The sequence below is a fragment of the Vidua chalybeata genome, chromosome 2 (assembly GCF_026979565.1).
Source record: "Vidua chalybeata isolate OUT-0048 chromosome 2, bVidCha1 merged haplotype, whole genome shotgun sequence".
Lineage (NCBI taxonomy): Eukaryota > Metazoa > Chordata > Aves > Passeriformes > Viduidae > Vidua > Vidua chalybeata.
This window is the reverse complement of record NC_071531.1, coordinates 13,846,696-13,918,784: the sequence shown is the minus strand read 5'-3', so window position 1 is coordinate 13,918,784 and position 72,089 is coordinate 13,846,696. Positions and strand designations below refer to the sequence as shown.

The following is a 72,089-nucleotide window of genomic DNA, read 5'->3' as shown; positions in this document are numbered from 1 at the left end:
TATAAAACAAAATCAAGTATGGAGCCTATATACCTCAAAGACGCTCTGAACTGCATCACATTTGGATTTGTGTCATAAAATTTAAAGTAAAGAAAATTCATTATTTCTCAAGATACTATTTACTATACCTAGTTCTTCAATTACATTAATTTTAATTTATTATCTGTTTTCTGAGCCACTTGATGTTTTCAGTGCTTCAGTTCTGTGGTATCTGCTTTTGAGACTTTATGTTTGAGTTATCATAGTGTTTTAATTATCATACTAATTGTGGTATGACACCTCATTTATTGAGGTGTCTTTCTACTGAATTCAGGCTCCAAGTCAATCTCATAAATTGATGAAATTAACTTTATCACTGAATTTACCTGGTTGCAGGACCTCAAAAAGTACTTTGCAGAAACTCACATTTCCAATCTGCAAAAACATGATAATGGACCACTCAGTGGAAAAGAAATTTGCTGAATGATGACACTCAAAAAGTTGTGTCAATGGCTCTATGTTCAAGTGGAGACCAGTGACAAGTGGTTTTCTTCAAGGGACAGTATTGGGATCAGCACTAATATCTTCATTAGTAACATGGACAGTGGGGTTGAATGCAACCTCAGCTAGTCTGCCAACAATCCCAAGCTGTGTGGAGGTCGCAATGCTGGAGGGAAGGGATGTCATCCAGAGGGACCTTTACAGGCTTGAGAGGTGGGCCCATGTGAACCTCATGAAGCCAGGTGCAAGGTCCTGCACCTGGGTCAGAACAATCCCAAGCACAAACACAGGGTGGGCAGAGAATGGACTGGGAACAGACCGGGGGAGAAGGACTTGAGGGTGTTGGTGGTTGAGAAGCTGGATGTGAGGCCTCAGTGTGCACTCACAGCCCAGAAAGCCAACAGTGTCCTGGGTTACATCCAAAGCCCCGTGGGCAGCAGGGCCAGGGAGGAGGCTCTGCCCCTCTGTTCCAATCTGGTGAGACCCACCTGCAGTGCTGTACCCAGCTCTGGAGTCCCTAACGTCAGAAGGATATGGACGTGTTGGAGCAAGTCCAGAGGAGGGCCAAGAAGATCATCAGAAGACAGACTGAGGGAGCTGGGGCTCTTCAGCCTAGAGAAGAGAAGGCTCCAGTAACATTTTCCAGCAGCCTCCTGGTACCTAAAGGGGCTACAAGAGAGCCAGAGAGGGACTTTTCACAGGAACAGGTAGGGATAGGACGAGGGGGAGTGGTTTTAAACTGAAAGAGAACAGGTCCAGGTTGAAAATTAGGAAAAAATTCTGCACTGTCAGGGTGGTGAGACACTGGCACAGGTTGCCCAGAGAAATTGTGGATGCCCCATCCCTGGAAGCGCCCAAGGCCAGGTTGGATAAGACCCTAAGCAACCTGGTCTAGTGGAAGGTGCCCATGGCAGGGGGGTGGAACCAATCCGTGATTTTATGATTTGAGGATTTGAGGATTCCATTCAGGGCTTGTCAATTATTAGTCCAAAGTTAGAGCTGGGAAAGATTTTGCTGGTTTTGGAATCCGTAAGTCTGTCGGTTCCTTCTGACTGAATTGTATGATAGGAAACATATAACATTATAGTCAAAGTCAAAAGGAAAAATTAAAAGCAAATTAAAAAAAAAGGAAATTAAAAAAAAAAAAACAAATGAAAAAAAGAAAATATAGAAGATAATCACAAGCTATTTTTCTGCTAAAACTACTGGAAAGGACATACTACTGCATGTTACCACTTAGACAATAATTTTCATTTTTTTCTTCTCTCCTTCCCTTTATTACAGTTTTTCTTGCATGTAATTACATTATTGCTTTAATTAGGATCAAAAGTGAATCTTCTTTCTCCATTTGGGTTGAGAGAGGTCTTAGAACAAGTGAATTAATTTTCTAGTAGGGTTACTCAGTGGTCAGTAATAATGAAGCCTTGTACACTTAACACTTCCTTGATAACCCAAGCATAACAGAAGTCATGGTTTGCTAGATAATGGGATGTGCAGGACTGAAAATACTGGGAGACATTAAATGCAAGATGTTCTTGACTAACTGGAGAAACAGTCTGGAAAAATGCAATTCACTAAGTGTAAATTCTAGCTCTAGATTAGTGTACACAAATACAACATGGGAAACATCTAACCATGGCAGCAGCCATGCTGGAAAAGATCTGGAGGAGGCAAACAGAAAATGACTCAGCACTGATCTACTGCTGTGGAAATTAATGCCCCTTATGCTAGGAGCTTATACTCCTTATACAAACAGGAGTTTAATCTCTAAGTGGTACAAAATAATCCTCTTTCCTACTTTCTTCACCAGCCCTGGAGTCTTAGCAGATCTGATGTGTCAGGTGTTGCGTATCCTTTCAATAAGGATGCAGGCAATCAAAAGAGGACACCAAGGAAAACCCTGAATAAGGTGAAAGAGATTTTATCTCTGGAAAAAACATTGAAATTTGGAATTGTTTTATCTGGGGAAGAGTGCTTGCAAGGCACAAAAGAAAATATGTTCTTTGTCAATCAGAAGAAATATGAAAACCTAGATTGTAGCAAAGAGCTTTGAGAAGTTTTTTTATATTGGTTAAACCAGTAGAACAAATTTTTCTGGAAGCTGTGAAAACTCAATCAGCACGGTTTTGAGCACTGCTTGATTGAAACTGTCACAGGTAGAGGGATCTTGGCTTGAAGCAAGAACCCCTAGTCCAGATGGCAGACACAGCTCAACTGAATAGCCTGCAGTCTGCCTGTTACACTTTGTATTTTTGCTCTGCAGATGACTAAAAGATCTACTGGGATTTAATAGTTTGCAAATTCCACAAGAAGATAAACATAGGCTTGGCTGGTCCAAAACTTGCACAAGGCATTGCACCTACTGTGTATGCACAGGCAGTGCTAGGTGGGAGAGAGACTCCCTATGCAGCATGTGTGATCATCAGACAGCCCTGGCAGCACTGCTGCTCATGCTGCATGAACACACTGCACGTGGGGGTGCTAATGAGGGGAGCAATGTCCTGCTGACCTCTGCCCTTCATTCCATGACCCCCAGTGTCCCCCCAGCTGACTTCCATGTTGTTTTTGAGCAATGATCAATTAGATAATTGTTCTTTTCCCCCTTCTCATTGTTTCCTCTGAACCCCTTCTCTACTTTATTTTTCTTTTTTTTATTGTCCCATGCATCTCCTCCATTTCTTCTACTTGTAGCAATTTTTCAGAGCCATGTCTCCTTTTTTTTTCAACATGGTTTGCATCCATTTAGAATGTGAAAATGTCCTATGAGCTTCTCTTCAGCTTTTGCAGCTGGGATTTCTGCCCTTAAGGCCTTGTCAGCGATCATCCCTTTAAGTGCCAAACATGGAAGGGCCTCACAATCAACATGGAGATGCCAACAACTCGGACTATCTCACTCACCAAAACAATCCTGCACCACATCAGCCAGCCTGCTTAGTTTCCTGCTGTCAGATTCCTGTAGGTTATGAGCAAACATCTCCAACAAAAGTGATGGGGATAACCCAAAACCATATCAAACTTGTTATAGCTAAATACTATTGGAAGAGGTGAGACTGGGTACTTTGACTCCTAGTGGCTTATGAAAAAACAATCCTTAAATATTATTTTATTTGAAAGGCACCGCTCAATTCTGTATAATGTACACTATTAGCAATTGATACACTTGCTTTGTTTAGAGAAATGTGAAGAATAAAAAGATTTCTGTTTCCATCAAAACACTTCAAGCTGAATTTAATAGTGCTGAAATGCTAATTGTGAATTGTATTTCACATCATACACTGCAGACTAATTTAAAAAGAGGAAAACATTATGGTAAATACCACAATGCATTCGCTATGAGTCATCTAAGCATATGATGAACTGGAACAATACCAGCAGCACAACATAAAGCAGTTGAATTAAAGCTAGAGGGAGTACAATACCTTTTGATCAGGCCTAGTATATACTAAGAATACATACAGCTGCGCATACACCATTAGGTTTCTGGCAAAGAAAACAATGTGAACATTTGTCTCTCCCTCTTCTTTCCCCAGTGCAACACTTCCAAATATATTTGCATTAAGTCACTACGAAGCAAAAGAAGTAGTCTTGCTTGTATGAAGAACAGGCAGCTTCAGCATCTGTTCCCCATGCGCCACTGTGATGCTGACCATGCTTATATTACACAGATGCTTGCTTTTAGCATCCTGATGAGAACTTTCAAGAACTCAATTACTATTAAATTAGCTTTACTGAATGTTATCAGAATGCTTCTGGATGGTTTTGTATTATCCTATCAGCGCAGGAAGGAAGGAATACCACATTGTCAATCCAATTATTTTTTTGTGTACTTTTTACAAGAAGGGGAAGGGTCATGCATATGATTTGTCTTTCTCAGGGGAAAAAGAAGACAGGAGCTGGTATCTCTGGGAATTCAGTACCGGTTCCTTGGAACTTGAAGAAAGCCACTTTTGTCAAAGCCTCTCAATCCTCTCAGTAACCCCCTGCTTTTAGTAGTCACTGTAGCATTTCCAGAGACACTGGCTCCCTCTGAAAGAGCTATCAAGCAGTCAAGATCCTCATTATACACAACAGAGTGCTGGAATTCAAAAGACATTAGTTTATTCTCTGCCTCATACAACTTCTCTGAGGTGAAAAAGGCTCTGAAAAAGCTCAAATGGCTTCCTCCAGGTGGGTTCTGAAGCCCTCTTAAAAGTCCTATGACTATAACTGTATGATTCTGGGATACCTGGGTGTGGAGGTGTGGAGGGATAGCTCTGCTTTCAGAAGAAAGGTCAGAACACTGCTCCCTAGCCCTTCCATCCAATAACTATTTATGTTTTCCCCAGTACCTTGAAGCATTGTCCAAAACAATATTACAGAGGGTAGTGTATATCAGTTATAGTTCCCTGGTAGCATTATGTGAATGTTAGATATTTGTAAATAGGCATTACATGGACACATTACATTTCTCTCAGCTTTCCTCCTTCACATCCCTGGATACTCATATTTTTCTCTAAAATATGCACTAGAAAGCTCTTTGGTACTTTACTCCTTTGATTTCCATTCTGGTAGTTGTGTTTCCACAACTTTTTCTGAGGATCAAGCATTAACAGGCCTCCATTGGTTCAAAATCGTATTCTGTTTCTGAGATGTGTAACAACCCTGTTAAGAACTGAGCCAGAAACTAAAGTAGGGATTTGATATATAAATCCTCAGATGTCCCACTGTGGCCATCATTCATCAATAGCTCACTCAACTGCCCTACTATTAGAAATAGAGGATGCCAGCAGGGATCAAAGCATGAGGAACTCTGAGTGCACATTAACTGAATTAAAATGTCAATGTATTAAACTTCCATGAATTCACAGGTTGATTTTAGCTTGTGTAGAAAAATAAACTTCTACCAGGTGATATAAAAATACCCACATACAAATACATACTTAAAAAAAGAGGGAATCAATACTCTCAATTCATTGCAAATTTAAAAGAATCAAACACAATTAAAACCTGCTTAGCTTAGCAGTAACGCAGAAGAATGTAATTACTTCTCTCAATGCTTAGATTACCTTCTCTGTTAAAACCTTTTCTTCTGGAGAACTTTAGCTGTTCAGGGAGCATAAAGAATAGTAAATAAATATGTGGCAATAGTAATTTTGTTATTCATATTACTGGAAAAATGGTTGTATTTATCTCTTCAGCATACACAATGCCATAAGATTGCCTCTTCTAATTTATCAAACTAAGCCAGGAAACAATTACCATCCAAAAATGAGAAATCCCAGGAGCACATACACCCAGCTAACTTGTGTTGTGACTGCAATCTGGAACATCCCTGTGCCATGCAGCCACAGGGGACCTCAGTGACACTGTGCTCGTGAAACAGAAGCACGGCACGTTCTGTCCAGGAGGCAGCATCAGGGGTGGGTGCAACATTCTCCGAGCATCGGTCCCTTCTGAGCCAGGCAGGTAAGCATCCCTGGGGGGAGAGCAGCAGCTGTGCTCCCTTCTCCCATTGCTCAGAGCTGAGGCAGGATGTATCCTGATCAATTGTACTCCAAGACAGGTATTTCCACGAGCCACCAGCTGTCACAGCACCAGGAGCTTCTGCTGGCAGGCAACAAGCAGCAAAGAGGTGTCAGGCCCAGGCAGCTCCCAGAGAGGGCAGGGATTTCCACCCAATGCTGTACAGACATGTGTATCAGCAGCCTTTGTAATGCCAGAAGAGTAACCCACTTAGCTGAACCACTGCAGAGAAGTCTCCCACTGCCAGTAAATTGGAAAATTAGATAAGACACCATGTTTTTAAAGCTGTGCAAAACCAGGACAGTTTCCCAGCTACTTTCCTTCATGCTTCTTGTACATTCATTTTTATATGAGGTTTTAGACTAAACTTGGAAGGCTTTTTCAAAGTCAGACCTAGGGCTTTTTCCTGTGTTTTTTTTTTTACCCAGCTGAGCTTCCACTGAGTTCAATTTTAACCCAGTACACTTGATCAAGAAGAGCTTTGGGGGGACCTTGGTATGTCTGAGAGCAGGGCTTCCAGCTTTTCCTCCTCCTCTGCTACTCCAGGATAACTGGCAGCAGCACCGCAAGCTACTTTACCTCTTGTCACCTCGCAGTGATAATCAATACAAACTAAAAAAGCAAACAGTGCAGCTATTATTTGAGAAAGAAACTGCAAAGACACCCATGGTCTATAGTCTGTGGAGATGACTCATTCCACAGCGCAATCTAATTCCAAAACAATTACAGCAAAATCAAAATCCTCACACAAAGGATAGACAAAACACAAAGTCTGGACCTCTGCTGAGCACATGACTCTATAAAGCTGACATGACTGCAGAGATTGTACTGCCTTCTAACCATAAAGTACAATTGTCCATTTTCTTTAAACTCTTCCACAGAGAATTAAATGGTAAAGAAAACAGACTACAGGGCAGTATGGTTCAAATGTGAGTACTTGTGCACAAAATTTGCTACTGCAGTTTAATTCAAAAAGAGAATTAGCATTCTTTTCCTCCACTGTAATTTAAAATAAATTACCCACTGACCAAAACCAATAGATTATCATATTAATTGGTAACTTTTATGTTCATTATATTGTAAGAGAAAACCACAATTTCTCTAAATATGTTCATTACTCAGATAATTATCCAAAACAATTATGCAATACAATTACCCTGACAATTACTTAGGAGGGAAATTATCTCCAGATGCATCACATGCTATTCTACGAAGTCCTCAGTATTTATCGTTTTAGTTGTATTGGCTATGATTGACCAAATGAGTCATATGTTGTTCCATCAATTCTCCACTGTGAGCAAATACTTCTAGAGCAAATATCCACTAATTCTAACTTCAGGTGGTGTGAATATCACACATGCGAGCTCACACTTCACTTTCATACTCTGGGGCAGAAAAACTCTGGACTAACCAAAATCTAATCCAGGCAAAATGCCACTTGACTATGTATTGCACTGTCTGTACTTGCCCTTAAAGCAATATTCTCTACCTGTAAAAAGCAAATTAGGCCAAGTTCTGTGAAACAGCCAGATGAACAGTCAAATTTCTTCTCTTGATCTGAAACTAGTCAGTAATTTGGGAACAAGATTATTTTAAACATCACAGTTTTCCATGTCAATGCAGAAAATTAAGTGGTAACTATTGTGATCTCATACAGTATTGCAAATTCTCAATCATGCAAAAACACTTAAGTTTTTATTTTAGATCTATATGTAAGGGCTTCTTGTTTTGAACTTAAAATAGATTATATTTTAATTATTAGCTTTTCTTGAGGTTTGGAATGAACCTAAGAATTCAAAGCACAACCACAGCCAAAGCAGGCCAATTTGCCTGTGTTTGTGAGCAAAAAGAAAGGAAATGACAAACAAGGCTTCAGCATCTATTAACTTTGAGTAAAAAGTTTAACAGGTTAGCTGTTTTATAATTAAAGCTATGAAAGCTGTAAGGGGCTGAATCAACAAATTCTTGAGCAAGTTCACCACCAACTCATTAGTATTTCTGCATCATTGCATTTCTAACATTTTTTGGAAGTTTCAAGGGTCATAATGCCAAGGCTCACTGAGGTCCAGTATGGTCTTTGAATCACCTTAAGCAGCAAAGTTGTTTAAAAAGGCCACAAAGTACACCTCATTTTACTGTTTTAAAGCATTGCATATTAAGATATTCCAGTTCGATCATAACAAAGACTTGCTATGGCTTACCCTAACAGCACATTCTTCAAAATATTCTTAGGCCTTATTTTCAGATGTTTTTGTCCTAGTTGGACAGATTTGACAGTACAGATAGGCAACTAAGCCCTAGGGCTAGGCATGAGTTTCACTTCTTAACAATATTTTATCTACAAAGAGCAGCATACAAAAAGACAAGTTGCTCTGTGCTCTGCAGCTTCTATTGACTTTAAAACGCAAACTCATACTTCCTCCTCTGCTTTCATAGAAGAATTTAATTGGTGCCAATGTGAAAGATCCCAGCATGACCTGTCTCCACTCTAAGCCACTCCAGCTGTGATTGTGATCAAATTTGTACATTCAGACACTGCTGCAAGAGAGACCTTCCTAATAAGCTGAGGTTTTGCACTGATGGAGGAAAAAAAGTAGTGCTTGGTTGGAAACAGGGAGAGCTGAGACTTGGCTTACCCCACCCTTAGAGTTAAACAAAGCTTTAAAGGTCTCAATAAGGACCAAATGAAAACAGAATAAGGACTTGACTATTTCCTCCACACAGAAGAGTTAGTACAGGTAATAGTGCTAACCACTTGTGTAGGATAAGTGGTAACCTATATTTTATTAACCTATATTGTGTAGGCATTAGGACTGCAGTTCCTCACATATTTTTCCACTTCTCTGACCAGAGTCTCCCTAGGGAGACTCCTTTGCAGTCTCTAGGTTTTTCACTGCACTGTGAGCAAGTCTGAGTTAGCTTTAAACTACATGCTGCTTGTAAAGAAGAGTGAGTCACAGCCTCAGCATAACATACATGTTCACTACCCATCAGTGCAAGGTGGGCATGCTTTATAACAGAATCATAGAATGGTTTGGGTTGAAAAGCACCTTAAACATCACCTAGTTCCAATCTCCCTGCCATGGACAGGGACACCTTCCACTAGACCAGATTTCTCAGAACTCCATCTAATCTTACCTTGAACACTGCCAGGGATTGGGCACTTCTATGGGCAATGCATTCCTGTGCCTCAGCACACTCACAGTAAAGAATTTCTTCCTAATATCTAATCTAAACCCTCTTTCAGTTTAAAACCATTGCCCCTTGTCCCTGGAGCCTTCTTTTCTCTAGACGGATCAACCCCAACCCTCTCAGTCATTATGAACTGCACTGCTGCTGAATGGGCATCCCTTGCTTTCACACACTGCCCCCTTTCCTTGGGGTGCTGTGAAGGGGATGGTCTGATGCAAATATACTATACACACTGATCTGGCAATATCCACAGCCAACATGTGTGCTAACCTGTTCCTCTTTCTGGTTTTGACTTTACAAGGCTTAATCCTTGCACATTAAAAGAAGACTTTAACCACAAAGAAATTGAAGCAGAAGTTTGCCTAAGTGTGCTGAGATAGATATTGGAAAAAGAGGTTTTTGATTGTTTTTTAGTACTGTCAATGGAGAACCATAGCATGCAGGTAAAGAGCAACAGAGTGAAGAAATTATTGGAAAGATAATGCCAGTTGTTTAAAACAGTACTTCAGATGGGGCTAAATGTGAGCACAGGCTAAACGGTCTCAGTGTCCCAATAGTCTTCTAAGGAAAAACTGAAGCCTGCTGAAAATAGTCTTATTCTAGAAAAATTTCCCCAACCTCAGGTACTTTTCTATTTATCTTTAACATATCACAGATATATAAAAATATATATAATACACGAATCTGGACTGAATGATTACTTCATCCAATTAAATGTATTATTTTAAACTTAGGAAAAAAATGACCAAGAGAAATACACAAGCAATAGAAACATCTTTAAAATACTGTGTCCTCTAACTAAAACATAAAACCACTTGGTTTCCCATAACTTTGGCCTGAAACAGTTGAGCATCACCTCCACATGTTTATAGAAGTGCTTTCTGCAACCAGTAAAACTAGAAAGGACAGACAAAGCCATAGGTGAAAGGCAGAGCTGGCACATGGGTGTTACTCTTTTCTTGCTTTTTTGTACAACTGAACTGGTCGATGTCCTGAGTTTGTCACATTCACTCCTTTCCATCTCAGTCATAAGCAAGGTACCTCAAAAAGCTCCTCCTCCAGTTTTGATACTGGAAGGATGGATAAACCAAAAATTTTATTCTTTGGTAGAGGTCCTTCCCCCAGGTAGTTTGTCTGAAAGAAGGTTCAGCTTTGCACACTGGGAAGTAGCTCATTGCTAAGAAAGAAACAAGGTCTGTTTGAGCTGCTGTGCCATAAGAGAAGGTAAGAGAAAATAACCTACAGGAGGGGTTCAGGACAGCATCACTCAAATACAAATAATGGACAGAAGATTTAATGACCTTTGGGGTACCATTATGGCTGAAATTTGTGATCCAATGAATCATTTATTTGCCACTGACTGTAATGGGACTATGATTGAATTGGTTTTGTGCTCTCCCAAAGTGTGGAGAACTCAATTTTTGAAATTTCAGGCACAAATCGGGAAAGAATTAGAAAAATAAATAGCCATAAAGCAGAAAATGTAAACAGTAATTACAAAATGAGCATTTTCTTTAACAGGATTTTTGAACAGAGACATAGCCTGTAGATTAAAATCATGTAGATTAAAATCAATCAGACTATTTTTTGGTAGGTCTAAAATGTTTTGCAGAGAAGCATTTATTTCAATGACATTTTAAGGAGGGTCCATGACAATTTCAAAAAGAAAACAAGGAAGAGAAAAAGGAATCAAACCACTTTCTTTCTCAATTTGAAAACTGACATTTTGATTCAAACATTTTCACCTAACAGAATTATAACGCTGTGACTTTGTGCCAATTTGGAATAAAAATAGATGTATAACCTTCAAAAAAATCATCATAAAATCAATCTCTTTCCTTTGACCTGCTGTCTAATTGTTTGGAATTATATCATATAGCTTAAGAAGCTGCCAAGAAATGTCCAAATTCAAAGACATTATGAAAGTAAGCAGAAAATAAGCTGTTTCTTTTTTTTTAATGTAACCTCACTGATTTCATAGAAACCTTGGCTTGATGGCCCCTTTAAATTGCTTTTTTCCTCTATATGTAAAGCTATAAATCCCTTCTTGCTACTAGATATTGTTTTATCTCTAGTGATCTCAGATCCAATTGCCTCAATTTTTATTAGCAAAAAGAAAAAGGAGTTGTTATTTGCCATACCACCAAAATCTGAAAATATTTTCAGTTCTTATCTATGATTCTGCAGGTGAGAAATTTAGCTGCTGTTGTCTAGGCTTTAACTGGAAGCTCACTTTTGCTTTCAAAAATATGCATTAATGGCAGGATGGGCACAGATGAGGCAAATCCCCTTCTTCCTGGCAGCCTGAATGTGTGATGTTGGCAGGTAGGAAATCAATGCTGCTTTGGTCTGGAAACCAATAATACAAAACTAAAGATGGGCCAGAGGTTTTTTTTTTTCAGTGTCTCTACACAACTAAACCTCATCTTAGGGACTCCTGGAGTCCATTTCCAGAGGCAGGTCTTTACTCTGCACTGCTGTGCTACCCCTGCCTGGATGTGCAGAAATCCAGCGGAGGCGACATCTGGCACAACTTGGAAAGGTGAGGTGGAAACAAGCTAATTAGGAGCCTGTCACTAGAGGGCAATGCAGCACTTTAGCTGTCCCATTCCTGCCACCCCGTGTGTCCAACCTGAGTTGTCCAGGAGCTCCGGGCAGCTCCTCACGCCGCCCGCAGCCCGGGGCAGGGCGCAGCAGCCCTGACTGCGGACGTGGTGCCGGCGGCTTTGCGCATCCTGCGCCACCCAGCCCCGGCTCTGCTCTGCGAGGAAACGAGAACAGCCTCGCTCCAGTCTAGAGGAAGACACTGCTCAAACAGAATCCATTTCATTAGGCGGAGGCTTGGCGGATTTTGTAAAACCTGGAATGCTTGGTGTGTAATTGGCAGGCCTTTAATTAGATCGGGGGTATCTGCAGGTACCTCCTGGCAAGGTGATATTGTAGAAGACAATAGCAGAAGAGAGGCAAGAGCTTGAGGGAAAATTGAGTGCTCATATAAGCAAGTAAGAACCCCATTTAAGACCAAGAATCACAGCAGTTGTTAGGCATCCTAAAGAGCATCTATTCACAATCAGTTTTGTGCAGAGAAAGAGAGAGCAAACAACCAAGTTTAGAATGGGAGAGTCCAGAGGATATGTCAAATTTTGAACTCAGTGTTGAGGTGCAATAAGTTTGGTGCCACTGTTACATTATGGGAGTTTGGTCTAAGAGTCTCAGTATTTAAAGAAGATGCTTCTTTTCACAGAAATGGAAAAAAATGTCTTTTTAATGCAGATTAAAATTCTCTACCCAGTTATAAATCAAAAATGAAAAACTTTATCTAGGTCAGGGCATTGAAGCTACATTAAAGTTTTATCCTCATTCACTAAATTTTAATTTTAATGTGGCACATCTGACAAGTCTTCTGGGACTACTTAGAATCCATTGACATCCTTCTGTCACTGGTATCAAAGCTTCATCTTCAAGACTCTTGTTTCCAGATACCTAGCTGTCACTGGATTATTTTGTCTCTGCAATGGTGTCACAATCGATGGCTGTGCAGGCATTCACATGCATGTCCCACATATGTCAGCTAAAGCTCACACAATCCACAGAAATAAACAGCTTTACCTCTAGAAACACAGATTTCTGTGTAATCACTTAAAGGGGAAGCTATAAATCTTTTTTTTTTATCCCTTCCAGACTTTTTAAAGTTATTGGAAGTGGTTGCCTGTAAGTTAAAACTCCTCAACAATTCTAAGTTTAATTTGCAAACAATATTTAATTACAGGAATGCCTATGAGAAGAAAAAAATATTTTCCATATCCCTGCCATCATTTTTATGACTATTTATGGAGGAAATGTTGATGCACTATTTGACAAAACTGTCTGTAGACCTGGAAGACATCTGATTCTGGAGTAGAAACAGTACTACATGATTTATCTAGTCAGTCAGTTCAGAATTATGGCAGAAATTTAGTGTTTCAGCTATTGTGGCCTTTAGCATCTGAGCAATTATGAGGCTTAAATACAGGCCTCTTACAGAATAATTGTTATGACACATTCATGGAATGTCAAAGTTTGTTCACAGATGCTTCCCTGGCCAAAAATTCAGTGTCAATATTTCAAAAATACAAATGGTGAAATGCATATCTATAAGGTAGGTGTAAATGGATTCATAGCAACTTCTTGGAAATTCATTTGACCCGGGAAAGAATCCCCACACCTTTCTTCTGTTTGTATTCCCAAGCAGCTGCCAAGGTTTGTCCTCAGATCTCAGACCTGCTGTTAGCATGGCTGTGACTCAATAGAGGTAATACCCTGTCAGTCAGGGCAGCTGGCTAATCCTGGGCTTGTGTGCAAGAGAGAGGCGAAACATGAAGGACAGAAAGAAACATTCCTAACATATGCAAAATGACAGCACATGGCAGAATTACAAAGAGATTTTCTTTGCATTTGCAGTTGTGTCCCATAGCACATTCCTACTGCTACTGTCTTGCTCAGAGGGCCCCTCTGACACACTCAGGGGAAACACCACTGTCCTTGTGTTTCCCAGGATGGAAGGCGTTGCACTAGGTCTGAACTCACCAAAGTATTACATCACCCTGCATTTCTCATCACAGTCCTGAAACCTGTTCCCACTGGAGAGCTTTTAAGTCTACTTCTTCCTTCTGTGATACTGCACACAGACCAACTTTCAGGCACCAGAGGCTTCTAACAAACACGGGGCTGGGATGAAGGAAAGGAAGGACAAAACACATCCAGTAATGTATGTTGTATCTAGTTAACATAAGTTGGCAGTGTTCTCACTGCATCTTTGACTTTCAATGCAGCATGCACTCCATTTTGTCCCAACCTGTCCATATCACTATGCACCAATCTTTTGACCTGAATTTACAGACAATGTTAAATGCTTTGCCTGTCTCACAGTCACTTGAAGCTTCCTTACTTTACTCCTTTAGAATCACTCCCTCTTATGGGGAAATTATGTTTCACTTACTTTCTTCTGTAAGAGTGAAAGTGTGAAAATAAAACTCCACGAGTGACAAGAAATGTTTCTGCCCATTAGAAATACTGGCCTGGCTCTAGCTAGTCTGGTCTGGTCTTCAGGTGGGAAGACTAAATGATGTACCTCACAGCAATAAGGCACTGGTAATTTTTCTTAAGAGAATAATAGTTTATTTACATGTGCTTGGTATTGACAAGCGACCTTCTAGTTCAAAGCTGAAGTTCTACTCCTGAACCCAGCTACAACTAAGTCCCAAATATTTGTTCTTCTTGACATATTAGGATTACATTTATTGAATTTCAGCTTTGTTTTTAATTGAATGCTGATGCATAATCTTACCACTTATTATTAGCCTTATTTCTCTTTCCTGTTGCAAATCCTTAGTGTTCCAAGCACCATTCCTCCTTAAAAGTGAGGCTCCTGCTTGTTTGTTTTTTAATTTCCTTAGCCAGTCTTCAGATTGCATTTTCCTGAACACCACAGCTATTTAACCAGGGAAAGGACTAAAGGACAGATTCCTTCTGACATTCTCAGCATGCTGCTGTGAAGACTTCTGACTTCAAGGGCCCATAATAATGGAACATGAAAGCTTTTTAACAGTTCACCTTCTTCAGTAAATTACCAACACACAAAGCTCAAAATAGGTTCAAAATTCATATTCCCCTCCTCAGGAACTGACATCAATGAAAGCAAAGTAAATATACATTTTTGCATTTACATACAGCAGAGAAAAAAAAATATTTTTTTCCAAAGGAGAAAAAGAAGTAAATAAAAAGGCCTTTTTATAGAGCCTAATTCCAAGGATATTTCAGTATCCATTCTCCATTATTTGTGCCTGGATTTATATCTTCCAGCACACAAATCAGCCAATTCTGCAACTTGGCTTCATTAAATTACTTTATACATAATTCAAGATGGAAGTAAATTCTTTTCTTCTTACTTGCACCCTCCCTATTTACACCTGCAGTCAGTCATATGACTACAATTTGATAAAGTGGCTCAGTGACTGTTACACCTTCTGACAATAGCAAACCGAGAAGCATTTTTTAATCACGGCCTTTCCTGTGGCTAGGGGCAGGGCGAATTCCAATTTCCATCAGTAAAACACATGTGGGCCACAAGGAGTACACTGAGCATTGGTACCACAGAGTCCCTGAAGCCATGAAACATCCAAAGCACTCAGAACAGCTCAGGCACTTTGTCCCACTGACCCACATTCACCACCACTCCCTGCCCATTCAAATACGCTGTTTATACTCCTCTAAGTCCCTGTATCAGTTGATGCTTGTCACTGATTAACATTCTCAAATACCAAGGATATTTCCTAATTCCAAGCAGGTAAAGACCTCACGTGTTACAGCTAGGAAGCATTTTGATTAATGTTGAACAATATATGAAAAAAAAAAAAAGAAGAATAGGGTGACCACTTTCTTTTAGACGTCAGATATGGCACTTTGCACCGAGGAAAATCCCCCACTGAGTTTGTAATTGACTAGTAGAGGAGAAGTAAAAAAGGAACTCAAATCATTTAAAACTTTGCTGATCTGTCATAACATTAACAACTTTCCAATTTTAATAGGCCCTGAATAGAACATAGGCCTAAAAGCAAAAATAAAATGAAAAAACTCCCCAAACGCCTTCATCTTCACATTAAGATGGATTTTTGCAATGACTGAGTAACCTCTTTCACTTTTAATTTAGACCTACCCATCAACATGGCTGTTATTATTCACAGCAGCAAAGTCCTTGCCACACTACAGCAGAAATAATAGCTGTATCTCTGGGTTCTGTTTTCCCCAAGAATTCACAATGATATTTAAAATAAGTCTAGTATGCCATAGGTACAGCAGACAAGGCTGCTTCTAATGAAGGGCTATTTTTATTTCTGCCCAGCTTTATATAACATGTCTGGAATTTGCTTGAGGAAGAAAGGATCATTAATAGCATGCCATCTCTCCCCTGCATGCAAGGACTCATGATACCCTTGGACATTTTCAATAGTCATGCTGACATCTATATTCTACCAAGAAGCACTATGTCATTTACTAAACAGCACAGGCAAGACAGTATCCTTGATGTTTCCATAATACATGATGCAGTGTATTCCTGAGAGAAGCAAAGCAAGAAATACATCTACTGCCAAGTAAGTCAAGAACTCAGGAAAAGCCATCATCTTCTTGATGTATGCCTTTCCAAGACCAAGCACAACAGGATGCCACTGCCTGGCTCGTGACTGGGATTCTGATCCCACTGCCACACTGGACCATTGGGTCTCCTCTCCTGCATGGCAGGGAAGTGAATTAAAGTGTTGAGTAAAGTTTTCCCCAATCTAATTCCACAGTTCAGTCTTTCAAAAGGACCTTAGTGAGATGCCCACGTGCTGTTATGACAAGTGCTGGACGTTCATGTCCCCAGGGCCTACCTGTCTGCTCCTGCCACACTTTCCACAGCAATATTTTAATTCAGGATCCAGAGGAGATTCCTCTGCAGAACTATCTGAAACTAAGTTGTATGTGTGCTTTCCAGGTTACCTGCATTTGTTTTCAAAAAGTATCTGAAGTCTTATTATTCACACATAAAATGTTATAGAAAAATTAATTACAAGTGACACAAGTGGCTAAGTTATTATATTGTACTTAGAATCTTCACCCTTTTTGTGGACAGCCTCCAAATGTACTTAGATTTCTTTAGGTGAAGCTCTGTACCATATTCAGTATTTCTATCAGAGAGATCATTTGGGATGTATCAATAAATGCATATTAATATTAATATTAACATAGAGCCTACCTTTCAAGAGATTTGACAGCCAGCTGTGATGGAAGATGTAGGTAGAGGCATCTTATTGTAATTCAGATCTGCTGAAAACCAAAAAGAAAATTAAGGAATGAACTGAAAAAGGACCTTGATATGAAATTCCCTGTTTAACCACCCCAAAAATAACTGTTTCTCTTGTTTCAGACATATTTTTTATGTCAGGCTTATTATTTCAGGCTTATTTAAGTGTTTGGAGTTCATCTTAAAGCCACCATTTAGAGCTGCTGTATTCAGGGGTAAGTGATCACTAATCAGAGAGGAAGATGAGAAATGTTACATAACTCAGGGTAAGGATCTCTATAGTAGAGGAAATTTTGGAACTAGCCAGAACTTGCAAGGAGAAGCTAAAATAAAAATAGGACCTAGATGGACAGGCTTTTATTGATACAGATGTTTTACCTTTTCACTGTCTATTTGTGAAGAGATACAAAAACCACCAGGTCCTGAAGAAAAGGCTGTCTTGAAGTGTGTAATGAGCCCTGCCAGGAGGTAAGTTTCTTCCAGGACCTGGTTTCCAACACCTTAAGGCAGCAACCCACTGAACCAGGAGAGGCTCTGCCACCAGGTGCACTAAAGAGGTGAAAGAACTGAAACACATCATCTAAAAGGTAGGGCACCTGGAAGACCCTGAAGCTCTTTGCTCCTAATTTGCTGAGATAACCCTGCTGAGAAAACACAAAGGCCCTTTAGACTGCCTTTCATGGCTTATGTGCAGGTATTCTGTATAGCCAAAATGAAGAACACATTCTGAATACCTACCAACCTCAAAATAATGTTCAAAATAATAGACACACTCCTAAATTCTACTGACGTTAATATCATTTTTCAGGTCAAAATTTGAACGTTATGAACTTTTATGATTGCTGAACTCAAATAAAAATCCATGCCCAAAAGTCCATAATATTACGAGGAATCTAAGTCTAAAAATATTTTTTAAATCAATCATGTGTTTAAAATTGTGCAACTTATTATCAGAGTTAGGGCTGAAAAAAATAAACTATTTAACAAAAAGTAGGTTTATGACACAGTTTGAACACAATAGACAGCACAATAATTATAGTTTATTCAGAGCAGCCACAAGTGATTTTTGTCCAGGAATATCTTATTTCTATCACTATAACTGTGTTGTGCATCACTTACATGTGTGTGTAACAGCAGTTCCCAAACTGTGATCATTTTACTCATTTATACTACAGTGCACAGATGAGTGATTAGCTCCTCATTTCTCTGATTACAGTAGGTAGCAAGAAAAGAACTGTGAACAGTATGTTGCTAATGAAAAAATGTGGGTGCCAAGAATGAATTGCAATAATTGTAATATTTGATATTAAGAAGATGAGAGAAAGAAATTACTGACACACTTTCTCAGCTGCTCACTCAGTCACCATACTGATAGGTAAGCTGCTTGAGACTTATGTATGAGAGACTTAATACAGCTAATAATAAATTATAATGAAGTCTGAACAAGGATATATGAAAATGACCATGTCCACATGACATTTTGTACTGCAGGAGGAAAGGCTGAGTCAGCAGGAGGCTGGAGAGTTGTAGTTATGAAATGAAAATGAGCTTTTCACCTCATGGAACATCAGAGAGATGGAGTTCTAACTCCCAATGAAAGCCAGCAGGCAGAGCACATAACCCACCTGGCCCTATACAAAGTGATAAAGTAAGAAAAATGCAAGCCCTCTCCCAGTGCCATGCCTGGACTGGAACAGTATGCAGAAAACATATTTATTGCAGCTTTGTGCCACATCATCTCCAGGGCTCCAAGCCTCTACTGCAGGGTAGGATAGTTTGTGTTCCTATTAAACATGGCAGGATATGGCTGGAAGCTAAAGCAGAAGGGATTGTGTTTCATGAAACTTCCCTGGGTCTTACACTTCAGTGGTGTATTAGGACCTAAAACATTTTAACCAAAACCTTGGACTCTTCTGTAGAATTCAAAATACAGACCTTGTGTTCCAGGTCAGCAAATGGATGATGCAGCAGTCCATCACTGTTGAGAAATACTTTTTTCCAGGTGTCTGAGTACAGCCCTTGGGGTGACTAATCCTCTACCCCAGTTTGAAAATCCCAGCTCCACTGGTATTTAGCTGGGAATAGGAGAGTGTTTTTGAAGAGACTCTCCTTAGCATTCCCCATTACATCATTTTGCTTTTCAGTGCAGGGCAATCTCAGAGCACAGACTGTGCTCATTTGGGATGAAACTAAACTGGGGTGCCCTGAGTGTGCTCCATTGCTTGTGGGCACTCATTCAGCAGGGTGGAAGTGCATCTTTAAGTGTGTTAATGTGTTGAGTTTCCTGCACTCTCTGCTCACCTGTGCAGGATCATCCCCCCTGCAAGTACAGACACACAACTGTGCACCATACATACACCGCTACTGCCAACATGCACATCTCAACCAGGAAGTTAGGAAAAAAGAATTCTGGGATAAACTGAAGTGAACATTTGAACAAATGGGTATTTGCAAAGCTACCAATATAAACCCCTTTGTACAGCTTTACAGGGAATATAAGAGTAACCAAGGGCATGTAGATAGACTAGACAAGCATATTGTACCTATAAAATGCTCTTCATCATTACTGCAAGCACTAGTCCTTGCATACAAGGCATGTAATTCTTGTCATGTTGTCTTTAGCATCATGACAGTGCTTATAGTTTCAGGGGGGATGTGGGCTGAAGATTAATTCATTTCATATGCATTCAGATATTTTCATTTTTTCATTTTCTCCCATATGGAAGACACAAAAAGAGAGGCAACTTTGAAGGAAAAACCTTTTTCGTTTTAAACATTCTTTCCTAAAATTTAGTATTTTCTCTGAAATAGCATATTGGTCTTCCTTAAAAGAAGATTTGAATAGTGAATAATAAATAAAATAAAAATATTTATTTCCTTACTAATGAAATATTGGAGCACTTTGTAAATTTCTTTCTTTTGTTGTTGTTGTTGTTATTACTTGATTTTCCATTTGAATGAAAAACTGATGTTTGGAACCAACAAAGAGGCATGCATCTGTTGAATAATGCTAATTCATATTCAAGCTGTGCTACCTAATTACAATGCATTTTTCATGGTACCATCACAGATAACCATGGATGATTCTTGGTCAGTCACGACTTACTTAATTAGCAGGAACTTAACTATTATATTTTTTGACTTTTCATGGATTGAATAGAATATGCCTTCCAGCTCTCATGATCAAATACTCCCTCCTCAAAGCATATGATTAAAGGCATTATATTGATCAAATCACAAGCAGGCATCTTTTTGCTTTGCTCCACAAATGTAGAAATGAAATATTCACAAACCAAATTTATTACAGTGAATAAAAAACTGACTCAATCCTGGAAAAGCAAAACACAATGTATCTGAGGAATTTCACCCTAAAAAGCTTCCTTCTTGAATAATTTTAAGAGTATTTTTAGATATTAGTGTAGGTGTTGGGGAAAAGCCCACATTGCTTTAAAGTCTGCCTTTTGTTTGAAACACCATTTCAAGAGATGATGTTATGCAATTAGAAAGAAGAAAGGGAAAGAGTCTAAAACCAAGTGATTCAACCTAGTTATAGTAATAGAATTTCACACAGTCTGTAGAAGGCTCTGTCTCAGAAAGCTTTAGAAATATTCAGGTATATAGTTTAGTAGATCATTGAGATTTATGTTCATATTAGATGAAAATATAAATATAAATCTTTCTTTCCAAACAGGTTTAGACCAAATTATTCTCTTTACAAGTAAGTCTCAATCCATATGTCTGTATGAGTGCCTTAAAACACCAAGTCCTAAAATACAGGAGTCTTAAATGGATGTTTTTGCTACCTGCCTTAGATTAGCTGCAGTCCTTTGTGTCATGCAGTGGGCACTGAATCAAAGAAAAATTCCATCTGTGTCTAGTAAAGAGGCTGAGCTGGTTCTGGAAGGATACGCTCTACAGAGGAAAAATACAGCAAAGAAAAACCAAGATTTTTTCCACAAACCTTAAAGACAGAGACAGTTTCTGAGGGAGAAAAGACTATTTACTTTCAGTGCTGCTTGCAATCCTTAGCCTTCTGCTTAGAACTGCCAAAAAACTTATACAAACCAGGTCATATCAATAGGACTTCCCAAAACAGATCTTTTTTCTGAGGACAGCCATTAGCAGATACCCAGTGGGAGTGGAAGAAGAGAGAAGGCACACAACCATACTTTGTTCTCAAATGCCCTCCTCACTTCTAGGAGTTTGGAGAACACCCAACGAGGAGGTTACAGCCACAATATGGGGCTTAATAAGTTATCAGCCATCTTCTTCCCATTAATGCCTTGGCCTGCTTTTCACCCAGTTACATTTTGTAGAATGACAAACTCAGGCTTCAGTTTCTGGATGAATTCTTGGTGTGGTTTAAACAGCTTTCACAGGGCATCCCTTATCGCCAGACATGTGAGAAGCAGTTAAGGGAGAAAGGGGAAGAGGGAGTAGAGGACTGAAGGAGATCAAATCTCTGTCTCAATGGGCTTCAAATCATGGAGGCTTTCTGATCATATTGGAAAATTTATCCGCTCTTCTCTGTGTGAACTTACCTGGATACCATCAACTATGTTATTTAAAGTCTGTGTAAAACAAGACTGTGTAAATTTTTGCCCTAGCTTCCAGCTGGAGCCTCTATTGCAATATACAAAAACATGACCTTTATCTCTCAGGAAGGCATGAGTTGGCAAAATTTTTGCTTTTTGTAACATAGGTCTGTTAAGAAAAGAAAACTCCACAACTAAACTGGAGATTATTGTGAAAAGATAGTCCACTGGGAGCTTGGAGCTACTCACTAAACATGGTAAACAGGCTACAAGTCAGATTTATTCCAGTGGAGTCTGCATAAACTGGTGTCATCAGCCAAATGGAAGATTTAATGTCTTCTCATGTATTCAGACCAGAAATCATCACACTACATCACAGATACTTTTAAGAATGAGGTCTTTTAGGATAGCAGAACCTTAACAATGAGAAAAATAAGGCTTCTGAATTTTACCCTTTTATTTATTTTTTTTTTAATCTGGCTCTCACTGAAGAAATCAGTGCCTTTTTTTTAACTCCATTCCTCTGCAGCTCGGTAGAGGTAACAGAAAGGACAGGGTGGTGGCAGGCAGGTAGATTGGCTACATTAGTCCACATTCTAAACAAATAGCAAAATTCCTTTCAGCACTTTATGCACTGGCAGGCCACTCCAGCAGCTGGCACATCTCTACTAAGTCCAGAATGCCACCTCTAAATACTTTACCATTAAGGATACAAAGACCTAAAGCTCAAAGAGTAAAATACTTTAGATAATGACAACAACATACATACTTAAACTTAGTTCCAAATGCAACAGGGTAATTATTTACCTATGAAGTCCTAAGATATAGATATTTTTTTTCTTTTGCTAGGAATACTAGGAGTTGTGGGAACATGTCCGAGTATTTTAATGTTATCGGCTCGCCATATCTATTCACCTGTGAGGTGCTGCACCATATTTAGCAATTCCTGTCAGCTCCTTCATGACATTCATCACTGGATTGTCATTTTTGCCTATTCCTGAATACCCTGCAGCTGCTTCTCTGAAAGACTGAGTCATCCAAAACTGTTAAATCTTAAAGCCAGTCTCAGTTTGGCTCCCAGCAAAATCAACACATATGACAAACCATCTACACTCGTGTGGAGGTGTTCAAGGGACTTACAGTGAAACCCTAAAGTGTTGTGGGGAGGCAAAGATTCTAGCACCTGCACACTTTGCATGGTGTGGAAGCTCAATAACTCCACTGTAATCTCCTGGGGGCTAACCAGGAAAGTCAGTCAGCACCACATCTTGAGCTGCAATTCAACTGTGGTGAGGCACCTATCCCTTAAAATAGGCTTGATGAGCAAGAAGAATCCCATGCCCTCACCCACTGCAAACCTGATGTGATCAGTGCTCAAGCTATGCTGCTGTCACCATTCTCCTGCACAGACTTCACATAATCACAGAAAATGACAAGCTGGAAGGGACCCACAAGGACGATAGAGTCCTGATCCCTCACAAGACCACCCCAGGAATCCCCCTGCCATGTGCCTGAGAGCATAGTCTAAATGCTTCTTGAACTCTGTCAGGCTTGGTGCTGTGATCAGTTCCCTGGCAACCTGTCCCTGTACCCAACCACTCTCTGGGTGAAGAATTTTTTTCCTAATATCCAAACTAAACCTCTCCTGACATAACTTCAGGCAATTCCCTTGGGTCCTGTCACTGGTTATCACAGAGACGAAATCTGTGTCTGCCCTTCCTCTTCCCCTCATGAGGAAGTTATAACTGCAGTGAGGTCTCCCCTCAGTCTGCCCTTCTCCAGGCTGAACAGACCAAGTGACCTCAGCTGCTCCTCCTATGAAGGCCCTCAAGGCTCTTCACCATCCTCATGGCCTCCTTTGGACATTCTTTAAGAGCTTCATGCCTTATATTGTGGCACTCAAAACTGCCCCCAGAACTCAAGATGAGGCTGCTGCAGAGCAGAGCACAGCTGGACAATCCCTTCCCTTGCCTGGCTGGTGATGCTGGGCCTGATGATCCCTCATGATCCTTCATGTCCCTCGTGGCTGCCAGGGCACTGCTGGCTCATGTCCAACTTTCCATCTACCAGGACCCTCAGGTCTCTTTCTGCAGCACTGCTTTCTAACCTCTCATTCCCATCTGTCCATACATCCAGGGTTGCCCTGTCCCATGTGCAGAATCCAGCACTTTGCCTTGTTGAATTTCACATGGTTGGTGAAATTCAAGTCCTCTAATTTATCAAGGTCTCTCTGCAGGGCCTCCCTGCCTTCCAGAGAGTCAACACCTTCTTCCAGTTTTGTAGAGCTGCTCAGTATCCCGTCCAGTCCTGCATGCAAGTCATTTATGGAGATGTTGAAGGCCACAGGGCCAAGGATGGAGCCCTGTGGAACTGCACTAGTGAAGGGTCCCCAGTCTGATGCCACCTTCCACTGTAACCCTTGGTACCTGACCCATCAGCCAATTGTCACCGTCACATGATGTGTTTATCCAGCTGTGTGCTGGACATTCTGTCCAGAAGGATTCTGGGAGAGACAGTATGCAAAGTTTTACTGAAATCCAAACAGACTACATCATCTGACTGCCCTTGATCAACTAGGGGATTTACCTTGTCATGTAGTTATATTATACCAGAATCAAAGCCAAATTTAAGATCAAATCTCACCAAACTAGGACAAAACACTAAGCAGTTATGAATGCCATATACTTAAAATACTATATATTAAGATATATATATATATGAAATTCCATATTTATGCATATGAAGCTTCTAAGGAAGGTACCTTCTGATCAATAGGAATACTAAGAATTATTGAAATTAATTTCCAATTGATCAATCTTTATATCATTGAGAAAATATAAAATGGAGCTCAGCTGGACATAAATTGTTCTCATTAGGCAGCCTCTTAAATGCTAACAGCAAAAAAAATTGATATTTGGCTGCAGGAATTCTTTCAAACAGCAACAAGAAATAAACAGAAGCAATACATTTAGTTATACACATATGGGAACAAAATAGCGAAGCTATACACTGACATTTCGTCAATCGTTTGCTGTAAATGGTGCATTTTTAAGATTGCCAGAGATTATCACCAACTGCCTGATGTTCAGTGCCTTCCCCTACAGTGATGTTCTCGGAAGCTGTTTGAGTTTTGCTTGAGGAGGTCCCAGGAGGTAATTTTATTTGGTTTCAAATTTTTCTCTCCCGTAGAAAATCTGATAGGCTATTTCAAGTGGTAAATGTCGATGCTCTATTATTACTTTACATATTTCAGGTTTATAACTGAACTACTGAGTGGCATTAGACTATTTTGTATGTTTCCAGCTATTCCAATTCTTTGCTTCATAAACTTCTGAAAATAATAAAATCTTGTTTTGATGGAGCAGCTTCCAAATATGACCACAAGGTAAAATACCAAAAGCAAACCTTCAGGCTGTTTATATCAGCACTAGGGGAGTGATCACAAAGTAAAACAAAGAAGTGTCAAGAGTACATCAATCAGTGGCAACATTTCATATTTATTTATTAATTTTAAAATATTAAAGAAAAAAATTAAATACTTAGAATGTATATTTCAGGCTACCCAGTGGACACCATATTTTTCTTTCTCCCCTACACAGACTTCATCTCTTTCCCTCCCCTCCTAAAATTCTGATTTCAAAATGATTTTGTCATCTAGGCTTTTTTTTTATTGTACAAGAATAGAGCTAGGCGGCCAAAGATAAGCTCAATATTTATGTATTCAAATCTGCATTTTGCAGGCATTTCTGCTCTTTTGGCATTGTTACTGTTCCTCAGTTCCTGTTCTTCCTAAGATGAATTGTAGAGCCTTCCTGCAGCCTGGCACTGGTCAGGCCTGATGAATGTCCCCTTGAGGTCTGGATGTGGTCAGAGGAGGCATATTGTCTCCTACAAGATTCTTGCTGCAGTGTTGGGGAATATAATTCACAAAAGTCTTGAAAATCTAGAAGGGTTATCAAGATCATTAGGGGTCTGTAGCATGTCTCTTACTAGGAGAGATTAAGGGAGCTGGGTTTGTTTAATGTGGTGAAGACTGGGAGGGGATCTCATTAACACATATAAATATCTCAAAGGTGGGTGCCAAGAGAACGGTGCCAGACTCTTTTCAGTAGTGCCCAGTAACAGGATGAGGAGCAGTGGCCAGAAACTAAAACTCAGGAAGTTCCACCTCAACATGAGGAAGAACTTGTTTACATTGAGGGTGGCAGAGCACTGGAACAGGCTGCCCAAGGAGGTTGTGGAGCCTCCCTCTCTGAAGATATTCAAAACCCATCTAGACACATTCCTGTGTCACCTGCTCTAAGTGACCCTGCCTTGGCAGAGATTTGGCCAGGATTATCTCCAGACATCCCTGCCAACCCCAACAGTTTAGTCACTCTGCAAAGAAATGTAAAAAAAACCTCAAAGTATCTCAATATTCACTTGTAGGAGCGCTGCGTCAATGGCATCTGTCAGAGCATCACGGGCTGCTGTGAGGACCATGGAGGGCTCCCCATGCTGGGGACAGCAGGGCAGGGCCTGCAGCCCAGCCCGGCCCAGCCCAGGCAGGAGTGGGGCAGCCGCAGGATAACGGGACAGCCACAGGATAATGGGGCAGCCGCGGGATAACGGGGCAGTCACGGGGTAACAGGACAGCCACAGGATAATGGGGCAGCCGCGGGATAACGGGGCAGCCACGGGGTAACGGGACAGCCACAGGATAATGGGGCAGCCGCGGGATAACGGGGCAGCCACGGGGTAACAGGACAGCCACAGGATAATGGGGCAGCCGCGGGATAACGGGGCAGCCACGGGGTAACGGGACAGCCACAGGATAATGGGGCAGCCGCGGGATAACGGGGCAGCCACGGGGTAATGGGACAGCCACAGGAAAACAGGGCAGCCACAGGATAACGGGGCAGCCACAGGATAACAGGGCAGCCACGGGATAACAGGGCAGCTGCAGGATAACAGGGCAGCCCCAGCACAGGCACGTCTCTGGGCCGCGGACAGGAACGGTCTGAGGCTGGGCTGGGATGTGCAGCTGCAGCTGTGCCCGGCTCAGAGCTCATGGCCGGGCAGGGCTGCGGGGAGCTGGAAGATCGCCCTGCTGCAGCACCCCTGGGACAGGGGCTAGCCTGGGGTCCTGAGACCCGGGCTGGGGACAGGGAGCCTGGCCAGGGGATGGGGAGCCCTGAGGGGCCTGTGTTGGCACCGGCAAGACTGGGGGTGTCCTCAGGGCCCTGACAGCACAGGGTATTATTTATGTAGCTTTAGGCCAAGGATTAGATAATGAGGCATAGTCTCCTAAACTGAGTGTTTGGTGACTGATGGGAAGCCGTGTGTCCAAATTAGATTTGCTGGTGAATGTTTGGGCTGTTTTCAGAGGGCTGTTACTGAGTAAGGCTGATTTGATGTTTTCTGTTTTGCACGGCCTTTTTTCCTCACTACTGCAGTGAGGACTACACTTATCAGCCAGCTCTAGGCATGAGAATAGTGTTTCCACTGTTCCAGAGTATCTGGGGGGGGGCAGATTGCTCCAGCCAGCAAAACACATGGCCTTGTAGGATGGCTGGTGAGTCTGAGGAAGATACATGTAGGAAAGCAGGTATTGCTGGGGAAGAGTGGGCAGAAAGGCAGAGGAAATCTTCCTAAGAGCAGCAGTCCTAAGACCTCCAGGAATATCTTTTCCCTGACAGCACAAAAGCAAAGCCCAGCTTGTTAGGGCTTTTCCTCCTTGCTCCCCAGCCAGGATCATAGAATCCAAGATTCACCAGATGGATTGGGTTAGAAGGGATCTTTGAAGAACCTACAGTCCAACTCCTCTGCCATGGCCAGGGACACATACCACTAGATGAGGTTGCTCAAAGGTCCTTCCAACCTGGCCTTGAGCACTACCAGTGCCGCGTCCCTCTAAGTAGTAATCCTGCCTGGCACAGATTCAGTTCTGACTCTGGGTTGGTCTATTCATGACTGCAAAATTTACTTATTAACTCAACTTCCTTGTGAAGTGTGAAGGTATTTGAATTGCTCCAAACTTATGTTCTCCTACAGATCATTAAATGGCCACCTTAGTAAGTAGCGTGATGAAATAAGAGTGGATCTAAAAAGAGAAACAAGTTGGCTCCACCATGAGAGAGAAAATTATCCAACTGGATAGATTCTGAATAAACTACTGCGTTTGGACTTTTATAGAAGGAGTTAGGAGAAAATATACAGGAAAACAAAGAAACACTGATGTGTCAAGAAACTTTAATGCTAATTTTGCATTCATTTTTCAACAAGACTCCTACTGGGTCTTGTATATATTCTCCTCATATCTTCTGAAATTATGTTTGCAAGCATGAAATCTAATATAGTAATGGTGTCAAGTAAAGAAAGCAGTGTCTCCTTTTGTGCCATATGATAGTTTACATGCAGCTTAAAGAGATATTCTCCCATTGTTCAATTACATTTTTATTCTGGTGTTAAAAGTTCAAGAAGACTAGCCAATTTTTAAAAACAGTTGCGCTCACTTCAATTCACTCTTCCTCTCAACTTTATACTAAATAACATGCTTTCCTATTAAGCCTGATGGGATTTCAGAGCACTCAGGGTTGGTTTTTTTCCTAAAATAAATGAAAGTGTTAAGCTGTGGGCACGTTTTGTTAGATAGGTGTGTCACCTTGTGGTTCTGTCAGACACCAGAGCTATAGAGTAATATAGATCAATAACAGTGCAGAAATCAGAAGTGGAGGACAGCATTTTTACAGTTTGGTTTGGTTTGTTACAGTCATTTTATATAAAAGCCACTGAAATAAGCAAGTAGCTTTTTAAGAACCTTTTCCAATTGCAAAAGATCTGGGTGAATTTTACAAAGAGTTTTCCACAGATAAGCACCCAAATTTTTATATACTTTTGCTGAACTACAGCAGTGTACCATGATATTTTTCAGACATCTCTCCTCCTGAGGTTTCTAGGAAGGTTCCCAGGCACGGTTCCATAATGGTGTGTGACTTTATACACAAAATTAGGCATCTGTTAATTAATGTGGGATTGCCTTTATCACAGAAGGTTAACAGGATTTTCCTAACAAGATAAATTGAAGGCAAAACAGCACAAAGAAGTAACTGAGTTTAACTAAGAATATCAAGAGAGAATCTGGTGATTGAGACTGCTCGTGCTGCAACAGAGAAAAACTTATTTTGTTTCCTGCAGAAATAAGATTACCATCATTCAGCCACAAAACACAAGCCTGCATTGACAATCTGCCTTAGTTTTCCTCAGTGTAACCTTTTGCACATTATCATTTTCAGCTTAAAATTACCTGAACCAAAGAGGCCCCAAATGCAGGCACCCTCCTGAATGCTTATATCAGAGAGAACAGGTTAGAGGTTAAAATAGTTCTGGCAACCTTAGTTTTCACCCGGATATTCAAAGTAAATTTTTAATCTCCTCCCACTTTTCCTAAAGAGAAAGAGTTTACTGCATGCAAGAACTTTTCCCCCAACTTTTATGCACGTTAATTAAAAGTCAATGTTCCCCATTTTAAAATTTTGCATAGTAGAACACAAACTCCAAAAAGTCTACAGTCTAATCAAAAAGACAAAGATTATTTTCAGAAGAATACTTCAAAATATAACAAACTAACCAGAACTCATGGCTTTTCAAAGTCCTTGGCTGAAAGACAGTTTCTGTATATTTTATATAGATACAAAAAGGAAAGGGAATTCTAATGTAAGAAGAGAGTCTGCTGAGAGGAAAGGACAGGCTGTTCTCAGCAGGCTTGAATATGAACAAACTCACAGGCAAGCTTTGAACCTTACCTTGTAATTGGTGTTGATATAAGAAGAGTGACTGTGTACAAGAAAGGAAGATAATGCCCCCATCCCTGAGGCATGCACTTCAAACCTGATTGATAGAAATTTTTCCCTTGGTACAATCACTTCTACTTCAGTGAAACTCCAGCATAACGAGCATTTTATATGCACTGCAGAGGGACCAGAATACTAATTTCTGAATGGAAATTGATAAACATCTTCCTCTATTTCAGCTTGTGGCTATGACAGAGAAGGCAGGCATGGATGGAACTCCAAATAGAAATGCCTCTGCAGAGATGAAAACATTCAGTATCCAGTAAATACATAAGTCCTTTACAACAAATAAATCCAAAACAACAATTTTTTTCTGGTACCAGAACATTCACTCACAGAAAGATCTTTTAAAATTCCTCACACTTGATTTTGCTTTTGGATAGTCGAAAAGTTATTGCATCACAAAAGGCAGAAATATTTGAATTATAAACTCCTTACTATAACAAGATGGTTATGTATAAATATTTGCCTATCACAACAGCGTGCTTGAACTATTGCATCTTTAAAATTGTATTAGCTATCCACATATGTCAAACTGGAAGTGAGATTAATATAAGCAACTGTCTCATTAACTTCCCTTCCTGCACTGGGAAAATGAGCCATGAAAAAAATTCAGAAGTTATGAGGGCTAATTTGGATAAGCAGAGAAAGTGTTGATGTTTGCCTGATTTATTTCTTGAGTCTGAACCATAAACCTCATAAGCCTGAAACTCTACTTAATGTAGCAATGTTTTCCTGATTTTTTAGCTCAGGCAGAAATGAATGGGAGTTCATGGCATTCTTGTGCCTCAGACAGGGGATATACAGGTCTTGCAAGTCTGAATTTTTTGTAAAGGATGTTTTTTATCAGCAGAAGTCACTTTTCTGCCTTGCCAGTGTTCAGGACAGAAAACCACATTTTTAGGAGGCTTTTTAAAATTTTTAGAATGGTGGTATCATAAATGAGATCTCTTTTGCCTATTTTGAAAGCCACAATCAAGTGACAGACAAGGAAGAGCTGCTAGCCTCATCTTTTGTGTGTTATATAATAACTGTTCCCCATTCTGTCAAAAAGTTAATTTTACGCACCTCAGATTATTGATAGACATAAGTTTCTCCTCCTTCTCAGCACCACATAGGCATGTTGACCATGAGACGTTGGTAATTCTAGCGTGAGCATGTCATCCTTGCTTTCACCTAGTGCGAGGGGGTCAAAAGATGGTTGGGCAAGGCACTGCAGGAACCAATCCCTTCAGTCTGGGGAGGGAAAAGATGACTTTTAGCTCTGATCCTGAGAGAAGGAAGACCCTCCTTTTGGGACATGTGCTAGAGGGAAGGATAATGGCAACAGCAGGAAGCAAAGTGATGAATGCAAAATTCACAAGAGACAGGACTGCAGCACAAATACAGCACATGGTGGGGGTGGGGGGGGGCGGTGGGCAATGGACAAGACACAGTTCCAGAACTGGCTGTACTTTCAGACTGTGAAACCAGACTCATCTGATCCCCCTCAGTGTTCCAGCAATCATAGAAACTTTCCTCTGTGTTTGTTTCCAGAGACATTCAGGACTGTTTCTGCTATATTGTCCATGATCCCTATGGACCACGAACAGTTCTGAACTGAAATACTCTAATAAAATTACCACTGACAATTTAAAGACACCCAAGTTTTATCAGCTGCAGTAAAAAGAAATATGTCCGGTTAAGTCTGTAAGGTTATGTTAGTGCTAAATAGATTGCAAACTTACAAACTATTAAAGATAATAGGTTTGTCTTCAAGATACTGGGTTTTCCTCAGAAGGAGCTCTTCACCATACAACCACATCTACTGGCAAAGGACAATGGGAAGCATTACTTCTGATAGATTTACCTGAATTTATATAAGTAATAACAGTTTCTCATAGAATGAGCTTTGCATCTGTCATTCACTTTCACCCTGGTAGCACCCTCACCTCTGTTCTAGGCTCCGTAACTGTTTTGAAAATGATGTAAAATGTATTTGACAGAAACCACTACTTCTATTTAAAGCTAGCAGCAGTCCATCCACTTCATGCCCATAGATACAAGGATTGTTAGCACATTAAGTGACAGAGCAAATAAAATCATCCTATAAAATTCAGTCTTAAATGGATGGTAATTATTTTAAATGTCCAAGGGCACTTTGTGGGCAATAAGCAAAAAATGAAAATATCATTGCTTCCTAAGGCATATATTTAAATTCCAGTATCTTGTCTTAAAACAAATAAACTAACCAAGCAACCAACCAGAGAAGAAATCTCCTGAAAGGCAAATACAGAATCCTCTGCCTTCCTATCAGGATGACAGTAAACCTTAAATGAAGAAGGTTCATCTCTTTTGGAGAAGAATTTAGTGTTTTTCTACCAAGTTATACATATAAGCTTGCACTAGAATGAACATACATTTTTCATTTTTATGATGAGTTATGCAGAAAGGACAGATTGTGCAGATGTCTTTCCTTAATAAAATTTTATATTTACATGAATCTGTTCATGGCTTAAGCCATTTTTTTCAGATGTCTTCAGTTAAACAGTCCTGTTGTCTCTTCATTCCTTTTGCAAATTAGGCTGTCACTAGGTCATGCCTTGCTGCTTAGTTATTTTTAGCCTTCCCATTACACCTGGAGATGTTTGCAGCTAAAGTGCTGCCATCTGGAGTTGTTAATGGCATGCTGGTGGAAGTGTAATCACTGCATGACTTTGTTCTGCACTTCCCCAGGGTGCAGAAAAATGTGATACACATTTAATTTATGTTAGTTTGGGCTTACAGCTGCTCATCATCAAGTGTGACAATATATAAAATTTGGTGTTCTCCTTCAATATCTTGCCATCAAAAATTACCTTTGACATATCAACAGTTCCTACCAAAACCAAAATATACCAGTACACACTAAAAATAGCTTTAGGTGAAGCCTGTTTGATTTTTCTAGGAATTACAAATCTAGGAGCCTTAGAAATCAAGATGCAATTATATTCATCTTAGTAGGAGGTTCCTCTCTTGTTTCTACTGCCACTGATTTTGGGATGGCAATTTATCTCTGCTTTTCACTCACTTTAAGCTGCAGAAAGGAGATTTTATCTGCATTATCTGATTTGTCTCTGCTATGTGATGGCAGAAAATGATGTATTATTGTCTTAGCTGTAGCAATTCATAAACAAAGAACCTAAATTCTGCCTTCCAGCCAGGGGCTGTTTAGGCTTGGGAAAGGATATTATCATGTAGGTGCTTTGCTGTTTCATTTGTTTTTGTTTGTGGGTTTTTTTAACTACAGCATTTTACCAGGGTAAAAATCATGCTTATATTCCAAATAAATGGAGGGGTTTTTTTCTATATTAACACATTACTCTGACTCAAAGGAGACTTGGCCTCCTAAGTGGAAAAAAAATAAAGTCTGAATTAGAAGAGGAAACAAGAAGAGCTTTAATAGGCATGTAACTGCATAATTCATAGAAGATGAAACAACACATGCAGCACAAAACCTGTTGTACAAAAGACCTATGCTTTGAGCTGCTGAGCAGCATTACTAGTCACAGCTCTTGGCATTGCTCAGGTGTATTATGCCTAAGCTTCTCACTTTGGCAAAAAAATCATTGATTTTCACATAGAAGCTTGACTTAATTCCATAGACTACTCCACTAAAGAATGTCCACTAAATGATGGAGCTTGGGCTCCATCCTCACAAGCTCTCTTCTTGGGCACCAAGCACTCCAAAGTGAAAGTCAAGCCAGAGACAAGATTCACTCATTGTCACTCTAATGTGGGAGGTCTGCATGACTCTTCTCTCAAGGCAGTCTTGCCAAGAGCCCAGAGGTGGGAGGATTTGCTTGAGTGTAAATAAATTCCAGGTATGGGAAAAGCTGATGTTTTACAGAAAGAAAGGAGCCTTCTCATCCCCAATAGGGAGCGGGAGGATTTTTCTGAGTTAACACACTCACACAGATCCTCTCTCACATTAGTGTTGCCCAAGCAAAGGGCACAGTAGTATCCCTGATGAGGCTGGGGCCTCCCTTTCAGTGCCCCAGTGGCATCCAGCCCTTAGGGATTCCAGTCTCTATTAGGAGGCACTGCCACCCAGGGGATTGCGAGACCTCTTTTTCTCCCCGCTCACACAAAGTGTATTCACTTGAGAAGCACCGCAGTGTAAAAGCAGCACAGGAATGAAATCCCAGTGCTTTAGTCTCAGGGCAAACAATAAAAAACTCAGCTGAGATTAGACAGTTTTGAAAAGTAGAGCATGTTGTTAGGCAGCCAAGCTGAAAAATCTTGACTTCTGACATTTATACTAAATGCACATGTTTGACAAATAGCAATTTGAGAATTTTACTTCATGTATAACCTACATGTTTGAGTCACATAAAATTCTAAATATCAGCCAATCTGAGGAATGGGTAGTGGACGTGTGTGGATGGCGGGGTGTGTAAATCTTTCTAGATACGACGTTGACGCAGTTGCAAATTTCCATATTGCATTACAGCAAAAAGACTGTAATTTGTCACAGTCACACAAAACAAATTGGTAAAGCTGTCTTAGCAGTATTTTTCCTAAATAAACTTCTAGTATGTCTCAAATCTGCTCTATATTTTCCATATTTGCCCAAATGCTCTAAGGTTTGGTTTCTAGCTCTATGTTCCTTACATTTTTTTTAATTACATCCTATATACAAGTAAGATTAGAGTACACTTGAAGACAACTGAAAAAAACATTAATTTTTTTGAAACAGAGATAGTTTCATTCAGATTGGTGGGAGGATAAAGGCTACTCTGAAGATCTGGTTGTCCACTGAGATGAAGGTGTTGAAAATGCAAGTGAAAATATAAGTGTTAATGTTAATATTAATATTCTGCCAAGAGAAAAACAAAGGAACTGATTTTTATATTAGAGGATCTTACATCAGGAAAATGCCTGGAAAGGACGTGTGGAGGCAGCCTTTATATTTGGTTCAATATTTACATACCATAGTTAAAAAAAGGAAAAAAAACAAACAAAAAGAAAGAAAGAAAAAATAGAGAAGAGAAATTTGGAAGCTTTTCCTGTTACTAGAGTAGTAAGTTCGGAGGTAATGGAAGGAAACATCTCTGGCTGAACTTCATTTTCTACATTTGCAAAACACACATCTGTAAGTCTACTATCTTTGGACCACAGCTGCTGCGCTTTGCACTCCAGGCTTAGCTAAAAGAAAATAAATGAAACGCTTATTTCTGGGGAAAAAAGCACACCAGGGTAAGAAGATTGTGTTATATGACCAGTCACACACTTTGGATTTATAAGTTCAATATGAAAACTTCTAGTTTGTTTTTACTGTATTCTTAGGTTTGTATTCTTGAACGAGGGAAACCTATAGATTCCCTTCTAGGCATGATTTTGGCCAGCTGTAAAATTTGTCATAGGTGAATTGTCAGCAGGATTATTTTCCAGTGTGATGATATTGTTCACATGAACATGAGGACAGTGTGACCACTACGGTTTTATTAAAGTTTCTTATATAGACTGTTTTTTAAATCTATGTGCAAGAAGGCAATGTAAGATGTCAAATTGCTTCTATCATTCCTTAAAATAACAGGGAAAAGTTTTTATGTGCCAGGTGGAAAAAATGACCTTGTGAGAACTATTTACTAATATAAGCCATCAGAGGATAGAATATTCATAATAATTGGGAACTTAATTAGATATCTGGCAGTGCTTAAGCAACTAATTTATTAAAATTAAAAAAAAAAAGCCAGATCAACTAGGGTCACCTCTCCAATGAAATAAGTGATAGCAATCTTTTCCTTAATGTGTATTCAAAACTAAAGTCTTTAAGTATCATTTCACTTTAAAATAATGTTTTGACAGAGAAAAGGATTTTCTTTTGGGCTACTTTATTTCAAGATTTCAACTATTGTTGATTCTAAAGTAAATAAAGGAATGTCTCCTCAAATAGTCTGCAGAAAAGAAAAAGCTAAATTGTTTAAAATACTTTTTACACTTTCTTAAAAAAAAGGAATACTAATATATCTCAGGGTATGAGGTGCAGGTGCCCAGGTACTGTCAGGGGCAACATCTCTGAGGAGCATCCAGGCCTTTCCCATGCCAGGCACAGCAGCTTCCAGGCAGGAATGAAGGACTGAATTTGAACCTGGAAAAGGCTGGAGAGAGGGCAAGTGGTTTAATTTTGTATTTGTTTCTCATTACCCAAACCTGCTTTAATTGTCAATAAATCAAACTAATTTCCCTGCAGTTGAGTCAGTTTTGGTTTTGATGATAACTGGAGAGATCTTCCTGTCTTTATATCCACCCAGAAGCTTTTTCATCTAATTTCCTACCCCTGTCCTGTTGAGCAAGGGAGGGAGGGAGTGGCTGGGGGCGCATCCAGGTGCTGGCCAAGGCATTGTAACCCACCATACTCTGGGTGGAGGAGCCAAAGAACACCTCCTGCTGTCACCTCCCAGCACCCATCCTGTCACACCACACCACAGGTATGTCTTATCCTGCTAGTGCAGGCTGAGGTCACAACAAGCAGCATAAGCCAGTCCTATGGCCAGACACCTCCCAGGAAAGCAAATTCCACATTATTATCAAGAAACAGCTATTTTTTATTTCTGCACCATTAGTACAACTGATAAGATGAACTATTTTAAACCACACAGAGGTCAGCACAGCAGAAGTTAAAATTCAATGCTTGTTTTACAAAGTTAGCGAGATACAGAAAAAAATCACTACTTTGATACAACAGAAGCAGCCTTTTCTACAAATAACTATAATTTGAAATTCTATAAAGCACCAAATGGGGAACATGAAGCCTTCTACTTCCAGGCATGTGAGCTAATCTTAGTGAATAGACAAAAGGGTACAATTTCATTTGGGTATAAGATATGTGTACGTGCTACTACTACGTAGTAGCAAATTAAAAATAAAAGTACTTCAAAAACCTTTGCAACCCACAATCCTTTTGAGCTACTTTACATACCTTGGGGGAGCCCTAAGCTTTAACAGCAGAAGGACATCCAAATTCACTGAAATATGAGCAGAAACTGTGCAAGGTCAGCAGGGCAAGGTGGAAAGTAGATCTCTTAATTAGTAGGGGGAAAATGTATTTTCTTCAGGAGAGGTTCTGTTTATATCTTGGTGGTTTTACCCCAGTACTTGCATTCTTCTTCACCTGAATCTATGCTATTTCTCTTTTTAAGGTTGCTTAATCCAATTTCCTCTTGAAATAATTTCTATTTATTGCTCATACATACAGTTTGCCACAGTATTCCCTTATGTGAACTCAAATGCTTCACTTCAATGTATTGTCTACAAGTTTCCAAGTCTACTTGTCAACTTCATAGTATGTGACCTCACATTTTTGAAACAACTAGTCTTAAACCATGGAGAGGTATCAATCTATAGCACTCCTTCAGTATATTTCATCCCACTGTGAGATGCCCTCTTAGCCTCAATTTATCTATGCTGTCTAATATACTACAGCCTGTAGCTAGGTCTGTCTAATCTGTCTTCATAACTCATATCCTCACAGTCCTAAGCACTTATAAAATTCTTCACTGCAGCCTCTTCAATCTTGACAGCAGGTTTTTCAGTATGGGAAAGAATTTGCTCACAGCACTTAGAAAATGGGTGAAACTCAAATTACATTATTATAGATTTTATCATAAACTACAGACTCATTGGAAATTGTTTGAATGACTCAATTTTTTGTGTATTGTTACAAAATTTAATAAAGATAAAACTACTAGAGTTCAGTTGATAATATCTTTCAAACATTTAAAGGAAAGTAAGAAACTTATAATTACCGCAGACAATGATTTCTTCAGTAAGAACAATCAAGTGGATTTTTTCAAGCGGATTTTACTCATGTGGTATCCTTTTGAGAATTTGCTCCAAAAAAGTCTTGCAAAATATATACATATATGACAGTATGAAACTCTTAGCAAACTGATTAATTTGCATTTCCAAGGACAGTAATGTCAGTTTTCCCACACATTTATAACCACTGCAGTATTTCATACAAGTGTATACTTCTAAGGACAGACATAGGAAAGTTCAGGCTGTATTTGTGGGGATCAAATAGCACTGAAAGCACACTTGCATCCAGAAATGCAATAAAGCACTGAACTGGTATTGATGTGACATTCACCCCATGGGGGATCCAGTGAGGCACAATCCCAGACCCAGGGTATAACTACTCTAAAGGAATCCAATAGCATTTGCTCTGAAGTCATTAACAGAAACCCTTGCCCTACCACATTTGTCTGGGAAGATTTCTGGAGACTGGGAAGCCTCAGTTGTGGGTAAGGTGAATTCATTTTATCATTCCTTAACTAGTAGCTTATTTGAATTGAGAGAGAATCATAACAAAACCAGACCCATCCATCCTTCCATCACCAAAGAAATGCTTCCACTCAAGTGGGAAAAAACTCCAGCACCATCCCCATGGAATACCTATTACCAGCATTGCTTTCAGCCATTTTTGCACATACAATTACTCACATATAAAAAGGTGAACAATCACTTTTACAAAGATTCCTGTGCAATAAAATAATGCAGAATTCTTAAGTAAAACAGAAGATCCAAACCTGCATTTTATAGGTCACAACAGTATTTTGTGTAAAAAATCTGCTGTCACCCTTCTTTGGCACTTTGGGCTCTCTTACACTGAGATAGAAAAAAATCTAGGAATTACAGCAAAATGCAGTAACTGCAAAACAAGTTTATAAAAGTGCATCATTAAAATAAAGTATTTTAATATTTAATAATATTTCATCACTACTGTAGTTGGGGTTTTTTTTGGTTTTTTTTTACAGAAACTCCCAGAAGGACAGGATCTGAACCGATTCCTTGACTGGATTCCCAACAAAGTCAAAAACATAACCAGAAAGGGATTAGTTAATGGAGGAAAAATCACAAACAGAAAGAAACAGAGCAAGGAAAATTTGGAACCTTGGTTACACGCATAAAACTGATGTTACCTGAGGCACCACTGGACAGCCCCATATATCACAGAAGTCTTACATCTATTTCAGGAGGTAGGCTATTATTCCTACAAAACAGAACACAGTCTTGTCTGTGCTTCACAGTCTTGTGGATGTTCTTTTCAGTGACAATGAAATTGCATGTAATCTCTTCTGATTACACCAAAATTGCTAGGATTTGCAAAGAACACATTTGAATTCATACATCCAAAAAGTAAATCAAGCTTATAATTTAGGCAACATAACTTTGGTAGATCTGACATCAGACCATTCTGGATGAAAGATTTCAGTCCGACTGAAAGGTCTAAGGAGGCTATTTTTGGATCCATCACTAAAAGACAGTTTCTCAAGGAATCGTGATATTTATGTGGAGGGAGAAAATCGGTTCTGCCTGCATAGATAGGAATGTTCACTCTTTATCTGCAAATGTGACATTTTCCACTATGCATTTTGAAATAAAGATGCATCCAGTCACAGCTTCGTTGAACTACAGCGGTACAATACAGCAATAATTGCCAGACAGCCTAGAAAGAGACCTAAAGAGGTAACTACCATCAGCATAGAAAGGGATGGAGATACTGAAAGGATTACAATGGCAAAGCTACTACTTGCATTTTTAGTATAAAGCAATGTTTCAATGTTGAATTATCACCCAAGAAAATGAAGAACAGCCTTTCTTCCATTCAGGCATAAAGTCTGCAACACCTCATTTTGACTTCAGCTGCGATTCACTAGAATTTCCAGATCTGGATGGTTAAACAGTCCAAAAAATCCCTTGAGTTTGGGTTTTTTTCCATTAAGCATTATTAAACAAAACACTAATTTAATTAATTTTCTTGGTAGATACAAAATCAAATAGCAATCAGAATACCTTTAACTCCCTCTTCCCTCCCACAGTATTAAATTAAATGAAAGAATGGCTTTTGTTTCCAATATTACTACAGCATAGCAGTTTCCTTGTGTGTTTTTACACGGGTTTTGAACACCTGGTTTGGCAACTTTATTCAAACAAAAATTCAGATCTAACCTTGCTGAGATGGGAGGAGAAGGGGCTTTTAGCATTCAAATAGAAACAAAAATTCTCATGGAAGACAGGAAGATTTGTATTCCTAGTTCCCCACAAGAGTGTTAAATTTATGTCTTCTCACCATCAAAAGACCCTTTTAAATTCCTACCCATTAACAAAAAGGTGAGGTCCGTGGCAGTAAGTAAAAACAACTAATATCCAGCTAGAGAGTATCAAACAAACAGAGCCAGAAATCAATTTGCAGAATCTTGGCTAACAGCAAAATAACTTTATGTCTCTCCTGAGCTTTCTAGTTTAAATTCTCTGTCATTGTATCACACACAAAGTCCTGCAGCAGCTGACTTCACTAGTCCCCCTGTGCTCCCCAGAACACTAAGGACTAAACCACACAAGCAATAGCATGGCTGTCCTCACATTCAGAAGGCCTCACATGTTAGTCTATACCACTGGAGTCTATACCCACAGGCATGGAACAGCTCCCTTCCTTCCTCTCTGGCCATGGACTGAGTTTTACCTGTGGAGGAGACAAGGGCCATGCCCTGGGACTCTGTGCCTCTGTTTCCTCCTCCACATTATTCATTAAGAGGCAAGTGAGAGCTGGAGTGGAAGCAAGTCACAAGAGATAGGCACTGTCATAGATTTGAGTCGTTCCTCCAGCTCAGCAGGACACGAGAGCAGCAGTTTGGCCATGTATTGCCATGCTGTTTGCTCTCCCTGCTTCCCCGTTCAGAGGGGCAAATTCAGTCCAATCCTTTATGGCTATGAAGAATTTTGCTTTATCAGACTGGATTTGCTGCTTCAGTCACATCAGAGACCTTTAAAAGAAAAAGACTCTATTCTCTAATATCTTCTGTATCTACACTGTCATGCTCAAACTTGAAGCTTGAGATTTTCTATATAATCAATCCACCTGTTAGCAAGATCTTGATCATGGCATGTGATTAAGATCTGGACTTAGGTTTCACCCCAAAACTAGTACAGCAGCAGTAAAAAGCCTCCTCAAACTAATGCTACTCTTATATTCCAAGGTCTGGGGCTTCTTATCCTAGAATAATATAGATGTAGTGCTCTTCATCACAGAACGAAGAAAGAAAGAAATTAACGAAACAGTTCTACTAGCTCCTTAACCTTCAGTGCAGTTTAACCATTGCCTGCTTTGCAAGTTACTACCTAGTCTGCTTGATTTTTACAATATAAAACTTTAAATTTTGCATATCGTAATTTTTTTATTTATTTTAAACTTTATTCTTTCAGGGTTTCTTTTTTCTTTTTCCGTTCTTTCTTTTTTCTGTCCTTATTTTCCTTTCCAACGTAATCTTTGAAATAGTCTAGCAAGTTTTTTTCTGATATTTGCTGTGTATCTGTATTGTCTACAACAAAGACCCACAAATGTACTTCCCATAGAAATAAGTGAACAAAGGTATATAAATCCCTTTGTGACTGGCTCCCAAGGCTTAATGGCTCCACCTACAAACTGGGTTTTGAACACACTATTTTAAGTAACAGTCTTGTCCCCAGAAATTATCATCTGATTAGAAAAAACACCAGGAGGACAAGGTAAGGTTTATTCCCATTAGCAGATGAGAATAGAGGCATAGTTTAATTATCTAAGGTGATCCCAAAAATCTGTGTCAGAAACACAAGTCAAGGAAATTTCTTCCGACTCAGTATCCAAGCAATGTCCAACCATTGTCCGTGACAATTTCCAGCTGAAACAGGGGACACTGGAAGCTCTTACCACTTCTTTGGTTCTTCTTTACTGCATCTCTTTGCACAGAAGACTTTGCAAGTGTCACTATTCCACATTTGGATAATGAAATTAATGAGAGCTGCACTCCAGAAAGTTCTTTATTAGGCATTTTTGTAGTGAACTAAAATGCTAATAAGTACTATGCCTTTTGTGACCTACAAATGTCATTTCTTTGTGAGCCAGGCAGTGAAAAGACGTGTCACCTGACCAATACTGTGGCAGTAGAAATACCTCGAATATATATGACAATGCTTTTACCAACATAAATTATCTTTGTTCTATTATACTTATTTACAGTACAGTTTTGCCACTGAATCTGAACTGGGAGCATTGCAGTTACAGTGTATCAATATTCTTACACTGTTGTAGCACAAAAAACAATTCTGGAAGATTAATTAATTCTAAACAATCAGCTAGGAACCTTTCTTCTTCAGCACACAAGCAAATTCCCAATGACAGAACAGTGCAACCAGCATATTTATGTAAGGATTACTTCCTCCCAGAAGATGTAAAATGTGGTTTTGACCAGACAAGAGTGTTATTGTTCTGCAGTATACACAGATTCTTATTAACCTGGCTGAAAAGATAAAAGGAATGGCAATAGCACAGTTAGTGAATTTTAATAGAAAGTCTATATATATACTGACTCTTGTTAAAATGAAGAAAAAGCAAGAGATCTTTTTTTTACCATGATGAGACAGAAGACAACTAGAGGAGTAATTCCAAAACAAGATACAATTTTATCAACTGAGTGCCACATTTTGGGCTCTTGATAGGCCTTTACTTCCTTTCTGATTTTTCCCTATACACAGTGAATGAGCTTATGACTGATTCAAATGAGACAGTAAACATCAGGAACCCCACTACAGCACAGTCATTTTGTCCTCCCTGCTGAGACCACAACCTCTGTCCCTATGTCAGCAGTTTCCTCAGATGCCATTTAAAAATCCTCTTAACACAGAGGTGTTTCTTCTTTCTCCTGTACGCTTTTTCTGCTCTTCCTTAAATAGTTTTGGTTGAACAGGACTATTCTGCTGAAGGTAAGGGAAGTCAAAGCCCACTTATATGACTCAGTCTCAGAGTATACACTGAAAACAAAGAGGAACAGCAATTGCTATTACTGAGAGATAACACTTTAAAAAAAAAAAAAAAGCCCTACAAGGAGCTCAGTATTAGCATATTACTATGTGGGAAGAGAGGACAAGAAATACCATCTTTCATCTTACTTGTGAGAAAGAAGATTCTGTGCTCAGTTCATCAATAACACATGACTCTAAAACAAACTGAATATTACTTCATTTTCAGCCTCATTTAATATTCTGTCACTTTTTGCTGATGTGAGCATTCACTTTAGTCTCTTTATGTTTACTTGTAATTCAATGTCCAGTGCTGATGTAAACCTCTCACCTTCTTTTGTCCCTTCAGATTGCATTAAGCTCCTTTTGTTCTTCTCATGCCATACCTTTAAGAGTTTATGATTCACAGGATGTTTCTCCTACAACCTTCTAGGCTACTCTTTTCCTATGAAATATTTACACAACCTGACTGAACATGGGAACAACCATGGCAGCAATTTCACCAGTTTCTGATTCATTACTGGAGATAATAATCTAATTTTATGTCCATTTAAAAATAGATATTACTATCTGTTATGATAGTAATATATAGTAATATAGTAATACTACTATTATTGTCACAATAAGCAACTGGTTTCAGAAAGCAAAACTTCTAATAGATTTGGGTTAACTTACAGAGAAAAGCATGTACCTGTAGCACAGCAGTAATCAAATGACGATTTAGTGTAATTTAAGTTATGTTTTATAGCAGAAATTTCATTTACATTTGTTATAATTCTTAATCAAGTCTCAGAAATACAAACTCAATTCCAGCCATTTGAATCTTCAGGTTAATGAGCTTCAACCTAAAATAAGGAGAATATGTTGATCAGAAAAAGACTTCCCAACAACAGAAAAGCCTGACCTTGAAAACTATTCGTGCCACATCAGGAGGTGTTACATCCTCTACATTTATAACATAACATCAAGATCCTAAAGCAGTAAGGGAGTAGAAGGGTTTCAATTGTAGTAAAATGTTAGGCAGGCCAAGGTAACTGATACTTGAAACAACACTTTCAAAAAGGGGTTCAAGCAACTCCCAGGTTTATTTTTTATTTAACAAGAATATTAAATGAAGTTTCCTGGAGAGTAAGCAAAAGTTTCAAGCCTTGAGAACTCAAGAGGATGCCTGTTTATTACTAGTGCTCTGTGAACTGAAGCAAGCACTCTTAGACCTGCAGTGCATGGCCATGCTACACATTTTGGGGCAGGGCAGGTTTTGAGCAGGAAGGAAGGCTGGAGAAAGGGACTGGTGATCTGTTTGTGGGAGACCATAAAAAACCACACCCTGAAACAGCAATGTGTGGCCATATTACTTCTACTCTGTTGTGACACAGCAATCACACAATAATTAAATAAACAATATGTGCCAAATAGATTAAATCAGGATTTCCTATTTTCTTATAATGAGGAGATATTTCTTGGTTTTGGTCACAAAGAAAGAAAATGCAAAGAAGTAAAGCCACATTAGACAACTTCCCTCAAAATCTCTTGAGGATGTATATAGAGAGAAAACTGTCATTGGAGGTAGGTGAGACATAAACCAAGAGAGACCCTTGGAGGGTGTGTAGAACCACCCACCAAAAATGCTGAGCTTTTCTTCAGAGATGAAAAGTGGAAAGCCACCCACTCCTGCCTTAGGCTCAGGATTACCATAAGCATCATGATAATAGAAAACAGTGATAAAAAAATGGTAATTTGGAATAGAACAAGCAAGAACAAATAATGCTCTACTGAGGCCTGAGACTGCAGAGTGATCAGAGTCTTTGCTGGGAAATGGCTTTCCATGGTCAAGGCACTTTTCTCAGCAAGGTGAAAATAGCCTTCAGACATTAAAAAAAGAACAGCTTTTGGGAAATCTGAATTTTCATCAGAGAGTCAGGAGATGTAACATTAATGTCAGCAAGCAACAAAAAGCAAAAAATCCAAACACCCCACCCCTCAAAAAAAAAAAAAAAAAAAAAAAGGAACTGCACACGTTCTTGAGAAGGGGCGAAGAGATGGTCCAGTAATCCCCTTGAGAAGCACCCTGGGGCCATCATCCCACCAGCTTCCCAGAGAAAAGGGAATGTGTTGGGCAATTCACCCCAAATCCTCACACTGAGAGGTAGACACTAGACAACCCTCCCTACAGTTACCACACCCTAATATCAGAAGGGCACAGCCCAGGCCAGGCTCTGGGTCATGAGGAACTTCAGTGCCACTCTGTAGCTGCAAGCTGAAGGGTTTGTCAAAGGATTCATGCATCTGCAACATCCATTCGTCTTAGCTGGTCTTTTGGCTAAAAAACACAGAAAAAGAGGCCAAAGGACAATTTGTGAGCTACATAGATATACCTCCAAAAGAAGGAGACTGATGTCTTGTGCAGTCTGATGACTGCTATGTTGTGGAATGTACTTTTACAGTACATTCTATCTTTACTGGTAGCAGAGGGTCTGAGGGGTTTTCTGTTGATTTATCTTATTTGCTTGTTTTGGGGAATGGTAAATAGCAATTTCATAGACTGGTAAGAAGTAATTTTGCTAAGGATCTGTACAAAAATGAAGCCAACAAAAAAAAAAAAAAGCCACTTAAAGATACTTTCTTAAAGTAATGAAGTTGAGAAGCTGCTGCAGTTACCAGTTGATAGATGTGTAACTCTGGAAAAGAGTTAATTAATATAGTAAAATAGCTGTACCTTCTGTTCCTTATTATATCTTGTTGTGGACAACACTTCTAGGAATATCTCATTTCCTTGTCATCTGAGCTGAAGGGAGAAAATGAGCTCTGATTTAAGATCCTATTTCCCAACAACTACTTCACAAGCTAGCTACTATACTTAATCAACAATGAGGCTATAAATATGCACACCTTGTTATTTCAATGTTTCACTTGATGAAACATAAGAGGCCACTAGTGGACAGCTAGAATAAGAATGAAGAATTACTGCAACAGCTCCTAGATGACCTGATATAATGCAAACCTGATGATAGAGCCAAAACTGGGGGGAGGGCAATATTTCACTCTGCCAAGTTTCAGTGACATAGACCACATCAGGGCTATTATCCATGATGGAAATTTAGATATGTTGCAATTTATTTGGGAAAGACAGGCTGTTTAGTAAAGAAACAAAAGAAATGACAGATTGAAACAGCAGTGTCCACTACTTGTGACTAGGTCGACTATCCCAGAAAAGAATAGCTGATAGACTTTTATGAAAGATGCAACATCACTTTTCCTCAGGCAGGTGTGATGTATTCCAATCTGAAGGGACATTTTACACCTGAAATATTACTGAGAGGCATTTGAAAACAGAAAATTAGACTGGCTGCACATAGGTGAAAATGTTATGATAAATATGCCACCTATTGGTAAGATATACAGAGAAGGATATATTGAGGAGGAGGGAGTATATATATAGGGAGATATACAGAGAATAGGTAACAAAAGTATTCACAGTTGACAATCCATTCTCTACAGGAAATAAGTACAGATTAAGTCCAGATCATCTCTTCAACATGTTATGGCATCGACACTCAGCACCGTTGCTATAGCAAAACAAAGGGTGAAAACAAAATAGAGACAAAAAGATCAGTGAAAATTATCTGCTTCCTCCCACACATGCCTTTATTACAGAATTTTGCTTCTGAATGAGGTTGCCCTTCTCTACATATTCACGTGAATTGAGGAGACGGGGTTTCAAGGGACAGAGCAAATAATGAGGCTCTATGAAAATGACTTGCAGAGCCTTAAATTTCTGGAATTTCTTCTATGAAAAAACAACAACTGCTTAGAAAGCCCCACGTCTAACAGGGAAACATCAGGTTCAATGAAGTGTTTTCTTCTCAAATAATACATTCTTTTCTTGCGAACCTAAAGGAAGAAGGAAAAAGATTTCACAGTAGCCAGTTGCACAGGGACATGATTCAGAATAGGGGCTGGAACACAGATCTCTCCAAACACTCCTAAATGTGCTAGCCACTGAGTTCATGGCAATTCACATCTGATCCATGCTGGAAAGAAAATACATTCTGAACTATTACAAAAATTTAGGCTATTTCAAATAATAGGAGCTATCATCTAGTAAACCCTAATCTCCAGTCCCAGAGATACAGTTAAAGGATCAAAGCTATTCCAGAATCCACTGTTGGGTATGTAGCTTCACATCATATATTTGCAACACTTGCATGGACATTCTCTAGAAAATCAGCAGTAACCCCTTTGGAAATTAATTCTTCTCTCTTTGTACCACAAAAGAGCACAACATATTTTAATCCATTTTCAGTGTATGAATATCTTTCCCTGTTGGGATTTAAAAGAGAAATTAATCCCAAAACAGTGATTCCAGTACGATTCACAACCCTCCCATAAACTCCTCAGCACTGTTTCAGGACTAATTGACAATGCAGTTACATTGTTGGTGACATAAAAAGAACTCTACTGCAGTATTTCTTCAGTGTCTTACGACTTAAGTGCAGCAGGTATTTCCTGAAGCAAATAAAACTATCCAGTAAATCCTCTGTAACATTCTGGGGTAGGGAAAAGACAGAATATTTTCAAAAGGTTGCTACTGTAGACTTGTTTTCATGACCCACCTGGGAAAAAAAGGCCATAGCTAAACTGAGTAAGACAACTTCACTTAGTTTCCCTGCAATAAAGATGAAATCATCACTGGGCAACAACACACTGAATTTTAAACCCAGTGCATGGAAAGGATATTTTGAGGGGCATATATCTTTTTCCTTTCATGCTAATCAATAAGTCAAGCACTACATCATTAGAGTTCATGATCATAAATGTAAAGTGATTTAAGCCCCAGAATTCACAAGAAGTAACAGGAAATTCTGCTTTCTTACCATTACATTTTTAATAGATTGGCAGCATGGCAGAACCTCAATGCTGAATTGCAAACATCAGATTTAAAAATTCCTGCCTGTGCAGCACAGAACTATGATGCAAAGGAGCTGGGCAGGGGCTGCTTTGCAGTGATCTGGTATCTGGGCCAATACCTAGTTCATCTGCAGACTTTTGAGTCTATTAAGATTAATAAATATTTTAAAGCTCCACCAACAGTTCCAATCGCAAAGAAGAGAGATCTGGTGTTCTGATCTGTTTTCCTATTTAGGCAATCTTAAATAATTCCATGGCAGTTGCAGCCAACTGCACTGATATTCCCAGTCACTGAATTGGCAGATAATGTTCTCTCTGGTGATCAGTACCAGAATATGTCTATTGTACCCCTATAGAGCAAAAGGCTCAAACACTGCATTTAATGGATGCAGTAGTCTTGTCTTCAATGGGATCAGGATATCCTTTCAGAGCTATTTTTTTAAACTTAAACATGAAGAGTACTGTAAGTGTGTGTTGTAGTGAACCTGTCCTTATAACATCCAATTTAAGAAACCTTCATAGTTGTTGCACTTCTTTTGGTGTTTAAGACAGAAGTAAAGAGTCACTTTATCCAGTCTTGTTTGCATCCTGCTGAGATCATCCCACACCCTTGCAGACAAGATGCAGTTAACTATTAGAATCTGCCAGAGTGAATCAGCAGGATCTACACAACTTCTCACTGCAGATTTCCATGTGTTGCAAATCAAGGAAGGCAAGAGAAAAATGCCTGCATATATCCCTGATTTAGAAAAAAAAGTCCAAGTTACTAAAAAGAAGGTGGGTCATTTTTTGGAAGAGGAAAAAAATTCAAACAAAAATAACCAAGCAACCAAAACAAAAACAAACAGGGTAATTAGCATAAGCCAGAGATGGCACAAGTATATTGATTCCTTTCAATAAATCACAGAGACACCAGCAAAGCCCAGTAACAGCTATCATTGCAAAACTGCTACATTATATAGTTGTTTTTACTCTCAAGTACACAATTACCATTATTAATAATTTTATTATATGAGCATGTTATACATAAAAGAATTTCTTTTTAGTTAGGAATAAATATCTCTTCTATATGCCTTTTGAAGATTGGGATTTTTGTTTAGTTGATTTATGCGTATGTGTTTTTCCAGTGGAATTTTTATAAGCACAGAACTAGAGATGACTCCAAATTTGTATGAAGAGAATTGGGATAAATATTTGTGGTAAGACAGAGGGGACAAGTCTATTGCAGAGTCACACAGTTTTATAAAATATACTAAAGATGGAGCTTGTTGAACTCTGGATGCTGTATTAGCAGGCAAAGGCTGGGAATACTAATCACAGAAAACTTGCTGTAAATCTGAGAGATAAACAACAGGGTCAGGGACTGAAAATTCCTGGCAGATAAGCTTTGTGCCAGAAATGCTTTAAAGATGGTAAAAAATACTGAAAAACTGCCATGAAATAATGGAAGAGGGTATCACTTTCTTCCCTGAGAAATCTGTTCTCATTTGGGTGTGAATCACTGCATACTTGAATGTGAGACCCTCTTCTCCCAAGCTGTAAATTGCACAAGTACAGTACCATTCCCACCAGCAGCCACAGCAGCCAACAAGTCCTTCATGGAATTGCTTCCTATCCTGTTCATACAGAAAAAAAGTGCCAACATGTTGAACATACATACACCATTAATCAGTAAAGAGGAGAACCTGTTGCACATACATGAGCTCTTCTCCATTTACTTTTAAAATACTATCTCCACCACCTTGTTGGAAAACCAGAGCAGAATGGCAAGGAACTAACGGGAAAGTTTTAGTGCATCTGAATGACTTGAAAATAGAAAGGTGATGTCAATTACACTTACAGTGAAAACCATGGCAATTAAATCACTTTGCTAAACAAAATTATTGCAATTTTCTGCACAGAGTCACTACATTGAAAATAAATGAGAAAAAGTTTTTATTTGTAAACAACAGAGGAAAAATAAATTAAATGTGTTAGCTTTAAATTAATTCTGTTGTTGGACTGATGAGATATGAGCTAGTACAAGATGCTTGAATAATTAATTTGTTGGGTTTTTTTTTTAAGCGTGTGAATTTATCACAAATCAAGAAGAGTGCATGACTTTTTTGCATCATTTCAAGGTAATGGGCAAGAAAATAGGAACTGTAGGCTTTCCTCTTAGAAACTTGGGGGAAAAAAACAATGTTAGGAAAAAACTGTTGGAGGATTTCATAATTAAAGCTGGAGTCCTAAATTCTTTGATATGAAAATGCATGATTTTTTTAAAGAAGCAATAAGTTGTTTCTCCAGCCATCACTGCTAGAAGCTTGCACTTCAGTCTGCAATTCCCAAGTTTCAGCTTCCTGTTGTCCATTCCCAGTCTATCTACTTGTCATGGTTCAACCCCAGCCAACAGCCAAGCCCCACGCAGCCAATGGCTCACTCCCCCACCAGCAGGTTTGGGCAGACAGTTGGAAGGCTGAAAGTGAGAAAACTTGTGGGTTGAGATAAAGACAGTTTAATAGAGAAAGCAAAAGCTGTGCACACAAGCAAAGCAAAACCAGGAATTAATTCACTGCTTCCCATGGTTGGGCAGGTGTCCAGCCATCTCCAGGAGGGCAGGGTCTCATTGACATAACAGTGACTTGGGAAGACAAACACCCTCACTCCAAACATTCCCCCTTCTTCTACCTCCCCTTATCCTGAGGATGACAACACATGGTCTGGAATATCCTTGTGGTCAGTTTGGGTCACTTGTCCCAGCTGTGTCTCCTCCCAGCCTCCCATGCACTCCCTCACCAGTGTGACAGTATGAAAAGTAGAAAAGGTCTTGGCTCTGTGTAAGCCCTGCTCATCAATGACAAAAAAATCTCCGTATGATAAACCCTGTGTTCAACACAAATCCAATATACAGCCCCATACCAGCCACTGTGAAGAAAATTAACTCTACCCCAGCCAAAAGCAGATCGCTCCTGAATTCATCAGACTTCTGCTGTGAGATAGCTTCTTGCTACACAGGCACTCTTTCTAATTTTAAATATCCTCTGCAGTGAACTGGACTTATTTTTCCTCTTCTTGCAAGAAAGACTACAATGAGGTGTCAGAAAATAGCCTTGTATTTGCCTTCTGAAGTCTTCCCAGCTAGCCAACATACTAGTATGTAACTATATTGCACTGAGTATCCTGGCACTACTTTCATTAATGCCAAAACATGGCTATATTTTCATGGCTATATTTTCACTCAATAGGCAGCCCACTGACATTTGCTAGGACCTCACTTGTCATTTCTGCCACCACCCTGCAACAGGAGCTCAGTTCAGGCTCTCAGTCACTGCACCTCCTTGGGCCCTGAGCCATTGCCCAGCATCTGCCCAGACAGCCCAGGCAAGCAAGTGCTGCTCACTGTTGGCTGCCTCCCTCTCTGGCTGTGGTTCACATGTCATTCTGGAAAGCCCATCTTCTCCCATGATAACCCTGATATTTCCAAATGACTCTTCTGCCTTTACATAACACTTCATTAACCTCTTGTTCTCTGAAACTTAATCAGCAATTATTTTGTTCAACACCTGCAAAAATTTTAAAAATCCCAACATTTTTACAGAATCACAGAATCACAGAATTACTAGGTTGGAAGAGACCTTCAAGATCATCAAGCCCAACCCATGCCCTAAATACCTTAACTAAACCATGGCACCAAGTCTTTTTTTGAACACATCCAGGGATGGTGACTCCACCACCTCCCCAGGCAGGCCATTCCAATATTTTATCACACTTTCTGTGAAAAACTTCTTCCTAATATCCAACCTATATTTCCCCTGACACAGCTTGAGACTTTTAGAGAAGGGTGTCGGCTTTTTCACACTACCTTCTTGATCTCCCACTCTTGCTAAGGACAAGCATAGCCATTTCAAACAGAGCATTTGAACTTGCTCATTGAAACATCTTAATTATTACATTTTAATTAATTTAATATATGCTATATTGATTTCACTTGGCAGTAATTATTTTTCTAATCAGAATATTTCTCTGCCAAAAGTCAGTTGTTTTACTGGAGTCTGTGACAACAGTGTTGCCTTTATCTCACAGATTTGTAATTTAATTAAAACTGATACCAAAGAAATAAATGAATTGTTTATTATAAAACCATGTTGAATAACACTCATTAGAATGAAAGGATTACAGTTTACATTGATTATTATCATTCTTTTCATGATTTGTTGAGAACTGGTAAAAGGCTGGCCAATTTAAAGCTACCTAGCACAGTCAGTTAATTTATAAACATACAGACAGAACATTAGTTTTTATTGTGTCCCCCATATCTTCTGTAACACTCCCAGAGATGCTGAACTGAAGTGGTTTGGAGAACTCCTCAGCCAGTTCTTTCAGCACTCCTGGCTGCATTGCAAGATTGCTGTGTTCAGTGGGAGCAGCGGCTGCTCACCAACAATGCTGCTCACATACACCACCACATTTCCATGGCACTTGCTCTTCCCTCTGGGTACTGACATTTGAATTTGTGCATTTGCTGACTAGGTGAAGGAATGAAACAACACTTTGTTCTTATGAGCAAAACAAAAGGCAACATATTTCAAATTTTTCCAGTGGAACTCAACTCCCAAAATTTAAATCAGTGAACACTGTCTTTCTTTTCTTGAAAATACTAAGAGTAGTGAGTAGCTCTGAAAAGAGAAAACAAACAACAAACAAACAAAACCAACAAAAATACAACAAAGAAGCCCAAACCCAAGAGGGCAAACAGAAGAGGAGAGAGCAAGTAGCACGGGAGGAGAGCAGTCGGTCGGTAACAAAAGAGCAGCTGGACAGTCCCCCGGGAAGTCCTGGGATTGAATCACAGCTACTGACCTCCCAGCCAGGGCTGAAGCACACAGCAAGGCAGGGCATCCTCTGGGAAACAGAAGCCTTTGCTGTGCTGCCAGCCTGAAACCTTTCTGATTGCTCTGTTAGTGCTTCCCAGCAGCTCTATACAGCTCCATATTTCACCCTCACAGAGCAATGTAACACTTGTCTAAAAATTTTCTAAGAATGACAACAAGCACATACTTACTCCTAGGAGCACAAAAATCACACTGAAGAGTAAACACATTAAATGTGCCTTCTCTAATCTTGGGATTATGGAACCCAGCCAAGAACTGGAGTTCCTATCAGCACTGATGAAGGACACGTATTTTACAGTATAAGAGGACATGAGGTGAGTGGATACCACATAAAATACAATATTCACCAGCAAAGGTCAAAGAAACTGAAAGTCTAGTAAGAAATAAGCAAATAAACGACCAGAGTATCTCTACTGAATCAACAGAAACTTAGGCTCTCAATGTGCTGTTATAGCACACCATTTTAAGGAGCTGGACTGATAACTATCTCTCCAGATTGAGAGAGAATAACACCTGAGAATGCTAACATAACTTTTAGAAGAAGCTTTCAAAATATTCCAAACATAAAAATAGAGATAATGGTCCAAATCTAAAATCTAAAATGTCTTCCTGCATTGCTAAGAACTCAATTCTGCCATCTGATCAGTGTTCCTCTCAGTGTTCCCTAAAAACAGGCTTCACTTGATTTCAAGATCACCTAAATGGTCTTTGTATCCCAAAACAAGAGTTATTGTCTCTGCTGGAAATAGAAAAAGGCTGACTAACACACCATTTTTTACCCAGTTCAAGCCTCCAAAGGAATTTTGCATGGCAACCTGCATGAGCACCCAGGGGAGTCCTGTGCTCGTCTCATCAGCTATGAAATCCTGAGCTGAACAAAGCAAGGTCAAACATGTTCTGTACAGATACTGATGTCACCTTTTCACAAGAATCACTCTTGACACTTTTTTTCTGTTGTTCTCCTTTACAATGATGCTGTATTTCACCTGTTACAAGGAAAAAGAACAGCCTGAAGGCCAGAAAAGAACTACAATGGAATAGCAACCTGACACACTGGAGATAGGTGTGCATATACTAAAATAAGCCCTTCTCCTCCTGCTCAGCTGGCACTGAGGAAAGCAGTATCCCCAGGAATGACATCCTGTTTTACACCACATGTAACCTCTGCACCCAAAACCAAGGTAGGGGTGGCTCAAGAGCTTCTAGGTGTGCTTTGGATCAGGCCCATGCCAACATCAATGGCAGCTCTGCAAGAAGGTGACAGAGAAGGTGGAACTGTAAATCTGCAGTCAAGACCAGAAGGGATAGGTGAGATTCCAGTTAGTTATTCTACCTTGTGTGTGATTGCATCTGCAAATGAAAGAGGTGATGAACACCTTTTGAAGTTCACTGAAGGTACTGTTATAAGAGAGGAATAACAGAAAACTAGTCTTAGCTCGTGTACCCCAATATCATCCTTAAAGTTTTCATGCTAGACAGATGTTTCCTTCTTTTTCTTCCCAGCGTCTTAACACTGGACTGAATGAACTTGCAGATGTGTACAGACTAGCGCCCATATGATTAATCCAGATTTGATCCTGCAATTATCATTAGTGCTTGTTCTGAGTAGTGTGGATGTTTTTCTCACAACATGTTCCCTTTGCATCTTCCAAGCAATCAAGTGCTATAAAAACAGCTTTTAAAAACTACAGTAGTTTACACTTTATTCTTCCAATAAATATTCCTGTTAATATTGATCAATACTGAATAGTTAATACTACATCATTTTAAGAACTATTGTGGATATTATATAGCATAGAGAAAAAAACAACATCTCTCTGTTTCTGATTGCAGATGTTATTGGTTCCTATTGTCTCATTGGAGGACTTCAAAACCAACTTGTAGTTGCAGGTGTATTTTCTCACTCTACAAAACATTGAGTGAATTATCCACTGTATTAAACTGAAGATATTGTCTCCAGAATATTTAGATGGGGTTTCCCTGTTATACAGACATTATTGTGTTAAAACCTTTGTGAATTAATTTCACAGTAAAACATAAAAACAGAAGAAAAACATATGATCTGTTTAACTGTAAGGTAAGGTAATTTTCTGCAAATAGACAGTTGGTTTGTAGCAGACCATACTTTTCATTTTAATCCATAGGTCAGATCTCAGGTCCAGTATTCTGCTCCCTTCTGAAAAACCCAGAGGTTATCAAGGGTACAGTGCATATCCAAGGGCTCTACAGAAGGGCATCCAGTGAAATATTGCTGGGTCAGGGAGGGAAGCAGGAGGGCAGCATAAGTAAGCAAAACCCAGTCTTCCTCCTAAAGCTATATGCAGTTCAGAACAGCATCTTTGCTGTGATTTTCTTCCAGTTCCATCTACACTAGAGTGAAAAGGAATTATTCCTTGTGTGGCAAAACCATAGAATAGGAAGTAATTTTATATCTATTCATAATCTACTTCCATATTTCATTGTTTACTAAGACAATTCATTGTGTTTTATATGCCTACCACCAAATGATGAATTTTACTGCATTTAAGCTTCATGATAAATATAGCACCTAGCATACCTAATTATTACAGCCTATGCTCATTACCACAGGAAGTTACATTCCAAAGTTGTTTAGGGTAGACAACTCCCCCAGTCCCAGGTCCTTCCTCATGAAGCCACAATTAGCATGATAAATGGGGAAGTTTATTTGGTTACAGGCAATAAAGGCACTGCTTGCTCATCAAAAAAATGGGGAGAAATAATTAAATATCATAAGAAATGGCTTAATAATTAATAATAGTACCTCAGTCACCTGCAAATAAAGCAGAACTCCATCCAGGTGTTCATTACAGTCTGCAGTTCAAAGACAACATGGCCTTAATCTCAAAATAGCTATCTACATTAATGTGGTAGGCAGAAGGACGAAATTGTGCTTGTACTTGCCAGGAGTGCTGCAAGGTGCTTGAGATGGAGTCTGTACAGTCAAGCTGAAGCTGGAGTTGGTAATCATTTTGGCTAAAGCAGCTGCAGTCTGAGGAGCCTGTGAGTGCATCCTTGGTGGCTCCCTAGTTTGTAAGCAGCATCTTGGCAAGCATTTCCTGGTCCACAAAGTGACCTAAAGAGCACTTAAGGATCCAGTTTTTTAATATACATTGAATTAAGGAAGACCATTCTGAGGCACATGGTCAGTACCAGGTTAAATGAAAAAGGATTCACTCTTCTGACACTTAGTTACAAATACAGCATTATACAATCACATTTAATTGCACTCTTCACCTCTTTAACATCCTCAGCCTTCTGTCTCAACCCATCTCTCCTCGGGAAACACCTCCTGCTGAATGAAACTGCCTTCCAATAATTAAGCTCAGTATCCTCTTTTCTCCCAGGGGCACACAAGACCACGTCCATGTCATAGAAATCAAATGCAACAGGGCTCAGCAGCACCTCAAGAGGGTCACCTAATTCGCCTTTCGCCTCAAAAGGCAGGATCAACTTCTTCTAAGCTGTTCTTGACAGAAGTTCATTTAATCTGTCTTAAATCCTCCAGCAGCTCTGCAGCCTCCCTCAGCAATCCAGGCTGTGATCAGCCTCCTTTACCATTAGAAAACTCCAAATGCTCAAGGTACATTTCCTTTACTGTAATTTAGCCCATCACTTTTTGTACCAGTCTGTCAAAGTTACAACTGCATCAAGTCAGAGAGTTTTACTTGACTTAATTTACTGCCAACAAACGCAAATATACAATCACTGGTTCACAGTGAGGGGAAAAAAACCAAACAGAAATCACTGTGCAAAAACCTACTTAAATTTCTGTCCTTCCCCTTCCTGCTCTCAAGTACTCTTTAGCTTTTTTTGATCTCAGTGCACCAAAATTCCTCCAGTGAGGCACAGTTGCATGGGAGGCTGAAGCAGTGCAACTCGTTCTAACCCTCGATAGTTAAGGTTTCCTGCCATGTTCCTTAGTTTTTCTTTCCCAGTTTGGGTTGCCCATGAACCCCAGTCCCTCAGCGATGTCCCATTGTGGGTCAACCATGGCCACAGTCCCCCTGTTGTGTCCTTTCCCCAGGCATGTTGAAGCATGCAGGTTTGTTGACTTCTCTAGGCAAACTGGTACTCACAGCTTTGCATGTGAGTCATGGGCAGTTCAGGGAGGAGGGGATGGCAGCAGTGCACTGGTGGGCAACCTGAGGGCCCTCATCTGGAGGCTCTTAAAACAGCTGGTGGTCAATACCTGCAGGCAGCTCCCTGGGTTTGGCCTTTTGTCTTTCATTCCCTCTGTTCCCAGTGCTGCTCCTCAAACAAGTACAGTGTGGTGCTGCTCTCAGGCTGCACGGGCAGGATGTGACTTTTGCACAGGTATCCCTGAGAGTGGCTACATCCATCTCATCTCCATCCCTGATGGAGCCCTGATCTGTTCAGCTCAGAACTGCTCTTCTTATCAGCCCTGTTACTTCTGAAGTCAGGCTTTCTTCCTATTTCAGTTTCTTTGCGCCACTGCTGAAAGGAACTTACATCTGCACTTAAGTACTTTCCTCTGCTTAATCAAAGCCTGTGTACTTGTATGCAAACATACTAATTGCAGGCAAAATTGCTCTTACATAAGCCACTACCTGATGTTTTTCATGGAGTTGGAAATGCACAACAAAGACCTTTGCGCCCATTAAACATTTTAGGAAAAGCTTTTAACTCTAGGTGAGGAAATGTGTCATGGGGAATTTGAGTGCATTATCATCAATATCATCAGAAGAGAAGAATAATTTATTCCTGACAGTTGTCTTTTACAGCATGTCACTAGAATGATCCCTTTATAGCACCCATTCATATACATGACATCTTAAGTCATACCAATCCATCTTCCTCAGCAGATAAAAGACTATCATTTTTCTAATATCTCATTTTTTTCATTTGAAAGCCTGAGTCAAAAATCATTTCACAAGCATTAACAAGTCCAGCCTACCAATTTCCTGGAATCCTTGAGTGCTTCCTAGAGTCATCTCTTCTTCCTTCCTTTCTGTCAAGAAAGCAAGACACTTCCCCAGTGAAGGACTAAGTGACACAGATCATTTTTATCAACCGAGATTACTGATAAGCATATGATTTTGTCATCAAGAAGCCTGTCTGACCAGATGGAATATACACTTCAATTGTTTGGTTTTCAAAGCCACACCCCACAAAAATAATCTCTGAGTCAGAGAAGACTAACAGCACATATGATGACAGCTGTCTCTCTGAGATACTTGGAATAGACAACAAACCAGTTGGGATTTGGTGACCAGCCTAGCAAAGGCTCTTTGCTCTAGTGCTATACAAAATTCTTAAAATAGTTAACATCTGACCTCGAGTTCTTCTCAGTCCTGTCTTAGATCCCTACAGTTCATTTGTTCATATCTCTCACTAGAGAGACAAATATGTACTCCCCACATCATGCTTTCCTCACTTAAAGCAGTCAGGGAAACTGAGGTAACTTCCACACATATTTACATCTTCATAACATGGAACCATCATCCTGCAGCCAATAAGCTTGTTCTAAGTTCAACTCCTTTTACATTTTTGGGGTAAATCTCAGTCAACAAATATGTTTCCTCTCCTCTGCAAGTAAATATTTTTCCATACTTGGGTTCTTGATTTCACACCTGCCTTCTTCAAGGACTGTAACAGTGAGACTTTTCATTCCATATACTGCATTTAGATGGATAAGGTCCAATCTAACAACCACTCACAACAATGGTGTGATATTAAATCAGACTCACAGGATGTGTTCCCTTCATACATAGACTATTTCACAGGGTAACTGCATTCAGTCTATGGAAAGGCTTCATGTATGACTCACAAAGAGCCTTTTTACATATCCTAAAGATTAGTTGCCCAGTCTCATATTAATTGTTTGCATTGCTGGCACTCGATGTCAGCATGCCGTCACTGAAGAAACATGGTATTATGATAGGGCTTTTAGCACTAAGATTACTTATCAATGGAAGACAAAAAAACCCAAGAGTACCATTCAAGATCTTGTAATGTAATATAATTAGCACAGCATAATAAATAAGAGTTTTAATGCAGAAATCACCTCCTTGATTGTGGAGGGAAACATCAACAGTTTTCTCTTCTGCTGCAGTTTATTCCTCAGGCAGCTGAAGGTATCTCTTCATAGCGAAATCAGTACCACTCAGAAAAGAGACAAAAAAGTAAAACCTGTACACTTTTGTAAAGGCAAACCATTAGATTGGTAGCTTGTTCGGTGATGGATAATGAAATGCAGATTTATTTCTCACTACCTCCTGCTCCAATAGGAAAATGGCAGTGCAAGCCACAATCCTCTCAGTCAGAACAGACAAACAATAAAAGAAATATATGCAGAACTCATCTCACTGTGTCTAATACATGGCACGGAATCTGAACTTTCAGTCATCCCAAAAGCAATCCTCTCCCTGAATTCACAGGGAAGTCTTCTCCCTGTATTTTGTGCATGCAGAAGTCAGATTTATTAGTAGGCTACCATATATATTTCTGAAGTCCATGGTCTAATGAGTTTGATTTTAAGCATTTCATATTAGGTAGAATTCTTTGGAGTTATATGGAATGGGAGATATTTTCTCCTAATTTTCAATGCTTGCACATAACAGTGTTGCATACTTGGAAATGACCATTTTCATGCTGGATGCATGTAAGGGAATGAGGCTGATAAATAGACAGAACCAGGAGGTACAGGATTCTGGATAACCAGAAGTTACCCAACACGTAATAATTATGGATTTCTATCAAAATACTCAATAAAAGATTGTGAGCTCATCACAAGAAAAGACATTTTCACTTGTTGCTCACATCAGTAGCAAGCAAATCCATCTGTTTGATCAAATCTTTGTCCAAGTAATGCATAGAGTACAGTTTGCTGCAAAAGTTGAAGTATGTCTTAAAAGGTAAAAATACAGTCCTTTGACTACTCAAATATTATGGGTATTTATATATTTTTACAAGATCCTTCCCATTACCCTCCCTATTTTAGCCAAATTGCACTTTGAGTAGATACATTTTCCAGTCTGCATGCTCTCTAGGTTTAATGAGATGCTTTGATTGGGACTCAGCTGGTAATTCAAACACAGGACTGTGGGTGGTGCAGGGACCTCTGCTCCTGCTGTACTCAGTGACCCTTTCAGAGGGACTCAGCTCACTGCCCCATGGGCTGCTACTCTGCAGAGGCCTGAATCACTTCTGGCCTACCAATCCACCCTATTGTCTTTATGCTGACCATGCCAACCAGAATTTAAATATTTCTCTTCATAATCTGAAAACTAAATATCACTATACATGGCCAAGCAAATTCTCTGCCTTCCTTTCTAAAACCCAGCAAACAATGATGCTGACATTCCACTTCCACACACACACCCACACATTTCCAAATTTCACTTTGAAGTGAAATAAAAACACATAAAAAGCCTTTTTTTTCCCCCAATGTTACAGAACCACAGAATCACAGAACTGCTGAGGTACAAAGGGACCTCTTGGGGTTATCTTCTCCAATCTTCTCTGCTCAAGCAGGGCCACCCAGGGCTGACTGCCAAGGAACTTGTCCAGATGACTTTAGATTATTTCCAAGGATACACAGATGGAGACTCAACAACCTTCTGAGCAATGTGTGCCAGTGCTTGGTCACCCTCATGGTGAAAAACTTATTTCCTGTGGTTCCGTGTCACAAATTCCGTGTGGTCTCTGAAGTAGGGCACTTTTAATGGGAACTTTTATTGGCAACAAGATTCCTTGACCATGTATTGGTGAGCAGAACACTGCCATTTGTGATGGATGAAGATTAAGAAGGGCTGATTGGTACTGCACTGCTACTCTTGACCCTCGTGACTTGAAGAATAAAGCTGACTGTGCTCATCAGTATCTTCACACTGGGAAGAAATTATCTCCATAGAGCTTTATAAATCTATGAAGAGAATTGAGCAACCCACAGGAAAGACTAATGTCTGTAGCATGAAAGCAGAACTCGCTTATGCAACCAGCTTCATGTGTATTTTAGTACTGTTTCTTTTAAGCATAGCAGTCAATAGATTAAGTCTGAACATGAAAGGTCATTTAGCAAAAGTAGGAAAGAAACGGTATCTTCTAATGTTCATATATTTACATAGCAAAAAAAAATATTTTTCAAGATCAAGATGCTTTCTCCAGCTTCTTGCCTGTGGTAGAGGAGCATAGCTATATTCACTTCAGTAAGATTCACCAGGTAATAGTGTAAAATAACCTGTGTTTTTAAGCTATATATATATATACACATACACACACACACACACACCTTTTAATTCTAATACATGTTAAGAAGATAGAAAACCATTAATTACAAAAAAAAAATTTAAATAATAAAAAAAAAAAAAAAAAAACACTAAACCAACCTACAAACATTCAGAGGCTTGATAGATTGCCTTTAATGGCCTTTAAATGCCTGCTAAGGCAACTTAGATATTCAAACAGCAATACCTGCTCCTGGTGCTTAGCATGTACAGCAACTATTCTGGACAGCCTCAGTTATTTACATTTTGATTGTTTAAGGCCTTTGACTTTTTCCAGCCTATGTTGATTAGCTTGCAGGGAGAGGGACAGCACAGGCAACATGGCTTCCATTTGATGTACCATTTCACAAAACCCTTACAATAATCACTGAAAAACATGCCAGAAAAGGAGATGCTGCAATAAATGTTGTACTACATTGGAAAGAAAATCTCCTAACTTTCTACAGCAAAGATGCTGTATGTCATGCAAATGTGCATACAAAGATGCATGTACATTTATCTCTCTGGAGAAAAAAGATTTATCTCTAATGAGGGAAGGATACACTTGAAAGCAAGAGCCATATTTCTCAGCCAAAACAACACTAGGGTACATCTTCAACAGTTTTCATGCTCTTATGCTGTTATTATTAAGCGACTGCCTATGGCCTTATCACATACACCAAGAAAACAAGATGTTTTGCCAGCACATTTCTAATTTGATGGATCATGATTTTTATCTCCCAGCAAAGATTCAATCTTTGCATGTCCTTTTTTATGGCTACTATTTAAGGCACTGAGCCATGGCAGTATCTCCCATGAACCATTACTAGAATACAAAAAATAGTTTAAAAATGCAAGAGAGGGTACCAGTCATTTTTGCAGTAAATGGGGAGTGTGACTGAGGGGTACATGACCCATGACATCCACTTACAACACATTTCACTAATGCTTGACAGTCAGTTTTCTTTTGGCACTCATGGTACTTCAGCGCCATGCTTGAAATTGAGCTGGTTTTGCCAGTGTGTCATCTTCATATACTGTTGTAAATATATAAAGTGTAAAAGACAGATACCTTTAATTTCTGATCCCTCCTATTCTCCAGTCCCTCTCCACATATCGCATGGAGGAAAGGAATGAACACACAGAGCTCTTGTGAGCAGAAGTTACAGGTTTCTTGGCAGGGTGAAGTAGGCCACACTGTCTTCCAAACATTCTGTGGACAAGCAGGTACCAAAGTTTTACATAGCTCCTGCATACCTAAAGCAGCAAGTAACTTCTGATGACTGAGCAGGCAAAGCATTTAAGAAGCCACACAAGTGTAGAATTATCCTTCCCTCCACCACTGAGGACTCTGTGATTTTCTGAGGTGGGCCTATGGATATATCTTTTATTTTTGTAAGGTTTTTTTTTTTAAGCTACTTAGATTTTTGGTTTACAGAACATCCTGACAAATCACCCACTAATTGAAGCCAGCAAGCAAAAGCCAAGGAATGCCTGAGCAAGCCACAAGTAGTTTTTTCTTTGGTCTTTGCAAAATTTTTCAAAGCACAGGGTCTCTGATTTTCTTCCTCTACTTTTCAGACTCGATAACAGCATTTTCAATGAGCTGCCCTCAGAGGATGCAAACTGTGTTGTCAGCCTCACTCACAGAGATTTGGAGGGAAGTGCTGCCATAATTGCATCCTATCTGGATGTACTATGATGCTCTCTAGTCCTGCTATGTCATGAAGGAGCAAGAGGGAGCTGTTCCATGAGGAAGAGGAAGCTGCAAGCCAAGCATGGTGACAAAGCTGGCAAAGGCAATGGTATGAGCAGCAAGAGCCGTCTCATCACACTGTGTGAGGTAAGATCCCAGAGCAGGCAAGTCCATAATCACAGGATCATATAATACTTCGAGTTGGAATGGAACTTTTAAAAATCATCAAGTCCAACCCACCTGCAAGCTGACACATTAATATTTCCATGGATGGAGAATCTCTGGGCAATCTCTTTCAGTGTTTTGTCACTCTCATTATAAAAAACACCTTCCTTAGACCATTCTTCATTTTAAAACCATTACCCCTTATCCTATCAGCATGTGCCCATGTAAAACATTTCTCTCTCTCTTTTTGTATAAGTTCCCTTTAGGTACTGGAAGGCTGCTATAAGGTCCCCCCGTATCCTCCAGACTGAACAATCCTAAATAAATAATAAGGCACCAGGCCCGAGGTCAAGAAATCAGTCCCCAAGTCAGGGCCAGGATCTAGTGTGTGAACAGGCACAAGCAACAGGCTGCAACATCCACTGCAGAGTGTCCCCAGCAGGAACCAATCTCATTCCCAAGCAGCTGTTCGAGGCCTCTGCCATGGGAAGCCTTCTTCCAGCTTTTGGGCAAAAAAGCCCCAAGGCAAAAAAGGCTTTTCAAATATCTCTTTCTGATCAGAGACCTGGCCTTGAGTGCAGAAGGCCAAACTCCTGGGAGGGGTGTGGAATCATGTTCCAGGCTCTGCCACTGCTACTCCAGAGGCAAGGGGTGCTTTCCCTGCTGTCTGCATTGCTCCATACATTGCAGTTGCTTTTGTGGAAAATGCTTTACAGGCTGGATGAGTGACATGACTTCCTTGCTTAAATTTCTCCTCTCTGACGTGGCCCTTTATTTACTCTTTAAAAAAGCTATTGAGTGAATTTCAATTTAGATTATTTGAAATAACAAGATTTTAAAAGCAGGTCAGGGAGAGGAAATCACTGTTGGAAGGCCATAGCTGAACCACCAATTCAATCTTCAATATGGATTTATATCTCATCCTCTCAAAACTCCTATTAAAAAAAAAGCTTCAACCCACAAGAGCTGACAACAGGTCAACAGTATAATGTCTTCTTAAGTATCACATTGATGGTACAAATGTGTTTTCAGTGACATTTTAACCAATGAAAAATTCTCCTGTTCAAGTGTTGCCATAATTCAAAACCTAACCCAAGTTGTACAAATACCTCAACACTTCTCATCGCTTATAATAGTACTTTGTGAGTCAAGGGCAGGTAATCTAAAGGCAAAATATGTGCATCAAAGCTACCTTAAGGAACTGGTACAGGCAATAATGACCTCAAAATGACTACTCACAGGATTAAAAACTGTATACAGGAGCCAGCAATTTTAACCTCATTAACTGCAGAGTAACCTCAGTTCACTAACTCAATTACTTAAATGATTTGTACAATCACTATTCCTTAATTACTAGCACAACTTTAATATTAAAGGTGTAAAACTGTGGAGACATCATTAAAAAATAAAGTTGATAGAGAATATTTGCTAGGTTTTTCTCCAGTGCTTTAAATTCATTCTGCCTGAAAATGGAGCTTGGAAGAATACTGACTGTTAAAGCTATTGTCCTTCCAAAGTTGTCTGTTGCTTTGGAAAAATTTGAGATGCAATCTGTGAAAATGGAAGGGATTTAACAAACTCTGGATCTGATATAGGGAGGTCAGCTTCATTATGTTTTTTGTTTTTTTTTTGTTGGCAGTCTTACGTACAAATTTAAGAGGGATGGGAATGGTCTGTGGATCTGTTTTTCACTTTGATTGATGTGGATGGTATGGTGGTGGTGTTTGATCATTTAAGAAAGCAGTAGAAAAGTTTGTAGAAAGTAAGTGAACTGTCTTGAACTTGACACCCAAAGAAAGAATCAGAGGTGGGAAAGAAGGAGACAAGACAGCAATAGAGATATCTGCAAGTTGTCAGGATAAGGATAACTGTTGATCTACCATCTTAGTAACATTGTGCAAGGAAAAACAAAGGGATAGAGGACGAAGTTCCAGGATATCTCTTGGAAAATGAACAGGGAATGGAAGGGGAGAGAGAAGGAAAAATCATTTTTCTGAGGGGTGCACTGAAGAAGCAATTAATCACAGAGTGAAGAAGAGAAGCAGTACTACAGTCACAGATGAAAGCAGCAGAGGAGTCGAGCAGATCCTTTCTTTCCTCATAGTGCCGAAGGAAACTGCCCTGTCATGTAATTGGAAGTCAGATGCCAATTTTGAGCTTAGGTGCATAAGGAGGCCTTGGGAATGTTTTTAATAGAACAGACTGTGGCATAGAATTTGCTTCAGTTTTAGTGCAAAAAACAAAGTTTGCATGAATTGGTTCATTATAATACTTTCATATGTTGTTTTTTCCCCTGCTTTCTACAGCTGTATGATAGTAAGAAAACAGTCCCCATTAGATCTATTCATTCCACAACAATAATACACACAGTACAACAACAGAATGTGAATGAGCCACAAAATAATGAACTTGTAAAATCTATGGAGGCAAGAAGTCAATTTTTTTAACCTACTAAGAAATGGACTACAGAAGCATTTAACCAATTATCTGTATACTCTGCTCTTTTCTCAGCATATCTGGAAGCACAAGCTCTCTTTCCTGACACCTCATGAGAGAAGCTGCCAAGCGTGGCTCTGTCTCCATTGCTAGAGCTACACCCACTCCTGTACTCTGTGGCAGCACCAGGGAGCAGCAGTCTCCTTTTCTTCCTGTGAATGTGACTGAATGTTCACCAGTCCTAGAATGGAGAATCCGGACACATTCCTGCCAGTCACTAACCCAGCCTCCATCACCCTGAAATCTGGAATTCCTCTGTAAGGCATATCCACCTTTGTTGATTGCCATGGTTGTGGGGTCTCTTCTTAACACAATACACTTAAGAAACTGTCATTGTTGTTTTACACTAGATACGTGCACATGTGCAATATAAATTACCTTCCTTTCTAGAGATGAAAGTTATCTGCCTCTTGTGTCTTTCTCTCTTGGGTTTGAGGTCCTTAGTGAGGTTCCCATACAGGAGCTCTGTTTATCTGGCACTGTAAGTGCCAGTCTGGATTGATTTCCTTTCCTCAGCAAATTCCAGTCACTCCCTCCAGAACTATTTCCAAATCTTCCTGCGATCTCTCTCTCTGGCCACTGGCTGCAGTCCAGGTCCTTCTGGAACCTGACATCGCACTAAGGTCACTTTCTTAAGTGAAGGTTTGTGACTAAGTTGTGACAAAAGGGGAAATCATTTTACTTTCTGCTTTCCCCCTTAACAATGTGCTGTCTATATAGACTTCTGTCTCTATACCAGCTCCTGAAATGTTTTAGTACTCTTTCAATTTAGCAGTAATATAAAATAGCAGCAGCTCAGTTCAGTGCTTTAGCAGAGCCTGATCAGCTATTCTAAAGTTAGTTTGTGGATCTCAACATTGTGCCTCTGCCTGCCTTTAGACCATAGGCTTCTCAGTGCCTGCTGTGTTTGTACAGTCCTGACCAGAGGCCTGCCTTCACCCACTGCAACTGTTCTGAGACCCACAGTAATGTCTGCAATAAAACTAAATGTGTTTTTTTTCCTGTGTCACACAGAGTGTGTCAGGCTTAGAAATGTTTGTTATACAATCCTAGGAGAGAAATTTAATGTGTCTAGCTACCCTTAAGTTTTTCAGGGTCGGTTTCTAAACCCAGGGAGGCATATACCCAACACAGACACTCAAACAGATGCAACAACCACTGCTCCAAATTTTGGCTTCACTTCATCTCATTACAAAAAGCAGCTCATGTCCTGCTGTGGAGGAGCTGCAGGATTATGCAGGAGGTCAGACTCCATCATTCTGCTGATCACTTCTGTCCTTTACTGTCTAAAAATAAGTTTTCAAAGCCCTTCTTAAGTCTAATAGAAGGTTCATAAGAAATCCTTGAACTGAGATACATTTCTGGATCCAAGCAAACAGCTGAATGAACCCATTTACAAGTAAAGGCTCTGATCAAGCAGAGAGATCCATTCTTATTCCCTTTACTAACAGTTTTCAAAATTCTAAATGTTGATGCTTCATTCTGCAGATTTTGCAATTTCTTTTAAGTGACTTTCACGAAGGACAGTTGGCTAATACTCAGTACTCAGCTTTGTACAGGAGCTGGTGGTCACAAAAGTGCAAAGCAACATTCCAGCAAATTTCCTTGTCCTCCTGCACTTCAGTGGGGGTTTTTGCTGTTGCTCGTGGACTTTTGATTTGCAGCAGCAGCACAGGTGATGTTACCAGATTCTTCTTGTATCCTCAAGCTAATAATTCATTGTACCATAGGAAGGCAGCAAAAGAAGATTGAAAACAGTAAAAAAAAAATTGGGAAATATGTAATTCCTGAAATGATACAGGTTGGATCAACATTTCTTTCTTTTTCCTAACCAAAAATCACAAATTACTATTTTCACATTATTTTTATAGCAGCTGCTGAATATGCTTATGGAAATTTCCACTTAAAAGAATAACCATGATTTTTGAAGACTTGCCCTGTATTAAAATGTTTGGGCTTAGAATTATCTGGTAGCTTAGAAATACAATATTACATTAAATTCATGGATTTTAATAAAATTTCTGGATATGGATCAGTTAATAAACTTTGTTTCACCAACCACCTAACAGATACCCAGCTATGACTGCTTAATGAATGTTTCCCTGAAATGAAATCTGGAACATTTCAAACTATCAGACTGATGGGAAAAAATAATTCTCTGTAAAAACCCTGTTGCAGATTCAGTTCTACATAGCTGAAGCTCACTTTATTTCAATTGGCAGCATTTTCACCTTTGAAAATCTTCTTATATTGCATTGTGGCAGTCTTTTATGTTCACAGTGATTATTTACTGAACAATATACTAAAATAGGGTGCTGGGAGTGCAAGGCTAACTGTTCTCACCCAGTCCAGCTTCCACAAGTGCTGTATCCCTTCTGGACCTATAGGTTCTGCAGGGAAAGGCATGGATCCTATCCCAGGGGTAGGCTTGAAATGTTTGAACATTACACTAGGACTAAAAGCTTCCACACTTTGAAGGGGTGTTACACAAATGCAAGTGGGGCAACTGCAAATGTTTAACCCTCTGCCTGCACTGGGGCACAAAGTGCTGAGATGCACCTGCAATGGGAGCTGCACCTGCTGATGGAGGCTGCACCAGGCACATGAGGCCACCAGCCAGGTGTCACCTATGTACTGTCTCGAAGATGAAGAGACAGTGCCCTGGAGAAGACTGTAACACCTTGGGCTGCCACACTTCCATCTTTCTTTTTATGAGAAGGGAAGACTGGAGACTGGGAACAAGCCCCAGTGCTTGAGCTTACATTACAAACCTGACACAGGGAGATGCCAGCCAGCCCTAGTAGGAATCCAAGCTGGACCAGCACAGGCTTGCTTTGGAGTCCTGTTGTATGACCCTGAGCTCAAGGCAATAAATCAGCTTCCTAGTTCCCATCTTAACAATTTTATAGCCCCTGCTACAGACACTGCCTCATAATATTATCACAAAAAATAGTATTTGTGATGATAGTGGAGTTGAATTAGCAGTGAGTGCAACTTAGGCACTGGGCTGATGATGACCAGTGCATCACTGACTGTGGAGAGGCAGCCACAGCTACAGTAATGAAACACTGGGGACTGTGGTTCCTGTGATAAACAATATGGTGCTTCCACCAAAGCATTGTATAAGAGACTACTGATCAATTGCATGTAGGTGACAGAGCAGTTGCCAAATTGCTAATTTATTGGGGTTTGTCAAGCAAATAGCAGCAGTGGCTGTGGAAAAACTATTAGCAAATGTGAAAATGGATTCCGCTTCATAATTGTCAGGACATTGTAAAACATTGGTAATGAGACAGTTTTAGGCAGCTCCACATTTTCCAGAATTATTAATTAGAACAGTTCAGCTAAGCAACAACGTACCTTTCTCCTGAGTTCATGAACTGACTTTTGACAGAAAAACACACAGACAGAAAACAGGGAAGAAAACACACAAAGGTGGAGCTAAGACATCCTAGTTAGGGGCTGGCTTTATTTTTATGACATAAGTGAAAAGATATCAGAAATGACCTTTTCACTAAACAAATACCTTTCAATCTTGTCAGCTCAACATGAGCGTGGCTATTTCAGCTGCTAGACTGAACTACCAAATGTCACAAACACCAGCTGCAGGTGAATCCTCTCTGGTACTGACACGAGGGTTGCAGTGTCATTTTTGCAAAAGTGACAAAACAAAACAGAGCTTACTATACCCGCTGAGGAAGGAAGGCAGCACAAGAGAACAGCTACTCCGAGGACAGAGATTTCACAACCTCTCTGGGCAACCTGTGTCAGTGTTTGATCAGCCTTTGAGAAAATGTTTAAGTGGAACTTCCTGTGTTTCAAATTGTGACAATTACCTCTTGTCCTGTCACTGGGCACTAGAGTCTGGCTCTGTCATTTTGACTTTGCTCATCCCAGCCCAAGCAGGTATTCATGCCAGTGGGTAAAATCCCCTGACTCTTCTCCAGGCTGTACAGTCTCAGCTCTCTCAGGCCCACCTTTTATGACAAATGCTCCAGTCCTTTAATCTCCTTTGTGACCTTTCACTGGACTTGCTCCAGTACATTCATGTCTCTCTTGTGCTGGGGAGCCCAGCACTGAACCCAGAACTCAGCTACGTCTCACAAGTGCTGAGTGGATAGGGAGGATCACCACCCTCAGTCTGGTGACACCCTGCCTGCTGCAGTACATGGGCACAGCCATTTTGGTCCCAGGTGCCAAAAGACAATAAAAAACTTGTCATAGAATCATAGAAACATTTAGATTGGGAAAGATCTGTAAGATGAATGAGTTGAACTGTTGATTTTGCAGTGCCAAGTCCACCACAAAACCCTGTCCCCAAGTGTCACATCTACACATCTTGTACATAGTTCCAGGGATGGTGACTACACCACATCCCTGGGAACCTTATTCCAGTGTTTGACAACTGTGAAGAAATATTTCCTAATGTCAAATCTAAACTTCCCCTGGTGCAACTTGAGGTCATTTTCACTTGTCCTCTGTTTGTTCTTCTGCACAGTGTGCAGGAAAGAGAGAAAGTTTTTCCTCCATAATGTCCAAGCATTTGTAGAAGTTGCAAACTACTCAGCCAACCAGATAGGAATGTGAAGGCAACATCAGAAAGCTGGTTGGGAGGGAACTTTTTCAAATATTCTGGGACATTATGCTGAGGGATTTCTTTCACTCCTATACCTAATCTACCTAATCTTTTGCTATTTTCAGATAACACTAGCAAACTTCTACATAGGAAACCTGTCCAAATATTCAGCTGGAAGCCATGTGGAAGTCATTCTCTAGCCCTTCTCATTGTGCAGAGGCTTCAGTTGTTAAATGTCGACACTTTTTTTTTTACCTGTTTAAGAGACGATCAATTTAGAGAACTATTTCAGAAGTCTATGTAGTTTATCTTCACAAGCCTTTTTAGTTTAGTTTTTGTATTAAAACACTTCAAGCACTTCAAACAGGTATCACATGGTTTTCTGAAGCCTGCTACAGAAATCATAATAGAAGGCCTATTGTAGAAGAAGCATAACTAAACACACAAGGAAGACATGATTCATTGGGACTGGGACAATTCAATGTCTTCTGTAGACAAGTATTTACTTCTTCCTGATTCACAATCACCTGAGGTATTTCTCTAAGCAGCAGCAAAGTGTCAAAGGCAAAAAGAATTTTATCAGCTCAGCATATGAAAAGCAGACTTATGCTGAGACACAGCCAACTGAAGCTGTCATAAGGAAGATGAGATAGACAGTTTAGCTCAGGGATTGAACACTATAAGCAACTCTGTAGTGCTGCCTGCAGATGTGCCCTGTGCACACACACATGGGATAAAGGCAATGAAAGCCCATAAAAATGGATAGAAGATGAGAGAAACTTTTGCAGAGGTAGTGCAGCCTGGAAAGGGTTGTGGAAATATGACCAAAACGAGACTTCTACTCTATTCAGAGAAATGGAATTTTTTAGATGTTTGAAATAACAGATTTGTAGTGAAAAAAAAAAATGCAGACTCTGTATCAATTCCTTTTTTGAATGAAAAAGCTTGTAAGACCCTGACTAATGATTAAACCATCAGGTCAAAGGTACACCTAACTGGAGAGGAGAGAAATTGAGATGTTATTCTTGCTGAGCCAAGGTGGAAAGAAGATATTAATTGACCTTAATCAAAAAGTTAACTGAAAATGTTTAAACAAACCTGGCAGAAGAGCTAGAGGCTTTACTGCAGGAGTTTGGGAAGTCTGAGAATGTCTCCAAAGGGCTCAACACTCACAGCTGCAATTTTTGCTGGGGAAAAGGATCCAAAGTAAGGCTGAAACCTGGCTTTTGAATGGATTTTTGCAGTTTCAAGGGGTTTGATCATATGTTTGCTATTTATAAGAAAGGAGCCAGAGTCAACACATTTCTGGACTAAAATCTCCGTAACTATAAAAAGCCAAGACAGATAATTTCTAAATATGCATTTTAAGTATCAATAAGATACTTGATAGTGGATACTCACACAAGAAAGGAGTTCAACTATTGATTTACAAAACAAAGCTTTGTTCTGGGCAAAAGGACAAAACCCTTGTTATTTTGCACCAAATGACCCACAGAGGATATGAACTAGCTTCATTTTTATTTGGAAGCCTCTCAATGCCTCATATTTCATGGGTGATTGGATAGCTGTCTATGTTTCACAGGAAGAGCTGCCATACAGGAAGGCACCTTCCAGACAAGAATCACACAATAGCTGTTTGTGATGATGGTTTACAGTGCACTTGCAGCACATATGAAATCCCTTCAGAACCAAAGATGATTTTTATAAAACAGATAAAACCAGAGCTGAATTCTGGAGACAATCAGGCAGTAGTTCCATGTGATTGTGGAAGAATCATAAATTAGGCAAAGATCTGCCCAGCAGTGTAACCCACTTGCCAGCAGAGTTATCTGAAACATTCAAGTCTCTGACAGCAATTTTAACTAAAGAGTCCACTGTAATTAACTCATTAGCAGTTGTTTCAAAGAGTTTAGCACTGTAAGCCTCTGAGGCTCCAGAAAGCTAGGTATTTCGGAGGCCGTAAATTTTGCTAGAATGTGGCAGCTGTTTGCACAAGGCTTTCCTCAGTAAACAGAAGTGAGTTCAACCATCTTCCACTTCTTGGGAAAACATAATTTTTGTGGCAACCCTTTCTGGCAGAAAACATCCTACGGTGCTTTTTCATGGCTACTCAGGCTACACAGCAAGACCAGTAATAAACACACATCCTTTTATGCTTAACAGTCAGGTCTTTTCTTTACTTTTGGGGCTAAAACAAAACCTCCTACAGCTACAGCTCCATTAGGGACTACTGCAGCTGGCAGTCCTGACTTTGTGCAGAAAAGAACAATAGATGTATAACACACAAAGGTCATTTCTGTGACGGAGTGGGACCTGCTCTAACAAGTTATGAATATGTAACAGAAAATGGAGTTTGACAGGTGTTTTCTGTTCTCCAGGCCTAAGTCCACAATGTAGAAAACTCTTCCCTTTACTGGGTCTTGCAAAAGATACCGAAACCCACTACAGCATCAACCAAGCCCCATATCAGTCAATGCTGCTCCATGATCAGGAGTGCATGACCCAAAGACTTCCCTTGCAAAGCATCCCAGGCAGGAGCACCTTATCCAAATCCTCACTGCACAATTTCAGGCACTGAGTCAGCACAGGCCACCAGGGGGCCAACCATGCAGCCACCAACTGCACCCTCACTTAGATCTCACCCAAATTCTCTGAACATGCCATGTACAAGCCCAGAATGCTGGCTAGACAGCAGTAATCCCAGTGTGCAGGTAAGACCAGAGGGTCTTTCCAGCCTAGGCAGCCCTCAGCATCCCCTGTCCCTTTTCATCAGGGACACAGCCTTCCAGTAAAAACATATTGCAGGAAAAGAGGGAGAAAAGCCATTCCACACCAGCACAGCTTTGCTTTCCACACTTATCCGTTCAGAATCCATTCTTGCCAGTATGCCCCAAGGACAACACCTGCAACTCTTGGCCTTCACTAAGCTGGACTCCTTGAAGATCCCTGTTCCATGGTAGGGGG

At 39.8% G+C, this 72,089-nt stretch overlaps 1 long non-coding RNA gene across 1 annotated transcript; it reads right to left on the bottom strand.

Moving 5' to 3' along the window:
* Window positions 1-42,888: 42,888 nt before the first annotated feature.
* LOC128784805 (uncharacterized) lies at window positions 42,889-68,460 on the bottom strand. Its single transcript, XR_008429625.1, has 4 exons — window positions 68,380-68,460; window positions 44,881-44,944; window positions 44,347-44,484; window positions 42,889-43,009 (listed from the first exon to the last, which is right to left on the bottom strand). It is a non-coding gene; the product is annotated as an uncharacterized LOC128784805 (long non-coding RNA).
* Window positions 68,461-72,089: the final 3,629 nt, after the last annotated feature.